Here is a 72,089-nt window from a genome sequence, read left to right on the forward strand (position 1 = left end):
GAATTCCACAGATTAACTAGCCTCTGACTAAAGAAGTTCCTCCTCACCTTTCTTAAAGAACCCCCTTAAATTCTGAGGCTATGACTTGTCCTAGATTTTCCGACCAGTGGAAACATCCTTTCCACATCCACTCCATCTACACCTTTCACCATTCTGTAAGTTTCAATCGGGTCCCCCCGCCCTCAACCTTCAAAACTCCAGCGAGTACAGGCCCAGTGCTGTCAAATGCTCATCATATGCTAACCCTCTCATTCTTGGGATCAATCTCGTAAACCTCCTCTGGACCCTCTCCAGAGCCAGCACATCCTTCCTCAGATATGGGACCAAATTTGCTCAAAGTATTCCAAATGCAGCCTGACCAGCGCCTTATAGAGCCTAAGCATTACACCTCTATTTTTGCATTCCAGTCTTCTTGATATAAATGCTAGCATTGAATTTGCCTTCCTTACTACAGATTTGACTTGCAAATTAACTTTTTGAGAATTCTGCACCAGCATTCCCAAGTCCCTTTACACCTCTGATTTCTGGATTCTCTCTGCATTTAGAAAATAATCTTTATTTGTATTATTACCAAAATGCATGACTCCGCACTTTGCTACACTATATTCCATCTGCCACATCTGTGCCCACTCTCCCAACCTGTCCAAGTCCTTCTGCAGAGCCGTTGCTTCCTCTACACAGCCGGGCTCCACCTATCTTAGCATCATCTGCAAATTTGGCCACAAAGCCTTCAATCCCCTTATCCAAATCATTAATAAACAATTGTTTTCTCTGCAATGTTGGAGGTTGAGGGGAAGTATATAAAATTATAGATAGGGTAGACAGTAACAACTATATTCCCAGAGTGGAAATGTCCAACTCCAGAGGACGTAGCTACAAGGCAAGGGGGGAAATATAATAAGAGATGTGGGGCAAGTTTTTTTTTTACACAGAGGTTGGTGGGTAAATGGAACGTATTGCCAAGGGTGCTGGTGGAGGCAGATACGATAGTGATGTTTAAGAAGCTTTTAAATAGGTACGTGGGTTTGCAGGAAATGGAGGGTTATGGAGGCAGATTAAATCAGTGTAGCTAGGTTCCATGTTTGGCACAAAGATTGTAGCTGAAGTGCCCGTTCCTGTGTTGTCCTGTTCTATCTTCTTATAAAACACAAACAGCATGGATCTCTGGGGCACACCACTAGTCACAGGCCTCCGGTTCATAATACAACCTTATACCACCACCTCTGCTTCCTTCCATGAAGCTAATTCTCTGTCCAGTCAGCTGGCTTTCCCTGGATCCATGCGATCTAACCTTCTGGAGCAGCCACTATGCGGAATCTCATCAAAGGTTGGCTGAAGTCCATTCAGACCAAGTCTACAGCTTTGCCCTCAACCTTTTTGGTTATTTCTGCAAAAGCAATTTTAATAAGAATTGGTTGAAACTCTGCTCTGCTTTTATGATTTGTGATTTATAATCAGATTTGAATTTTAATGTTGAGTGATTTTCTCTGCCATTTCCTTTACAGGAAAGTAGACCATTTCTACCTCTAACTGAGTGATGTCATGTAAAGGCACCTCACCAAGACTGAATGTTTGTGTTATACGTCTTATTCAGGTCTCCCCTCACTACATCCCAGTCAATGTTCCAGGTTTCATCGATCTTTGCAGGATTTGCTTTGTATTTTTCAGCAAACTGCTTATTGTAAGTGTAGAAAACCTTCTTCCAATAGGATGCTGCCTGTGCGGAAATTTCCCGCTGGATGATCCAGGATTTGTAATAATCATTGACAGTTTGATAATCCTTGAAGGGTTTCAATTCCCAATTTGTGTCGTCATTTTTAAATGTTCCATGACCTGCAACTGAAGCTGTGCAGACGGCAATTGAAAGAAGTTTACTTCCTACGAAGTGATAGCCATTGAGACCTTCAGGTCTGTGCTGCTTACAAGAGTGCTGTGAATGTACCGGGGTCTCTGAATCACAGAAAACCCCACAGAAAGGACATTTCTTGGTACAATTGAATAACCCTTTGAACATCTCATCCCTGGGTTTAATGGATAATTCTTCAATCTTTGCTTGGACATCCCAGCCTGTTACCTCACTGAGGAGTCTCTGCTCCACTTCTTCAATAGATGGTAGAACTGCTTCTGCCAATTTCTTGCCATCACCGTCACTGTGAAACAGAACGAGTTTCATTTCATCTTTGGGCATTGAGATCCTGGTCTTTAACTTTTCAACAAACATGTCCAGGAAGCTCTGAACATTTCCAGCAAAGTTCTGCATCACTGCATCCTCAACAATCTTTTTAGCTTTCCCAGTGATCTGTGTGAGGATTCCTTTAGCCAGACGGGTAAACGTGCTCTCTCCATCACGTTGTGTCTTGCAGTGTTCAATAACCTGGTGATGGAGCCAGTCTTTGGCCAAATTCTCAAGGTCAGTGATATACCGGTGATAGTCATCAAATGTACCCCTTTGTTTCAGGTGCACCAGGAGGGCCACAGTGAAGTTGTTGCGGAGACTGTACTTGCTCTCAGGGTCATTTTGTTTCATATCATCTACGATGTTCATACTGAGAGCCTTGAGGGTGGCGTCTCTGAGAGCTGGCAAGAAACAAGATTCTGCAAACCGTTCTGCTTGTCTCTGGTTCGCATCCTGCTCTGTGTAAATATCAATGAAGAGATCAAAGTATTGACCCTTCATGTTTTCCAGTCTTTGCCGCGGGTCGTGTTTCTGGATGAACCTCGTCTGCATGTCTTGGAATCTTGGTACAGCGAAACCACACAGGCGAAGTTTAAACTCAGCCCTGAATTCCTCACTCATTGTGAAGTTTGGGTGGGAAATATTGTTAATTTTCTTCTCCATAATATTCAAAAGATCAATGCAATATTTATTGTCATAATCCTTGTCCATTTTAGTGATGTCACTGATCCATTTATGGAATTCACCCTCAAGGGATTTAACCAAGTCATGATCTGGTTTGTGGAAGAAACGACTGACTGTGCTTAATAATATTCCTACCCATGTCGTGTTGCTGTGTTTCCATTCAATCTGTAAGAACTGAGTTCCCTGTTTATGGAGAGGTTTTCTTTCCAGCATTTTATTAATCACCCTCCCTTGATTTGCTGTGTTCTCTCTGAGAAGATTTTCAATCTCCAGTTCAATGTTTCTTTCTCTACAGGGCTGATAGTCCAGCTGTGACAGTGTGTCTTGCCACATCTTTCCAAAGGCAGTTTGCAGTTCCTCGTCACCCAACACCTGATTTGCCCCTTTACACTTTAATAAAAGCTCCTTGACCTGTTGTTCGATCTTCTGGTGACATTTATTCCAACTATCATCCACTTCCTGCAGTCCCACACGTCTGTTCACGGCATCCTTACATCTCTGCATTGAATCGTCCTGAAGCCGTCTGCATAAACTGGAGATACTGAGCTTGAACTCCACCCTGTATTTCTCCATCAGCTGAACGTTATCAGCCCCACTTAAAAACAGACCTTTTAGTTTATCCAGAGTCTCACCCTCCCTTTTGTTAATCTCCGCCCTGATCTCACGTTCCAGTGTTTGGAGCAGTAGGTTGAGGTCACCACTGGCATTGTTGACTCTGTTTTCAGCCTTGTTTCCCCAGGAGTGCGTGAATTTGCGGAGCTCCCACTCCCAGTCCTTGTACTTCACAGAGAGGTGGTTGTAAGCTGCTGCGAACAGACTGTTCTGGAAGCTGAAAATGAAATTCTCATGTTTCACCTGCTCCCAAAGGCCAGTCATCCATTTGGTAAAGTCTGGGATTGTGAAAGCTCCTTGTTCTAGTTTCCCTTTGAGTAAACATTGAATGAGACTCTTCTTCAGTTGGAAGACATGTTCACTATAGCCAGTGTTGACGGCAGCCATTGGGGGTGTACCTTGCCACAGACCAGGGATGTACCAGTTGTCCTTGTCAGCATCATAGTCCATCACATCATGGAACGTAACTCCCTCCACCTTCTCCAGTTTTGCTGCAGCCTCTGTCATCTTATCCAGCTGTTCCAGTAGTTTCTGACGGCCTCTCAGATTGTGATCATGTGCACTCACATCTCCAACATTCTGGTGGACAAATATACACTTTGGTCTTTTCCCCGTCAGTTTCATGCGGAGTAAGGAATGAACAACAATCTGTAAAATATCTTTCATCTCTGCGATGTTTTCCATGCCTATGTTTACCAACGTTATGTTGCTTAATCCCACCACGAATGTTGCCAGCTCATTGTCGTGTTCGTAGCTGTCTGTTAGTGTTGCAAGTTCTGGAGCTCTCAGCCCCTCTGTGTCAATGACCAGGATGAAGTCACAGCCCAGCTCCTCCGCCAGGCTCCCTGTGACCTTCATCAGCTGCATGTAGGCCCCTCGAGTACATCGGCCGCTGCTCACAGCAAACCGAAAAAAAGAACATTGTATTGAGGAGCGTGGACTTGCCTGTGCTCTGAACTCCAATCACTGTCAGCACAAACACTCGGGAAGCACGTCCCACCTTCTCGGCCACTGCTTCCAGTACAGCAGTGATCCATGAAACAGGAACGTTGGAGACGTCTCCATCAATGAGCTCCAGTGGGAACCCATCCAGCAACAGTTCAGCAGCAACACCCGGTAACTGAAGCACATGTGGGTGGATCTGTGTTTGTTGCTTGATGTTGTGTTGTGTCACTGAAAGTTCATAAACCTGACCCAGTTCCCTCATGAAGTGCTCAAGTCCCAGGGAACTATCAGTCATCTTCTGATCCATGTCCTTCAGCTCCTTGACCTTCTGCATTGAGTCTTTGCTCAGTTCTTTATAATCCCTGCGCAATCCTGCCATGATTTCCCTTGATTTACTGTCCAGCATCAGCTTCAGCCACTGCAAGGAAATGGCCCTGTCATCCCCACCAGGACACGTGAGGTGGTCAATGAATATCTGCATCTCCTCCGACAGGCTCTGTCTGAGCTGAGCATCCCGGATTCTTTTCTTGTCTTGGTCCAGCTTGTGGTTATACTTCTCTGTGGTTCTGTCCCCGCGGAGTTTCATCCGAGACTTCTCTTTCTCAACTTTAGACAGTCCTTGCCAGGGCTCTCCATGAAAGGGCAGCACTCTCTTTTTATACCAAATGATGTCTGCAGGGTCAAGACTGCTCAGTATTTTGGTCAGGTCCTTGGCCCGTTGTATTTCAGGCTGATGTTCATCGACCTGAATCCCACTTTCTCTCGCAATGTCACCCATTTGTTCCAGATTCAGGAAGCTCTGGTCCCCGTCACTCATGGGAATCACTTGTTGTATCTGAGAACGAATTTCTTCCACAAGTTTGGCCTCGTTTATATTTGTCCGAACAATGCATTGTTGAGGTTGTAACTTCAGATCTTTGAACAGTTTCTTTACCTGCTCAGGGGTGATGTGTTGCTGATTGATGTAAGTGTTCACTATCAGAAAGAGTTTTGTCGGTGACTGTGCGAGAGAGGTGAGGAATTCTCTTTCCTTCTCACCGATAACGTCAATGAAAATAAAGAGAGCAGCAGAGACTTTTGCCAGAAACCGAGTGTGTCCCTGGTACGTTTCAGCGTCACCTCGGAGGTTGATAAATGCAGCAGCCTCCGGGAAAATGTCCGTGTTGCTCTTCCCAGAAGGTAGATACCAGCTGATCTCAGCCATCCCATCCGATATCCCACGGGGCACATTCCCACATTCCATCCCGGAGTGCAGGAAGATGTTCTGCTGCAGCTGGGTCTGGCTCAAGGTGAGATTGAGGAGTTTGGATTTGGACACCGTGCACCTTCCGAGTCTGAGGAAGGAGACAGTTGGCACGGTTGCTGTCACGATGGGCATCTCCACAACGGGGCTGTTCCCTGTGGGAGATTGTGGGCACCACATTTTAACAATGGGCCTCATGGCCCAGAGGAGAAGGGTGGCACCAGGTCCTTCCATGGGTTCCCTCACCTTGTCCCTGGGATAACTGTGCCCTTCCGGCAGCAGAAAGGGTAATGCAAGTTGGCACAGAGACATCTTCAGCATCAGTTCCTGCTGGAGAGAGTGGTCGGCACAGAGGAAAATGGCAGCAATGATATCCAGAGGATTCATCCCAGAATCTCCTGGCCTTTGTGCTTGAAAGAAATGGCTGAAATCTTCTACGTCTTCTTTGTTGTCTTTTGAAGATTGAGCAGCCGAACATTCAGGATTCCTCGCCAGTGAATTAGCTGAGAGGATCCTTTGGAGAAATCGCCAAGGAAGATCTTCTGGTCTAGTTGGTTTGTTGTCATCCAGTTTACCCCAGGATACCTCCCGCATGGACGTCAGTGACAGTTTGTGAGGATAATGATCCTGTAAACCTAAATCCCTCACAAGTTGCAGGGGGCTCAGATTTTCATCCTGGTTATTTCCAACTGGTGGACCACTAGCTGTTCCTTCTGGCAGACCCGGTGAATGCCGGTGTGATGGATGCTCTGATTCCCTGCCATGTCCGGGGTCGGCCTCTCTCTGTGGTTTGGATGTCAGGTCCTTGGCTTGTTGTATTTCAGGATGATGTTCATCGACGTGAATCTCACTTTCCCTCACAATGTCACCCGTTTGCTCCAGACTAATGAAGCTTTGGTCCCTGTCCCTCTTCCATGTTACTTGGTGTATCGGATAATTCAATGTTTTTGCCTCACTTACATTTGACTGAGAAACACATTGTTGTGGTTGTAACTTTGTAAAGTTATTTCCATCTGGTGGATCACCAGCCATTCCCTGTGGGAGACCCGGTGAATGCCGGTGAGATGGATCCTCTGATCCCCAACTGTCTCCATGAGCGACCTCTCTCTGTGGTTTGGACGTCAGGTCCTTGGCCCGTTGCATTTCAGGCTGATGTTCATCGACCTGAATCCCACTTTCTCTCGCAATGTCACCCATTTGTTCCAGACTCAGGAAGCTCTGGTCCCTCATTAGAATCACTTGTTTTATCTGAGAACGAAGTTCTTCCACAAGTTTGGCCTTGTTTACATTTGTCCGAACAATGCATTGTTGAGGTTGTAACTTCAGATCTTTGAACAGTTTCTTTACCTGCTCAGGGGTGATGTGTTGCTGACTGATGTTAGTGTTCACTATCAGAAAGAGGTTTGCCGGTGACTGTGCGAGAGAGGTGAGGAATTCTCTTTCCTTCTCACCGATAACATCAATGAAAATAAAGAGAGCAGCAGAGACTTTTGCCAGAAACCGAGTGTGTCCCTGGTAAGTTTCAGCGTCACCTCGGAGGTTGATGAATGCAGCAGCCTCCGGGAAAATGTCCGTGTTGCTCTTCCCAGAAGGTAGATACCAGCTGATCTCAGCCATCCCATCCGATATCCCACGGGGCACATTCCCACATTCCATCCCGGAGTGCAGGAAGATGTTCTGCTGCAGCTGGGTCTGGCTCAAGGTGAGATTGAGGAGTTTGGATTTGGACACCGTGCACCTTCCGAGTCTGAGGAAGGAGACAGTTGGCACGGTTGCTGTCACGATGGGCATCTCCACAACGGGGCTGCTCCCTGTGGGAGATTGTGGGCACCACATTTTAACAATGGGCCTCATGGCCCAGAGGAGAAGGGTGGCACCAGACCCTTCCATGGGTCCTCTCACCATGTCCCTGGGGTAACTGTGGCCTTCCGGCAGCAGAAAGGGTAATGCAAGTTGGCACAGAGACATCTTCAGCATCAGTTCCTGCTGGAGAGAGTGGTCGGCACAGAGGAAAATGGCAGCAATGATATCCAGAGGGTTAAACCCCGAATCCCCTGGCTCTTTCACTTCAAATAAATAGTTGAAATCTTCAACATCATCTCTCTTGTCTTCCAAGGACTGAGCAGGGGGCCATTCAGGATTCCTCGCCAGTGAATTAGCTAAGAGGATCCTTTGGAGAAATCGCCAAGGAAGATCTTCTGGTCGAGTTGGTTTGTTGTCGTCCAGTTTACCCCAGGATACCTCCCGCATTGACACCAGTGACAGTTTGTGAGGATAATGATCCTGTAAACCCAAATCCCTCACAAGTTGTGGAGGGTTCAGGTTTTCAGACCAGCTATTTACTGTTGATGAAACACTCGCCATTCCCACTGACTGGGTGAATGTACTTCCTGGGATCTGTATGCTCTTTCCCAGAGAGGTGGTTCTTATCCTGGAATTCCCAGGATACCAGGATTCCTGTCTTGTATATTGCAGTTTGGTGAAACTTCACCAGTTGTACGTTTCTGTCCCAGTATCTACCTTGAGGCCTGGGCTCCTATTCCGCAATATAGCACGGTGCCTGGATACTGGTCCAGGATTTATCCAGTTGTTCGGTCTCCTGTCCCGGGATATTTCACAGAGCTCAGATGTGTTGAGGTGCTGGAGTGCTGGAGTTCCTATCCTGGGATTAAAGGGCTGGTCACTTCATTGGCTCTGACTGACGATCCTCTTGTTGTCTTGGCACCGTGTGTTTCAAGTACAGTCAGTGTGTGATCATCGTGGGTACCTGGAATTGGTCACCAGAATTATACATGGCCTTGGAATTGGATTATTATTGTCACATGAAACGAGATACAGTGAAAAACTCTGCATACTATACAATCAAATCATACCATACATGATACAATGAAGCCTTACAAAAGTACAACAAGTAGCACAAAAATAAATATACCAGTGTAGAATGTAGTCTACCGTGTTAGTTACAGTGACAGTGCAGATTAAAAAGTACAAGAACCTCAATGAGCTATTGTTGTTGGTTTATTATTGGTACTGCTGTTGTTAGATTGTGAGACTAGGATTATCCCTTTATTTTATGGGAGGATCAATCAACAAACTGACAGAAGCAGGGCAGTAGTTGTTCCTGAATTTGAGTATAAGATTTGAGTATAAGAGCAGGGTGGTTCTACTGCAGTTGTACAGGGTCTTGGTGAGACCACACCTGGAGTATTGCGTACAGTTTTGGTCTCCTAATCTGAGGAAAGACATTCTTGCCATAGAGGGAGTACAGAGAAGGTTCACCAGACTGATTCCTGGGATGTCAGGACTTTCATATGAAGAAAGACTGGATAGACTCGGCTGGTACTCGCTAGAATTTAGAAGATTGAGGATCTTATAGAAACTTAAAAAAATTCTTAAGGGGTTGGACAGGCTAGATGCAGGAAGATTGTTCCCGATGTTGGGGAAGTCCAGAACGAGGGGTCACAGTTCAAGGATAAGGGGGAAAGTCTTTTAGGACCGAGATGAGAAAAAAAAATTCACACAGAGTGGTGAATCTGGGGAATTCTCTGCCACAGAAAGTAGTTGAGGCCAGTTCATTGACTATATTTAACAGGGAGTTAGATGTGGCCCTTGTGGCTAAAGGGATCAGGGGGTATGGAGATAAGGCAGATACACGATACTGAGTTGGATGATCAGCCATGATCATATTGAATGGCGGTGCAGGCTCGAAGGGCCGAATGGCCTGCTCCTGCACCTATTTTCTATGTTTCTATGAATGTGCTAGTATGCGCCTTCACACTTTTGTAGCCTCTGCCTGACGGAAGAGTGGGAAAAGAGGGAATGACCCTGGTATGAGCGGTCTTTGATTATGTTGGCTATTTTCCTGGGGCAGCGTGAAATGTTAATGTAGTCCATGGTTGGGTGTGGGGGGGGGGGGGGGGGGGGGGGGGGGGGGGGGGGGGGGGGGGCAGTCTGGTCTGTGTGATGGATTGGAATATGTCCACAACTCTCTGCAATATCTTATGGTCTTGGGCAGAGAAGTTTCCAAACCAAGTCGTAATGCATTTGGATAGAATGCTTCCTGCTGTGTACCTTTTTTGAGACCATATCTGAAGGACTGTGTACAAACCTGGTGCCTTTACCTAATGAAAGGTGCACTTTCTGTAGAGGGAGTGCATTGAAGATTCTCCAGACAGTTTCCTGGGGTAAAATCAGAGAATCCGGGAAGTGCTCGCAGATTTAGGCAGCGTCTATAGAGAGAAAAACAGTCCAAGTTTCAGGTTTACAAGGGTTTGTCACATGAGGAGAAATAGAGTAAGGCTGCGCTCTATTCTTGGTGTTCAGAAGACTGAGTGACCTTGCAGAAACCTGTGAAATTCTACCAGGCTTGATAGACTGGAAACAGGGTGGAGGTTTCTCCTGGCTTTGGTATCCAGGGCCAGGGGCACAATCTCAGGGTAAGGGTGGGCTATAAATGAACAAGATGAGGAGAAACCTCTTCACCTGGAGGCTGGTGGATCTTCAGTCCATCGTGTGATGTCACAATGCCCAATGCTCACAGATGTCCAATCGCAATGGATCTCATTTACATAGGCCTTTGCAATATGCTCTACAACACTCCCAAAGGCCTACCTGTGCAGGTCCTACCCTTGTTAGACATCCCAAAATACAACACCTTTCCTAACCTGTCTAAGACGTTCTGCAGAGTCATTGCTTCCTCTACACTGCCTGCCCCTTCACCTATCTTAGCATCATCTGCAAACTTGGCCACAAAGCCTTCAATCCCCTTATCTTCATCATTAATATACAACGTGAAGAGAAGCGGCCCCAGCACTGACCCTTGCAGAACTCCACTAGTCACTGGCAGCCAACCTAAAAAGCACCTTTTATTGCAACTCTTTGCGTTCTGCCATCCAGCCAACCTGTTAGCCATGTTAGTATCTTCCCTTTAATATCGTGGGCTCTTGCCTTCCCCAGCAGCCTGACGTGTGGCACCTTATTGGTCTTTGGAAAATCTAGGTAAACAACATCTACAGCCTCCCCTGTCTGTCCTGCTATTAGCTTCCTCAAAGAACTCCAGCAGATTTGTCAGGCAAGATATTCCCTTCACAAAACCATGCTGACCGGCCTAATTTATCGTGAACTTCTAAGTACTGCGTAACCCCATCCTTTATCTTATCTATCTATCTTATCTTATCTATATATATTTAAAACTCTTGTGTTGGTTTGTCCGGGTTCTATTTCGCGAATATTCCTTTTTGGCGTTTGTGACTCTCCTCCTCCAAAATTTGCAAAAACTAAACAATTTTTACAAATACCTGTAGGGTATTTCCTCCTCCTCTTAATGTTTGTTAAATTAGAACATTTGGTTCAACTTTTCCCTGCTTTTTTGGTAAAAAAATGTTAAAAATATCAAACTGCTTCTCGCCCATAAAACGTTGGCGAACGTTCCATCGTGTGATGTCACAATGCCCAATGCTCACAGATGTCCAATCGCAATGGATCTCATTTACATAGGTCTTTGCTCCAGCCCCAACCCCAACCCCGCCCCCCCCCCCCGCCTGATGTTGCAGCACGTTCCATTGTGAGATGTCACAATGCCATCCCTCACAGATGGCCAATTGCAATGGATCTCATTTACATATGCCTTTGCTCCAGCCCCAGCCCCCCGCAGCTTGTGTCGAAGCGTGTGATCACGAGTGTGGGAATAGAGGGAGAGGAGTGGGGGTGATAGGGAGTGGAGAATAGGTGGACTGCCCCTACCCCTCTCCACTCTCCCCCCACCCCTCCCCCCACTCTTCCCGCTCTCTCCCCTACCCCATCTCCCTCCTCCCCATCCCTCCCTTTTCTCTCTCTCTCCCCTCCTCTCTATCTCTCCTCCTCCCTCTCTCCCCTCCCTCTCCCCCTCCCTCTCCTCCTCTCTCTTGCCCCCTCTCTCTCTCCCCATCTCCTCTCTCTCCCTCCCTCCCCCTCTCTCTCCCCTCCACTCTCTCCCCTTCCCTCTCCCTCTCTCTCCCCTCTCCCTCCCCCCTCTCTCTCCCCCCTCTCTCTCCCCTCCTCTCTCTCTTCCCCTCCCCCTCCTCTCTCTATCTCTCTCCCCCTCTCTCTACATCTCCCTCTCTTTCTCCCCCTCCCTCTTCCCCCCCTCTCCCCCTCCTTCTCTCTCTCTCCCCTGCTCTCTCTCTATCTCTCTCCCCCCTCCCTCACCTCTCTCCCCTTCTCTCTATCCTTCCCTCTCTCTCTCCTTCCCTCTCCTCACTCCGTGTTCCCCAAACCGCCTCATCCCCCCCCCCTCCCTGTGTATGTGTGGGGGTGGTTAGTGTGCGTGTGAAGCCGCAGCACTCCCGCCCCCCCCCCCCCCCCCCCCCGCCCAACCGCACATTGGGGGAACAGACCCAGCGGGTCTGCACTTGGTCTAGCAACTATTAAAACTCTCGTTTATTGGTGTTGGGTTCTAATCAGCGAATATTCCTTTTAGGCGTATGTGAATCTACTCCTCCAAAATTTACAAAAACTAAACAATTTTTACAAATACCCATAGGGTTTTTCCTCCTCCTCTTAATGTTTGTAAAATTAGAACACTTTCGGTAAAAAACATTAAAAATGTCAAAATATTAAAAATATCAAACTGCTTCTCACCCATAGAATGTTGACGAACGTTCCATCGTGTGATGTCACAATACCCAATGCTCACAGATGTTCAATCGTAATGGATTTCATTTACATATGCCTTTGCTCCAGCCCCAGACCCTCCCTCCCCCCCCACCTGATGTCGCAGCACCTTTCATTCTGTGATTCCATCACCTGGCGCGGCTTCATGGCCGTGGGACTCACCATCGCCCGTGGGGGTTCCAACCTTGTACTTTCAGACCGGGAGCGGGGCCGTAAATTGCCCCGCGCGGCCTAAAATGGCCGTGGGACTTATCATCACCCGCCTGGGGCTTGGACATCGGGAGAGAAATTGAGAGCAGGGGAGAGAAAAGACTTTGCCTTCCATCACAGTAGGTTCACTGTGATGGATGTTTGTGTGAATTTAATTGTGTGTATGTCTGTAGGACATTGTCTTTGTTTGTATGGCTGTGTAAACAACATTTCGTTTGAGTCTCACTGAGGCTCAAATGACAATAAATTTGTATTGTATTGTATTGTATATTGTATGTCACAATGCCATCCCTCACAGGTGGCTAATCGCAATGGCTCTCATTTACATTTGCCTTTGCACTAGCCCCAGCCCCGCCCCCCGCGTCGAAGCGTGTGATCATGAGTGTGGGAAAGGAGGGAGAGGAGTGGGAGTGATAGGGAGTGGGGAATAGATGGACTGCCCCTACCCCTCCATCACCAGTCTTCCCCCTCTCTCCCCCTCACTCCACACTCTTCCCCCTCTCTCCCCTACCCCATCTCCCTCCTCCCCTCTTCCCCAAACCTCTCTCCCCTCCCCCATCCCCTCTCCTCACTCCTCCCCCTCTCTTCCCCCATTCCCTATTCCCCTCACCCCTCTCCTCACCCGTCTCACTCCTCTCTCCCCACCCCTCTCCTCCTCCTCCCCATCACCCCCTCTCCCCATCTACCCGTCTGCCCTTCACCCTCCCCTCCCCCCATCCTCATCCTCCTCTCTCCCTACCCCCCTCCCATCCCCTTCGCCACTCTCTCCCCATCTTACCCCTCCCCCCTCTCCCCATACTGCTCTCTCCCTCTCCCCCTCTCCTCATTCCTCTCCTCCCCCCTCTCTCCTCACCCCTCTCTGATCACTCTTCTCTCCTCACTCCCTCTCCTCAACCCTCCCCCCCTCACCCACTCTCCCTCACCCCTCTCCTCAACTCGGTCCCTCCCCTCTCTCCTCCTCCTCTCCCCCTTTCTCCCCTTCCCGCTCTTCCCCCCTCCCCATCCTCCTCTCCATCCCTCCCTCTCCTCCCCACTCTGCTCCCCATCTTAACCCCTCTCTCCCTCCTTCTCCCTCCCCCTCCCCCTCTCTTCCCCCATTCCCTATTCCCCTCCCCCCTCTCGCCTCTCTCTCCCATTCCCCACCCCTCTCCTCCTCATCCTTCTCCTCGTCACCTCATCCCTCTCTCATCACCCCTCTCCATTGCTCCCTCTCCTCACCTCTCCCCATCTCTTCCCCTCTCCCCCATTCCTCTCTCCCCTTCCACCCCTTCCCCTATGCTTCTCCCCCTCCCTCCCCACTTCCCCTCTCCCCCTACTTTGCCCCCCACCCCTATCCCCCCTCCCTTCCCCTACCCCTCTCTCCCCCTTCCCCATCCCCTCTCCACCACTCTCACATACATTCCCCCACCTCCCCATCCCCGCTCTCTCCTCCCCCTCCACAATCTCTCCCCCTCTCTCCTCACCCCTCTCTCCACACCTCAATCCTCTCTCCTCACCACTCTCGCTCCCTCCTCCTCCCTCCCTCCCTCCGTCCTCACCCTCCCCATTCTCCTCCCCATCACCCTCTCTCCCTCCCCTCCCCCCTTTCCATCCCCATTCCCCCCCCTCCCTCCCCACTCTCGCCCCATCTCCCTCTCCCCCCCTTCCCCCCCCCTCTCTCTCCCTTCCCCCTCCCCACTCTCTCCCCATCTTACCCCTCTCCCCTCCCTCTTGTCACCCCACTCTGCTCACCTCCTCACTCCCCCTCTCCCCATCCCTCTCCCCTTCCACCCCTCCCCCTACGCGTCTCCCCCTCCCCACACTTCCCCTTCTCTCCCCCTTCACCCCCCACCCCTCTCCCCCCTCCCTTCCCCTACCCCTCTCTCCCACTTCCCCATCCCCTCTCTCCACCCCTCCACCACTCTCACAACCCCTCCCCCACCTCCCATCCCCCGCTCTCTCCCTTCACCCCTCCTCCCCATCCCAATCCCCCCATCTCCACCCTTCCTCCTCCCCCCTCTCCACACCCTCTCCCCCTACACCTCTCCCTCCCCATCCCCCTCCCCATTCCCCCCTCTCCCTCCCCACACTCGCCCCATCTCCCCCTACCCCTATCCATCTCCCTCCTCACCCCATCTCCCTCCTCCTCCCTCCCCCTCCTCTACCACCCCTCCCCCTACCCTTCTCCCCCTCCCTCCAAACTCTTCCCCTTCTCTGCAAACTCCTCTCTCCCCCTCCCTTCCCCAACCCCTGTCCCTTCCACTTCCCCTCTCCACCCCTCCCCCACCACTCTCACATCCCCTCCCCCACCTCCCCATCCCCCACTCTCCCCCATCTCCACCCTTCCTCTTCCCCCTCTCCTCACCCCTCTCCCCATCTCCTCCCCTCCCTCCCCCCGACCCTCCACCTCCCCGCTCTCCACCCCATCCCCTTCCCCTCCCCACTCTCCCTCCCCTTCCCCTCCCAACTCTCTCCCCATCCCCCTCTCCATCTCATCCTCTCCTCCCTCCCTCTCTCCCTTTATTCCTTCCCCTCCCCACCCTCTCCCCCATCCCCCCTCCAACTCCCCCTCTCCATCACCCCCTCTTCCTCCCTCCGCCCCTCCCCGCACTCAGCCCCATCCCCTTCTCCCTTCCCCCCTCTCTCTCTCCTTTCCCCCCTCTCCCTCCCCATTCCCCCACTCCCCCTCCCCCTCCCCACACTCGCCCCACCTCACCCTCCCTTCCCCCCTCTTCCACCTCCCCACTCTCTCTCCCTATCCCCCTTTCCTCCTTCCTCCCTCCCCCCCTCTCTCTGTCCCCTCCCTATCCCCCCTCCCCATCCCCCCTCTCTCCCTTTCCCCTTCCCCCCCTCTCCCTCCTTCCCCTCCCCTCCATCTCCTCCACCCCCCTCTCCATCTGCCCCTCTGCCCAATCTGCTTTGTCTCTCCATCCCCTCTCCATCCCACCTCCCCTCTCCCCAACACCCCTCTCTCCCCTCATTTCCCTTCCCCCCCTTTCTCCCCTCATTTCCCTACCCCTCTCCCTCTCACTCTTTCTCTGCCCCACTCTCTTTGCCCCTCGAGATAGGATGGGGATGGGGTAAAAGGAGCCAATGAATAATATTAACATAATATCAACAGGGGTGGTTAGTGTGTGTGTGTGTTGGGGGGGGGGGGGGGGTTAGTGTGTGTGTCGGGGGAGTGGATAGTGTGGTTGTGGGGTGGTTAATGTGTGTGTGGAGGGGGTGGTTAGTGTGTGTGTGGGGGAGGTGGTGGTTAGTGTGTGTGTGACGCCGCAACCTCCCTCCCCCCCCCCCCGCAACCGCGCGTTGAATGGACGGGACCCTCTCCCCTCCCTTTCCCCTCCCCACTCTCTCCCCCCCTTCCCACTCTCTCTTCCCATCCCCTCTCCCCCCCACCCCTCCTCCACCCACCTACTCCCCTCCTCCACCCCACTCACCCCTCCTCCAACCCCCTCTCTCCTCCCCTCTACCCCCCTCCCTCCCCACTCTCACTCCTCTCTCTCCCCTCATCTCTCCCCTCTACTCTTCCCCCCTCCCCCTCCTCTCTCCCGCCCTTTCCCCCTCTTCTCCCTCTGCCCTTACCTCACCCCGTCTCCCCCTACCCCCCTCATCCCCGTGTGTGTGGGAGGTGGTTAGTGTGCGTGTGAAGCCACAGCCCCCCCCCCCCCTGCAACCGTATGTTGAGGGGATAGGACCCAGTGGTCTCCCCTCCCTCCCCTCACCCAGTCTCCCCCTACCCTCTCTCACCCCCCCTGTGTGTGTGAGGTGTGGTTAGTGTGCATGTGAAGCCGCAACACCCCCTCCCCCCCACCGCGCGTTGGGGGAACAGACCCAGCGGGTCTACACTTGGTCTAGTAACTATTAAAACTCTTGTTTGTTGGTGTTGGGTTCTAATTCGCGAATATTTGTTTTAGGCGTATGTGAATCTACTCTTCCAAAATTTGCTAAAACGAAACAATTTTTACATATCCCCGGAGGCTTTTTCCTCCTCCTCTTAATGTTTGTAAAATTAGAACACTCGGTTCATCCTTTTCCTTCTTTTTCGGTAAAAAACATTACAAATTTCAAAATGCAAAAATATCAAACTGCTTCTCACCCATAGAATGTTGACGATCGTTGCATCGTGTGATGTCACAATGCCCGATGCTCCCAGATGTTCAATCGCAATGGATCTCATTTACATCTGCCTTTGCTCCAGCCCCAGCCCCCCCCCCCCCCCCGCCTGATGTCGCAGCACGTTTCATTGTGTGATGTCACAATGCCATCCCTCACAGGTGGCTAATCACAATGGAACCCATTTCCATATGCCTTTGCTCCAGCCCCAGCCCCACTCCTAGGCTGTGGGCCGAGGAGGTTAATTCTGCAGTTTCGTGACCCGTCACCAAACTACATGAAATTTTCACATATTGTGTAAAAAAAATGTATATAAATCACCCCGAAACTCGATATGAAGAAGACTTGCACATTTTTATTAAATTAGAGAAAAACCGGAAAAATGTCGGGAATTTTTTAGTCCAATCAAAGCACATTTAACATTGAGTTGTCTGCCAGTTGGCCAATCACGCACTTTGTTTCAGGCTAGCACACAAAATGGCTGAGGGGGCTTCACAGATGCCTGTTTTACTGGAGATTCCGATGTGTTGTTCTGTGGAATAAATGTCGTGGAAACTTGCAGCAGGTTAATTGTATTTAGTGGGAAAAGCATTAAAAAGGCTGAAGAAAGTGCTGCGGTGGATTAAAGTGCAAGAAAGCCTTCAAAGTCCCTGCTGATGTGCTGGAACACAAAGAAGGCCCCCTGAATCAACTCTAACTAAAAGGTAAGACTAAAGTCTGAATTTATGAAAATCTATCTGTATGGACTTTAATTAATTTAATATAATGTGAATAAATTCATTCATTCATTCATTCCTCATTCATTCATTCATTCCTCATTCATTCATTCATTCATTCACTCACTCGGGGGGAGGGGGCAGAGGAACAATTCCAGGTCTGTAGACTGGGCAATGTTCAAGGACTCGGCAATGGACCTGAACGAATACGCCACAGTCGTTACAGACTTCATAATGAGATGTGTGGAGGACTGCATCCCTACAAAAACCTTCCGAGTGTTTCCCAATCAGAAACCTTGGATGAACTTTGAGATCCTCACTCTTCTGAAGACCAGACACCAGGCATTCATGTCTAAAGATACAGTGGTCTGCAAGAAGTCAAGATACGACCTTGGTAAGGCCACCAAATAGGCCAAAAGGGACTTCTGCTCCAAGCTGGAGGATGAGACAGATGTTCGGCAGCTGTGGCGGGGCCTGAATGCAATCACCTCCTACAAAACGAAATCAGGAGGCAGCTCGAATGTCGACGAAACATCAGTCCCAGACGAGCTCAATGCGTTTTACGCACGCTTTGATAGGGATGTGCCTTCCCGAGCCCCCATTCGCTGTGATGGTATTTCAGTCTCAGTCACAGTCAGGAAATCCTTCAGAGGGGTGTGCTCTCGAAAAGTGCCTGGACCTGATGGTACACCTGGTCGGGTTCTAAAAACCTGTGCGGGCCAACTGGCTGGAGTTTTTACGGACATTTTCAACCTCTCACTTCTGAGGTCTGAGGTTTCCACCTGCTTTAAAAGGGCATCAATTATACCAGTGCCCAAGAAGAGTAAGGTGACGTGCCTCAATGACTATCGACCAGTGGCACTAACGCCGGTGGTGATGAAGTGCTTTGAGAGGTTGATCATGGCTCAAATCAACTCCTACCTCGACAAAAACCTGGACCCACTGCAGTTCGCTTACCGCCACAACAGATCAACGGTGGATGCGATCTCGCTGGCCCTCCACTCCGCTCTGGACCACGTGGACAACAAAAACTCATGTCAGGCTATTATTCATTGATTACAGCTCGGCATTTAACACAAATATCCCCTCCAAGCTGGTCACCAAACTCGCAGAACTGGGTCTCTGCGCATCCCTCTGCAATTGGATCCTCGACTTCCTCATTCACAGACCAGTCTGTTCGTATTAGTGGAAATGTGTCAGACTCGAAAACAATCAGCACGAGAGCACCTCAAGACTGCGTGCTCAGCCCCCTGCTGCACTTACTCTATACTCATGACTGCGTAGCCGGTCATAGTGCGAACTCCATCATCAAGTTCGCTGACGACACCACTGTTGTGGGACGTATCACTGATGGGGATGAGTCAGAGTATAGAAGAGAGATCGAGCGACTGTCCATATGGTGCCAGCACAATAACCTGGCCCTCAACACCAGCAAAACCAAGGAACTGAGTGTGGACTTTGGAAGGAGTAGGATGGGGACCCACAGTCCCGTTTATATCAACGGGTCAATGGTTGAAAGGGTCAAGAGCTTCAAATTCCTGGGCGTGCACATCTCTGAAGATCTTTCCTGGTTCGAGAACACTGATGCAATTATCAAGAAAGCACATCAGCGCCTCTACTTCCTGAGAAGATTACGGAGAGTCGGTTTGTCAAGGAGGACTCTCTCTAACTTCTACAGGTGCACAGTAGAGAACATGCTGACTGGTTGCAGCGTGGCTTGGTTCGGCAACTTGAGCGCCCTGGAGAGGAAAAGACTACAAAAAGTAGTAAACACTGCCCAGTCCATCATCGGCTCTGACCTCCCTTCCATCAAGGGGACCTATCGCAGTCGCTGCCTCAAAAAGGCTGGAAGTATCATCAAGGACCCACACCATCCTGGCCACACACTCATCTCCCCGCTACCTTCAGGTAGAAGGTACAGGAGCCTGAAGACTGCAACAACCAGGTTCAGGAATAGCTACTTCCCCACAGCCATCAGGCTATTAAACTTGGCTCGGACAAAACTCTGAACATTAATAGCCCATTATCTGTTATTTGCACTTTATCAGTTTATTTTTTCATGTGTGTATGTGTGTATATATTTATATAATGGTATATGGACACACTGATCTGTTTTGTAATCAATGCCTACTATGTTCCGTTGTAGAAACATAGAAAATAGGTGCAGGAGTAGGCCATTCGGGCCTTCAAGCCTGCACCGCCATTCAATATGATCATGGCTGATCATCCAACTCAGTATCCTGTACCTGCCTTCTCTCCATACCCCCTGATCCCTTTAGCCACAAGGGCCACATCTAACTCCCTCTTAAATATAGCCAATGAACTGGCCTTAACTACCTTCTGTGGCAGAGAATTCCAGAGATTCACCACTATCTATGTTCTGTTGTGCTGAAGCAAAGCAAGAATTTCATTGTCCTATCAGGGACACATGACAATAAACTCTCTTGAATAAAGACTATTTTGAATTTGAAAAAAAATACTTGTGGTTGTTCTCCAACTCCCACATGCATAATAAAGAGGAATTGTTACCTTCTTAAAGTGACTAATGTGGTTTGTTGTCTTATATCGCGGTTAGAACTTTAACAAGGTGTGACAATAGACAATAGGTGCAGAAGTAGGCCATTTGGCCCTTCGAGCCAGTACTGACATTCAGTGTGATCATGGCTGATCTCATAGAGGTATATATAATCATGAGGGGGATAGTCTTTACCCAGGGTTAAGGAATCAAGAACCAGAGTTCTTGATTCCTGGTCAGCGGGGAGATTTGCAAAGGCTACTGGGGAGACTTTTAAACTAGAAGCTAGTAGACAGTGTGTGAGGCAGGAGGCAGAGAAGGGAAGCACTCAGACCCAACATGTAGGAGGGAAGGAAGAAAAATATAATAAACAGAGAATAAGAGGTGGTGGGTTTCTTAAATGTGTGAGCAGAGAGACGGAGGGGGTAAAATGAGGGTAGAAGCAATAGGTAGCAAGGTGAAAAGTAAAAGTGGCAGGCCGGCAAATCCAGGGCAAAAATCAAAAGGGCCATTTTTCAACATAATTGTATAAGGGGTAAGAGTGTTGTAAAAACAAGCCTGAAGGCTTTGTGTCTCAATGCAAGGAGCATCATTCGTAATAAGGTGGATGAGTTGAATGTGCAGATAGCTATTAATGACTATGATATAGTTAGGATCACGGAGACATGGCTCCAGGGTGACCAAGGCTGGGAGCTGAACATCCAGGGATATTCAATATTCAGGAGGGATAGTCAGAAAGGAAAAGGAGGTGGGGTAGCGTTGCTGGTTAGAGAGGAGATTAACGCAATAGAAAGGAAGGACATTAGCTTGGAGGATGTGGAATCGATATGGGTAGAGCTGTGAAACACTAAGGGGCAGAAAACACTAGTGGGAGTTGTGTACAGGCCACCTAACTGTAGTAGTGGAGTTGGAGATGGCATCAAACAGGAAATTAGAAATGCGTGCAACAAAGGTAAAACAGTTATAATGGGTGACTTCAATCTATATATAGATTGGGTGAATCAAATTGGCAGGGGTGCTGAGGAAGAGGATTTCTTGGAATGTATGCGGGATAGTTTTCTAAACCAACATGTAGAGGAACCAACGAGAGAGCAGGCTATTCTAGACTGGGTATTGTGTAATGAGGAAGGGTTAGTTAGCAGTCTTGTTGTGCGTGGCCCCTTGGGCAAGAGTGACCATAATATGGTTGAGTTCTTCATTAGGATGGAGAGTGACATAATTAATTCAGAAACAAGGGTTCTGAACTTAAAGAAAGGTAACTTTGAGGGTATGAGACGTGAATTGGCCAAGATAGACAGGCAATTGATTCTTAAAGGGTTGACGGTGGATATGCAATGGAAGGTATTTAAAGGCTGTATGGATGAACTACAACAATTGTTCATCCCAGTTTGGCAAAAGAATAAATCAGGGAAGGTAGTGCATCTGTGGAAAACAAGGCAAATCAGGGATAGTATCAAAACAAAAGATGAAGCATACAAATTAGCCAGAAAAAGCAGCCTGCCAGAGGACTGGGAGAAATTCCAGCAGAGGAGAACAAAGGGCTTAATTAGGAAATGGAAAATAGATTATGAAAGAAAACTGGCAGGGAACATAAAAACGGACTGTAAACGTTTTTATAGATATGTGAAGAGGAAAAGATTAGTTAAAACAAATGTAGGCCCCTTGCAGTCAGAAACTGGTGAATTGACATCTCCGTCACTTGTCCTGCCCTATTTCACAAGAGTAGATCAAGCTTGGTTCTCTCCATAGTAGATCATCTATGCAGTACATGAATGCAGTTCCTGAATACACTCATCATTTCCACCCATCGATGCCCTTAACACTTTGGTAATCCTAGTCTGTATTAAGAAAGCTAAAATATCCTATTATGACCAGTCTGCTGTTTATGCAACTCTCCACAATCTCCTGCCATAGTTGTTCCTCTAATTCCTGTGCCTATTTGGAGGCCTATAGAACGGCTTCAACGAGATGATCATCTCCTTATTTCTCAGCTCCCCCCATAAACCAGATTGTGCAGGAATCCCTCCCTCGTGGCCATCCTTGTCTCAAACAGATATACCATGCTGATTATTGCATGGGTGTGGTCTCTCAAAGGGGAAAACACACATGTGGTACATCTGTAGCATTACAGCTGACTCTGCTGCACATAGAACATACAACATTGCAGTACAGGAACAGGACCTTCGGCCCACACTGTTTATGCCGTACATGATGGCAAGATCAACAAATCTCAGCTGCCTGCACATAATCCATATCCCTCCATTCCCTGCATTCCCTGCCTATCCCTCCATTCCCTCCATTCCCTGCCTATCTAAAAGCTTCTAAATGCTACTATCATTGCTGCCTCCACTAGCAGCCCTTGTAGCACTTTCCAGGCACACACACCATCTGAGTAATAAACGTCCCACACATCTCCTTTATGCTTTGCCCCTCTAACCTTAAACCTCTGTCCTCTAGTATTTGAACCAGGATAAAGATTCTGACTGCCTAACTTCTCTATGTCTCTCATAATTTTATTGACTTTTATCAGGTCCCAGCTTCTGATGCACCAGAGAAAACAATCCTGGTCTGTCCAAACTCTCCTTTAAGCTAATAACCTCTAAGTGGAAGACATCAGTGGAAGACACCAGGAGTGTGCCTGCAATCCTAGAGAGTCAGGGGGTGGAAGTTAGTGCAGTGGCAGTACTAAGGAGAAGGTGCAAGGAAATTGAAAGGTCTGAGGGTGGATAAGTCACATGGACTGGATGGACTGCACCCCAGGGTTCTGAAGGAGGTGGCCTCAGAGATTGTGGAGGTAGTAGTTGTGATATTTCAAGAATCACTAGAGTTAGGAGTGGTTGCTGAAGATTGGAAAATTGTGAATATCATCCCGCTGTACAAGAAGGGAGCAGAACAGAAGAGCGGAAACTATAGGCCGGTTAGCCTGACTTCGGTGGTTGGTAAGATTTTAGAGTCAACTAGACCAAGTGGGACCGGTTGGTCCCGTCCCCTCAACGCGTGGTTGCTGGGGGGGGGGGGGGGGGGGGGGGGGGTGGCCTGCAGCGTCACACACACACTAATCACCCACACACAGGGGGGGGGGGTAAAAGGGGGAGGGGGGGTGTGGGAGCTGAAGGGAGGGGGAGAGGTGGAGGGGGTGGGAGGGTGGAGGGGGAGGGGGGGCAGGGGGAGAGAGGGGGGAAGGGGGGAGAGAGAGGAGGGGGGAGAGAGGGTAGAGTGGGGGAAGAGGAGGCAAGGGACAGAGGGAGGGGAGGGGTGGGGTGGAGGGAGGGGAGAGGGGGGACAGAGCTGGGACAGAGGGGGGGAGATGAAGAGAGAGGAGGGGAGGAGGGGGAGAGAGGAGGGGGAGAGAGAGGAAGGGGAGAGAGGGGGAGGGAGAGAGGGGGAGGGAGAGAGGAGAGGGGGGAAGAGGGGAGGAGAGGGGGGGAGAGAAGAGGGGGAGAAGGCGGGAGAAGAGGGTGGGGGAGAAGGGGGGGAGAGAAGAGGGGGGAGAGAAGAGGGGGAGAGAAGAGGGGGGAGAGAAGAGGGGGACGAGAGAGGAGAGCGGGGAGAGAGGAGGGGGGAAGAGAGGAATGGGGAAAGAGGAATGGGGAGAGAGGAGGGGGGAGAGAGGATGGGGGAGAAAGGAGGAGGATGAGGTAAAGGAGGGGGGTAGAGGAGGGGTGGAGTGGGGGGAGAAAGGAAGGGGATGGAGGGCAGAGGGGTAATGGGGGTGGAGGAGGGGTGGAGGGGGTGTAGTGGGGGAGGGGGGAATAGTGGGGAGGGAGAGAGAGGAGGGGAGAGAGGGAGGATAGAGAGGGAGGATAGAGAGGGAGGATAGAGAGGGGGGAGAGAGAGGGGGGAGAGAGAGGGGAGAGAGAGGGGGGAGGGAGAGGGGAGAGAGAGGGGGGAGAGATGGGGGGAAGAGGGGAGGTGTGGAGGCGAGGAGGGAGAGGGGGAGAGAGAGTAGAGGGGAGAGAGGAGAGGAGGGGGTAGAGAGGGGAGGGAGGAAATGGGAGGGGAGAGGGGGAGGAGAGGGGAGGAGAGGGGAGGTGGAGATGATGAGGGGGGGAGAGGAGGAAGGGGGGAGGGGGGAGAGGAGGAGGGGAGCCGGGCGAGCAAGCGGGCTGCGAAAAGCGGAGAGAGCCCAGGGAGAGAGAGAGAGAGAGAGAGAGAGAGAGCTCTAATACAGGGCCCGACTCTAGAACAAAGCTCTCGGCAGTTCTCGGGAGTTGTCGGGAAAGCTGAGCCGAGCCGCTAGCATGCGTCGACCTTTGGAAGCCCTTGGGATTTGCAGAACAGAGCACACTTGTTAATTCTTTCTGCATCTTTTGTACAACCAGGGGTGGGGGGGGGGGGGGGGGGGTGTTAACGTAACTCGCAGCGCGTGCAAAAACAGTGTCCAGCAGGCTGCATTTTGAAAACTCTGCAAGGAGCAGAGGCATTGTGACATCATCCAGCTCATTAGATTTAAAAAAGATCTCAGATTTGTGAACAATTTGAAGAAATAAGTCGGGAAATAATGAATCAAATTTTCAGATGAGGCGATTTTTGAGATCATGAGGTAGATCTCTACCGGAATATGTATTTTCACCGTTAGTGCGTTGGGTTTTCGAGGAGATGTGAATCACTGAAATAGACACAATCAAACACACAAGCAAACAAACAAATACGTAAACGTCCAAGATCAGAGTTTTATAATAATCTAGATTATAAAGGATGGGGCTACGCAGTACTTAGAAGTTCACGATAAAATAGGCGGAAGTCAGCATGGTTTTGTGAAGGGAAGATCTTGCCTGACAAATCTGCTGGAGTTCTTTGAGGAAGCTAATAGCAGGACAGACAGAGGGGAGGCTGTAGATGTTGTTTATCTAGATTATCAGAAGGCCAATAAGGTGACACACGTCAGGCTGCTTGGGAAGGCAAGAGCCCAGGATATTAAAGGGAAGATACTAGCATGGCTAACAGGTTGGCTGGATGGCAGAGCGCAAAGAGTTGCAATAAAAGGTGCTTTTTAGATTGGCTGCCAGTGACTAGTGGAGTTCCGCAAGGGTCAGTGCTGGGGCCGCTTCTCTTCACGTTGTATATTAATGATTAGGATAAGGGGAATGAAGGCTTTGTGGCCAAGTTTGCAGATGATGCTAAGATAGGTGAAGGGGCAGGCAGTGTAGAGGAAGCAATGACTCTGCAGAACGTCTTAGACAGGTTAGGAAAGGTGTTGTATTTTAGGACGTCTAACAAGGGTAGGACCTGCACAGGTAGGCCTTTGGGAGTGTTGTAGAGCAGAGGGATCTAGGAGGTGTGAGCTATAGGGAGAGGTTGAGTAGGCTGGATCTTTATTCCTTGGAGTGCAGGAGGATGAGGGGTGATCTTACAAAGGTGCATAAAATCATGAGAGGAATAGATCGGAAAGATGCACACAGTCTCTTGCCCAGAGTAGGGGAATCAAGAACCAGAGGGCATAGATTCAAGGCAAAGGGGATAAGATTTAATAGGAATCTGAAGTGTAACTTTTTCATACAAAGGGTGGTGGGCGTATGGAACAAGCTGCCAGAGGAGGTAGTTGAGGCTGGGACTATCCCATCATTTAGGAAACAATTAGACGGGTACATGGATCGGACAAGTTTTGAGGGATATGGACCAAGTGCAGGCAGGTGGGACTAGTGTAGCTGGGACATTGTTGGCCAGTGTGAGCAAGTTGGGCCAACTTTCCACAGGGCTCGGTGTTGGGGACGTTACTCTTCGCGTTTTATATTAATGATTTGGACGAGGAGATTTGTGGCCAAGTTTGCAGATGATATGAAGATAGGTGGAGGGGCAGGTAGTGTAGAGAAAGCAGGGACCCTGCAGATGGACTTGGACAGGTTGGGAGAGTGGGTAAAGAAGTGGCAGATGGAATATAGTGTAGCAAAGTGTGGAGTCGTGCATTTTAGTAGTAGGAATAAAGGCGTAGTCTATTTTCTAAAAGGGGTGAGAATCCAGAAATCGGAGGTATAAAGGGACTTGGGAGCGCTGGTGCAGGATTCCCAAAACGTTAATTTGCAAGTGGAATTAGTAGTAAAGAAGACAAACGCATTAGAATACAAAAACAGGGATGTACTGCCGAGGTTCTATAAAGCACTGGTCAGGCCACATTTGGAGCATTTTCAGCAAATTTGGGCACCATATCTGAGGAAGGATGTGCTGGCTCTGGAGAGGGTCCAGAGCAGGTTTACAAGAATGATCCCAGGAATGGATAGGTTAACCTATGTAGAGCGTTTGACGGCACTGGACCTGTACTCGCTGGAGGTTAGAAGAATGAGGACATACAGAATAGTGAAAGGCTTGGACAGAGTGGATATGGAGAGGATGTTTCCACAAGTGGGAGAATCTAGGACCAGAGGCCATAGCCCCAGAATAAAAGGATGTACGTTTAGATTCTAGGACTAGAGGTCATAGCCTCAGAATAAAAGGATGTTCCTTTAGGAAGGAGATGAGGAGGAATTTCTTTAGTCAGAGGACGGTGAATCTGTGGAATTCTTTGCCACAGAAGGCTGTAGAGGCCAAGTCAATGGATATTTTTCTGACAGTTAGATAGTTTGTTGATTAGTATGGGTGTCAAAGGCAGCAGAATTGGGTTGGGAAGGAGAGTTAGATTAGCCATGATTGAATGCCTGAGTAGACTTGATGGGCCGAATGGTCTGATTCTGGTCCTATCATTTATGACCTTATGACCTGTTCACACGAGGGTCATCGAGTGATACTGCGTGTAAACAGGCCCTTCGGCCCAACTTGCCCACACCGGCCAACATGTCCCAGCTACACTAGTCCCAACTGCCAGCATTTGGCTCATATCCCTCCAAACCTGTCCTATCCATGTACCTGTCTAACTCTTTCTTAAATGTTGGGATAGTCCCTGCCTCTGAAATGTTGGGATAGTTATCTCCTCTGGAAGCTTCTTCCCTGCATTTAACACCATTTGTGTAAAAACGCTACCCCTCAAATTCCTATTCAATCTTTTCCATCTCAGCAACGTCTTATACAACTGCAACATGACCTCCTAACTTCTATACTCAATACTCTGATGAAGGCCAATGTGCCAAAAGCCTATCTGGTCACCTTATCTGCCTGTGACTCAACCTTCAAGGAACCTGCACCTGCACTCCTAGATCCCTCTGCTCTACAACACTACCCAGAGATCTACCATTTACTGTGTAGGTCCTGCCCTTGTTCGACATCCCAAAATGCAACATCTCTCATTTCTCTATATTAAATTCCATCAACCATTCCTCTGCCCACCTGGCCAATTGATCAAGATCTTGTCGAATGCCTTACTGAAATCCATGTACACAACATATACAGCTCTGCCCTTATCGATCTTTTTGGTCACATCTTCAAAAAAATCAATAAGATATGTGATTTGTGTCTCCTGCTTCAGCTCCTGACTAGTGTACTGTACATCTGACAATAGACAATAGACAATAGGTGCAGGAGTAGGGCATTCGGCACTTCGAACCAGCACTGCCATTCAATGTGATCATGGCTGATCATCCTCAATCTGGAGCTGAAGATGGTCTCACTGAGGATCATCCATGGTGCTGAGGACATTGTGGATGGCATGTAGAGTGAGCTAGTCACCCTGTAAACAATGGGTAGAAATGCAGTGGGTGCCCACCAGGGATCAGTGGGCACAGGCGGGTGGTGCAGGAGACCCCTGTTAAACTGGTAGACCATGTTGGATACGTTTGGGGGTAGCCTCTTTGGGATGGGAAGAAACGGGCATGTTTGTGGCACTGAGACTAGCTCAGCTGCACAATGAGCGAGGACAAAGATCAGCAGAGCTGCAGTAAATAAGGGCTCAATTGTAAAGGGAGCAGTTGGGTGAACAAGACCCTTGAATTCTGTGTTGTCCTCCTGGTGACAGGTACATGAATATCTCAAAGCGGTTGCAGTACATTCTCATCAGCGAGGATAACCAATCAGTGGTTGTAATATGCGTCACTACCAATGACATGTAAATAAGGGATCAATGGCAACAGGATGAAATTGTCAGTTACACAGAGTGGTGGTGCACATAAAAGTTGCTATTCCTTGCAGTGCAGGAGGCTGAGGTGTGATCTTATAGAGGTAAATATAATCACGAGGGGATAGTGTGAATGCACTGTCTTTACCCAGGGTAAAGGAATCAAGAACCAGAGTTATTTGGTTTAAGGTGAGAGGGGAAAGATTTAATAGGAGCCTGATGGACAACTTTTAATTCAGGGGGTAGTGAGAACATGGAATGCATTGCCAGAGGGGGTAGTTATGTCTAGTACTATAACAATATTTAAAAGACATTTGGACAGGTACATGGATAGAAAAGGTTAAAAGGGATATGGGCCAAATGTGAGAAAATGGGACTCGCTACTATAATCAGTATCTTGGTCGATATAGACATATTACATAGAAAATAGTTGCAGGAAGCCATTCGGCCCTTCGAGCCAGCACCGACATTCATTGTGATCATGGCTGATCGTCCCCAATCAGTAACCCGTACGTGCCTTCTCCCCATATCCCTTGATTCCACTAGCCCCTAGAGCTCTATCGAACTCTCTCTTAAATCCATCCAATGACTTGGCCTCCACTGCCCTCTGTGGCAGGGAATTCCACAAATTCACAACTCTCTGGGTGGAAAAGTTTTTCCTCACCTCAGTCATAAATGGCTTCCCCTTTATTCTAAGACTGTGGCCCCCTGGTTCTGGACTCGCCCAACATTGGGAACAGTTTTCCTGCATCTAGCTTGACCAGTCCTTTTATAATTTTAAATGTTTCTATAAGATCCCCCTCATCCTTCTAAACTCTAGAGAATACTAGCCTAGTCTTTTCAATCTTTCCTCATATGATAGTCCCGCCATCCCAGGGATCAATCTCGGGAACCTACGCTGCACTGCCTCAATCACAAGGATGTCCTTCCTCAAATTCGGAGACCAAAACTGTACACAATACTCCAGATGTGGTCTCACCAGAGCCCTATACAACTGCAGAAGAACCTCTTTACTCCTATACTGAAATCCTCTTGTTATGAAGGCCAACATTCCATTAGCTTTCTTCACTGCCTGCTGTACCTGCACGCCAACTTTCAATGACCGGTGTACAAGGACACTCAGGTCTCGCTGCACCTCCCCCTTACCAAACCTAACCCCATTGAGATAATAATCTGCCCCCTTATTTTTGCCGCCAAAGTGGATAACCTCACATTTATCTATATTATACTGCATCTGCCATGCATCTGCCCACTCACTCAACCTATCCAGGTCACCTTGCAACCTCCTAACATTCTCTTCACAGTTTACACTGCCACCCAGCTTTATGTCATCCGCAAACTTGCTAGTGTTGCTCATAATTCCCTCTTCCAAATCATTAATATATATGGTAAACAGTTACGGCCCCAACACCGAGCCTTGCGGCACTCCACTCGCCACTGCCTGCCATTCTGAAAAGGGCCCGTTCACTCCTAATCTTTCCTTCCTGTCTGCCAACCAATTTCTATCCATGTCAACACCCTACCCCCAATACCATGTGCTCTAATTTTAGTCACCAGTCTCCCGTGCGGGACCTTATCAAAGGCTTTCTGAAAGTCTAGATACACTACATCCACTGGCATCCCTTCATTCATATTACTTGTTACTTTATTGGGCTGAAGGTAGACACAAAAACCTGAGTAACTCAGCCGGACTGGTGGAATCTCTGGAGAGAAGTTAATGGGTGATGTTTTGGGTCGAGACCCTTCTTCAGACTAGCCTAAACGGTCTGTTACCGTGCTGTATGACACTAATCAGGCCCTTTAGCCCACCATGTCCATACATCTTTGCCCATATACATTAATCCATTTGCCTGCATTAGATTTGTATCCTTCCATGCATTACAGAGCAGAATCATGAGCAAAACGTTCAAGATTGTAATCTCTGCATTGTTTCTGGTGTCACATGCTCCTGAATATAGGAATACAAAGATAGGCCAGATGAATATGTGGCCAAAGGGATGGTGTAGGAGGGATGGGTGGATGTTGGGACATAGTCATTTCTGGAGTGGGTGCAGCCTATACAAGCAGGTCAGTTTGCACCTAAATGGGGCAAGGACAAATATCCTTTGCTGGCAGTTTTACTCCTACTTTGGGAAGGTTTGAAAGTAATTTGGTCGGGGGAACTGGGACTTAGACTAGATGTGTGATTGAGGGTAAGTTTCAGTCAATTGTAGAAACACCAGGTCAGTCATTAGCTAGAACAGAGATACAATACAATACAATACAATTCAATTTATTGTCATTGATGTTCATGATGTTGTACATGGTAGGATGAGAAGGTCAAATTACATCTATTTTGTTGTAAAGATACTGACCAGTAAAGCAGATGAACATAGTGCTGATCAGCATGTGGGTATATGCTATTTTTACAATCACTGAGACATAGTTGAAAGACCAGCAACTCAATGTTAAAAGGTATAGAAGTTCCAGGCATGACAAGGGAAGTGTAAGAGGAGAGAGCATTGCATTATTTGTGAAGGACATCATCATTGCACTAATGAGGGAGGATGATTGAGCAGGCACTTCAAATGCAACAATATGGGTAGAGGTTAAAAAAGGAGGGGAGTAGATTCCCAACAGTTAGCAGAAGAGAGAGGAGCAAACGTCAAGGAAAATTGTAGAGAGAAATTGTATTGGAATAATCGGGGATTTGAATTTCCCCAGTATTATAATAATAATAATAACTTTATTTACAGAGCACTTTAAAAACAACCACTGTTGCCTCAAAGTGCTGTACATGACTAGTCATGGACAAGAAATTATTACACGACAATAAAAACATTAAAAGAAAGAATAAAAACAATAAAATTAAAAGCACTAAAACAGGAGCAAAGTCTCAAGCAGGGTCAAAAGCCAAGGAATATAAATGTGTTTTAATACTGGTTTTGAAGATGGACAGTGAGGGGGCCTGTCTGATGTGCAACGGCAGAGTGTTCCAGAGTGCCGGAGCAGCAACAGAGAAGGCTCTATCCCCTCTGAGCTTCCGCTTAGACCTCGGCACCTCCAGGAGCGAGTATTAAGGAGATCATCTTCATGAGATAGAATTACAGAGGGTAGAGTTTTTAAGTGTATCTAATAAATCTTTTTGTGCCAGAAGATAGATAGTCCACCTATGGATGGGGCCATGCTGGGCGTAGTCCTATGGAATGGTCAGATAAATGGGTGAAGTCTCAGTTGGTGAGCACTTTGCCATTAGTGGCTGTATCTCAGTAAGTGTCTGTTTGGGTTTAAACATCAGCAGCAGCACTTTTACTTCACAATCCCTCCCAACACGGTTGCTCCCACTTCTATACCTCCGTTGTGGCAATCCCACAGCTGCTGCCGGTCTCCGTTCCCTCTCTTGGCCTTATCTCTCACGAGAGTTGTGTCTGTGACTCCGCTCACACGATCTCACCGCTCACGCTCTGCCAGAAATAACATTGGAAGGTGAGTGAACTGAACACCAGAGACAGCACTGAATAAGTGTAACACAGATCAATAGACAGCAAAACGCACAGTGACTGATTACCAGCTCCTTCCTTCAGTGTCCCGCACAGGTGAGTGGCTGCTTCAGGTTGTCAGTGTGACTTCTGCTCAGATTGTGCCTGGTATTACTGACAGCTTCAGTGCTTTCAGTTTCACCACAATCACACCCTTGGCTTTTCACAGAAATCATGTGACTGTCTCTATGGGGTTTGATTTGCAATAACAATGAGCAGATGGAGATTATTGATGGGATGTATGAGGTCGAGGTTTCCTTGCTCATCAGCAAAGATCATAGAGCGGAGCAAGATAGACAACTCCTGCAAAATCAAATGGACTGACGCGTAGTACGCAACCGAGCGTAACTTCCGCCATTTCAGTAAACCCGACTCTAGTTATGCCTCTCGCAGTGTAATCACTGTTGCGGGGGAACAGTTTGTGTTTACTATGTTTATACTATGTTTATAGTATGTTTATAGTATCTTTGCTTGGAGCCCTGCACACAGACTGCAAATCGAGCCCCCCCCCCCCCCCACCCCCACCGTGCAACACTCACAGACTCTGCTGCCAGAAAGCAGACTATTAAATCAATCCCGAGTCTAACACTGTCACGACACAGACTCTGCTAATCAGATATAATGATCTTTGCTCATCAGTCACTGAAAGTAAGCAACAAGTACAGCAGGCAGTGAAGAAAGCCAATGGCATGTTGGCCTTCACAACAAAGTCAGGAGCAAAGAGGTCCTTCTGCAGTTGTACAGGACCCTGGTGAGACCACACCTGGAGTATTGTGGAAACATAGAAAATAGGTGCAGGCGGCCATTCGAGCCAGCACCACCATTCATTGTGATCATGGCTGATCGTCCCCAATCAATAACCCGTACCTGCCTTCTCCCCATATCCCTTGATTCCACTAGCCCCTAGAGCTCTATCTAACTCTCTCTTAAATCCATCCAATGACTTGGCCTCCACTGCCCTCTATGGCAAGGGAATTCCACAAATTCACAACTCTCTGGGGAAAACATTTTTTCACACCTCTTAAATAGCTTCCCCTTTATACTAAGACTATGTCCCCTGGTTCTGGACCCGCCCAACATTGGGAACATTTTTCCTGCATCTAGCTTGACCAGTCCTTTTATAATTTTATATGTTTCTATAAGATACCCCATCATCCTTCTAAACTCCAGTGAATACAAGCCTAGTCTTTTCAATCTTTCCTCATATGACAGTCCCGCCATCCCAGGGATCAATCTCATGAACCTACGCTGCACTGCCTCAATCACAAGGATGTCCTTCCTCAAATTAGGAGACCAAAACAGAACACAATACTCGAGATGAGGTCTCACCAGAGCCCTATACAACTGCTGAAGAACCTCTTTACTCCTATACTGAAATCCTCTTGTTATGAAGCCCAACATTCCATTAGCTTTCTTCACTGCCTGCTGTACCTGCACGCCATCTTTCAGTGACTGAAGTACAAGGACGCCCAGGTCTCGCTGCACCTCCCCCTTGCCAAACCAAACCCAATTGAGATAATAATCTGCCCCCTTATTTTTGCCGCCAAAGTGGATAACCTCACATTTATCTATATTATACTGTATCTGCCATGCATCTGCCCACTCACTCAACCTGTCCAGGTCACACTGCAACCTCCTAACATCCTCTTCACAGTTTACACTGCCACCCAGTTTTGTGTCATCCGCAAACTTGCTAGTGTTGCTCATAATTCCCTCTTCCAAATCATTAATATATATGGTAAACAGTTGCGGCCCCAACACCGAGCCTTGCGGCACTCCACTCGCCACTGCCTGCCATTCTGATCCTAATCTTTCCTTCCTGTCTGCCAACCAATTTTCTATCCATGTCACCATCCTACCCCCAATACCATGTGCTCTAATTTTAGTCACCAGTCTCCCGTGCGGGACCTTATCAAAGGCTTTCTGAAAGTCTAGATACACTGCATCCACTGGCACCCCTTCATGCATTTTACTTGTTACTTTATTGGGCTGAAGGTAGACACAAAAAGCTGGAGTAACTCAGCGGGACAGGCAGAATCTCTGGAGAGAAGTTAACGGGTGATGTTTCGGGTTGTGACCCTTCTTCAGACTTGCCTAAAGGGTCTGTTACCGTGCTGTATGACACTAAGCAGGCCCTTTGGCCAACCATGTCCATATATCTTTGCCCATATACATTAATCCATTTGCCTGCATTAGATTTGTATCCTTCCATGCATTACATAGCAGAATCATGAGCAGGATCTTCAAGATTGTAATCTCTGCATTGTTTCTGGTATCACATGCTCCTGATTATAGGAATACATAGATAGGCCAGTTGAATGTGTGGCCAAAGGGATGGTGTAGGAGAGATGGCTGGATGTTGGGACATAGACATTTCTGGAGTGGGTGCAGCCTATACAAGCAGGTCAGTTGCACCTGAATGGGGCAAGGTCCAATATCCTTGCTGGCAGTTTTACTCCTATTGTTGGGAAGGTTTGAAACTAATTTGGTCAGGGGAAATGGGACTTAGACTAGATGTGTGATTGGGGGTAAGTTTAAGTCAAATGTAGAAACACTATTAGGTAGGACAGACATGGGAATGATGTTGTACATGGTAGGACGAGAAGGTCAAATTGCATCTATTTTGTTGTAAAGATTCTGACCAGTAAAGCAAATGAACTAAGTGCTGATCAGCATGTTGGTGTATGGTATTTTTGCACTCACTGAGACTAGTTGGAAGGCTAGTAACTCAATGTTAAAAGGTATAGAAGTTCCAGGCATGACAAGGGCAGTGTAAAAGAGGAGAGAACATTGCATTATCTGTGAAGGACATCATCATTGCACTAATGGGGAGGATGATTTAGCAGGCACTTCAAGTGCAACAATATGGGTAGAGGTTAAAAAAGGAGGGGATTAGATTCCCAACAGTTAGTAGAAGATAGAGGAGTAAATGTCAAGGAAAACTTTTATTTATTTATTTATTTATTCCGAACAAGTAAAGACATTAAAGACATTAATAGTAACAAAATCGAAATTATCAAACAATTGGACATTACAATCAATATTTACAAAGCAATGAAAAGAACAAAAGCAAAGTTCCAATGTCCAACTCTGTGTCTGTACAAGCTCGAAAAGGAGTGAGAAGAATAACTTATTAAATCTCACCCCTTTTCCCCAACACTTCTACCATATTTAAAAATCAATTAATTACTAATAATAATACTACCCTAGGCAATTTCCCATAATACCTACAGACATATATATACATACAACTATTATACACATACAAACTTCATATCTAAAGTACCCAAACATAAGTAAACAATAGTAAAGAGAGAAATTGTATTGGAATAATAAAGGATTTGAATTTCCCCAGTATTAAGTGGGATCATCTTCATGAGATAGAATTACAGAGGGTAATGTTTTTAAAGCGTATCCAAGAATGTTTTTTGTGCCAGAAGATAGATAGTCCACCTATGGATGGGGCCATGCTGGGCATAGTCCTATGGAATGGTCAGATAAATGGGTTAAGTGTCAGTTGTTGAGCACTTTGCTATTAGTGGCCGTATCTCAGTAAGTTTCAATTTGGGTTTAAACCTCAACAGCATATGTTTGACTTCACAATCCCTCCCAACACGGTCGCTCCCACTCTACCTGGCCCTCCTTCTATACCTCCGTCGTGGCAATCCCACATCTGCAGCCGTTCCCCGTCCCTTCGCTTGGCCTTACCTCTCACGAGAGTTGTGTCTGTGGCTCCGATCACACAATCTCACCGCTCACACTCTGCCAGAAATAACATTGGAAGGCGAGTGAACTGAACACCAGAGACAGCACTGAATAAGTGTAACACAGACCAATAGACAGCAAAACGCACAGTGACTGATTACCAGCTCCTTCCTTCAGTGTCCCGGACAGGTGAGTGGCTGCTTCAGGTTGTCGGTTTGACTCCTGCCAAGGTTGTGCCTTGTTTTACTGACAGCTTGAGTGCTTTCAGTTTCACCAGAACCACACCCTTGGCTTTTCACAGAAATCATGTGACTGTCTCTGAGGGGTTTGATTTGCGTAACAAGTAGCGGATGGGGATTATTGATGGGGATGTACAACGAGATCTAGGTGTCCTTGCTCATCAGTCACTGAAAGTAAGCATGCAGGTACAGCAGGCAGTGAAGAAAACCAATGGCATGTTGGCCTTCATAACAAGTACAGGAGCAAAGAGGTCCTTCTGTAGTTGTACAGGGTCCTGGTGAGACCACACCTGGAGTATTGTGTGCAGTTTTGGTGTCCAAATTTGAGGAAGGACATTCTTGCTGTTAAGGGAGTGCAGCGTAGGTTCACAAGGTTAATTTCCGGGATGGCGGGACTGTCATATGTTAGACAATGGACAATAGGTGCAAGAGTAGGTAATTCGCCCCTTTGAGCCAGCACTGCTATTCACTGTGATCATGGCTGCTCATCTACATTCAGTACCCGTTCCTCCCTTCTCACCATATCCCTGGACTCCGCTACCTCGAAGAGCTCTATCTCTATCTAACTCTCACTTGAAAGCATCCAGAGAAATGGCCTCCACTGCTCTCTGAGGCAAAGAATTCCACAGATACACAACTGTGTGTCCAATCCCTTAATAATCTTATGTTTCAATAATATATCCTCTCTTCCTTCTAAATTCCAGAGTATACAAGCCCATCCGCTCCATTCTATCAACATATGACAGTCCCACCATCCCGGTTATTAACCTCGTGAACCTATGCTGCACTCCCTAAATAGCAAGAATATCCTTCCTCAAATTTGGAGATCAAAACTGCACACAATACTCCAGGTGTGGTCTCACTAGGGCCCTATACAAATGCAGAAGGAACTCTTTGCTCCTATACTCAACTCCTCTTGTTATGAAGGCCAACATGCCATTTGCTTTCTTCACTGCCTGCTGCAACTGCATGCTTACTTTCAGTGAGTGATGAACAAGGACCCTCAGATTTCTTTGTACTTCCCTTTTGCCACCAAAGTGGATAACCTCACATTTATCCACATTAAACTGCATCTGCATGCATCCGCCCACTCACCCAACCTGTCCAAGTCACCCTGCATCCTCAAAGCATCCTTCTAACAGTTCACACTGCCACCCAGCTTTGTGTCATCTGCAAATTTGCTAATGGTACTTTAAATCCCTTCATCTAAATCATTGATGTATATTGTAAATAGCTGCGGTCCCTTGCGGTACCCCACTAGTCACTGCCTGCCATTCTGAAAGGGACACGTTAATCCCTACTCTTTGTTTCCTGTCTGCCAACCACTTCTCTATCCATGTAAGCACCCTACCCCCAATACAATGTGCCCTAATTTTGCCCACTAATCTCCTATGTACGACCTTATCAAATGCTTTCTGAAAGTCCAGGTACACTACATCCACTGGCTCTTCCTTGTCCATTTTCCTAGTTACATCCTCAAAGAATTCCAGAAGATTAGCCAAGCATGATTTCCCCTTCGTAAATCCATGCTGACTCGGACCGATCTTGTTACTGCTATCCAAATGTGCGGCTATCTCATCTTTTATAATTGGCTCCAGCATCTTCCCCACCACCGATGTCAGGCTAACTGGTCCATAATTCCCTGTTTTCACTCTCCCGCCTTTCTTAAAAAATGGGATAACACTGGCTACCCTCGAATCCACAGGAATCCTGATCCTGATTCAATAGAACATTGGAAAATAATCACCAAAGCGTCCACGATTTCTAGATCCACATCCTTAAGTACCATGGGATGCAGACCATCAGGCCTTGGGGATATATCAGCCTTCAGTCCCATCAGTCTACCTAACACCATTTCCTTCAGTTCCTTCATCACCCTAGATCCTCTGGCCACTAGTACATCAGCAGTGGAGGCCAATTCTCTGGATGTTTTCAAGAGAGAGTTAGGTAGAGCTCTTAAAGATAGCAGAGTCAGGGGATATGAGGAGACGGCAGGAACGGGATACTGATTGTGGATGATCAGCCATGATCATAGTCAATGGCGGTGCTGGCTCGAATGGCCTACTCCTGCACCAATTGTCTATTGTCGATTTTCTATTTTCATGATAATTGGAGGTTGAAGGGTGACTTTACAGATCTTAATAAAAGTTCAAGTTCAAGTTTTTGTTTATTGTCACATGCACCAATTAAGTACAGTGATATTTGAGTTACCATAAGAGGCAAAGATAAGGTGGATGGTCACCGCCTTTTCCCCGGTATTGGGGAGTTTAAAAATAGAGGGCATAGGGTTTAAGTTAAGAGGGGGAAGATTTGAAGGGGTAACATTTTCATGCAGCTTTTCAATGTTTAAATATCTATACAGCATTGCAACAGGCCCTTCAGCCCAAATCATCCGTGCGGACCAAGTTGCAAACTGAGTTCATCCCAGAAGCCCGTGCCTGGTCCATGTCTCTCCAAACTTTCCTATAAATGTACCTGTCTAAATATCTTTAAACATTGTTATGTTACCTGCCTCTACTAGCTTCTCTGACAGGTAAAATGACAATGTTTAAAAATATTTGGACAGGTAAACAGATAGGAAAGGTTTGGAGGGACAGGAACCAAGTTACTAACTCAGTAACTTGGTCAGCATGGAATAGTTGGCCAAAGGGCTTGTTTTGATGCTGTTTAGCTCTATGATTCTAACAGTCACGTGATTTCTGTGTAAAGCAAAGGGTGTGGTTAGGGCCAGGTGAAACTGAAAGCATTGAAGCTCTCAGTAAAATTGAGCACACCCAGGTACATGAATAGGAAAGGTTTAGAGGAATATGGGTCAAACGTGAGAAAATGGGACTAGCTTAGATGGTCGGTATGTTGGTCGGTATGGACATATTGGGCTGAAGGGTCTGTTACCGTGCTGTATGACTCTAAGCAGGCCCTTTGGCCCACCATGTCCATACATCTTTACCCATATGCACTAATCCATTTGCCTACATTAGATCTGTATCCTTCCATGCCTTACATGGTGAATCATGAGCAGGACCTTTAATGACGGGTAAGATGAGACAGTGTGATGCTTGCAGGATGTGGAAGGATAGGGACACAGATGGAGCCTCTGGCTGTTACAACTGTGGCAAGTGCGTCCAGGTTCAGCTCCTGAAGGACCGTGTTGGGGCACTGGAAAAGCAGCTGGATGACCTCAGAGCCACCCGGGAAAACGGGTTTCCTGGACAAGACCTATAGTGAAGTCGTCACGCCAAGGATACAGGAAGTATGAAGCTGGGTGACAGAGAAAGGGGAGTAAACGTGGAGTGCAGGAGACCCAGGTGGCTGTGCCTAATGAAAACAGGTACGCCCTCTTGGGAGCTGTCGGGGGAGACGACGCTTCCAGTCCGAGCGGCGGACACGTCAGTGGCTACAATCCTAGAGATGGGACTCGACCGGTGAGACCGACGTTGGGCAGAGCCATAGTAAACATAGAAAATAGGTGCAAGAGTAGGCCATTCTGCCCTTCGAGCCTGCACCGCCATTCAATATGATCATGGCTGATCATCCAACTCAGTATCCTGTACCTGCCTTTTCTCCATACCCCCTGATCCCTTTAGCCACATCTAACTCCCTCTTAAATATAGCCAATGAACTGGCCTCAACTACCTTCTGTGGCATAGAATTCCACAGATTCACCACTCTCCGTGTGAAAAATGTTTTTCTCATCTCGGTCCTAAAAGACTTCCCCCTTATCCTTAAATAGTGGTGGGTGACTCCATTGTACGCGTCAGGAGATTCTGTGGTGGCAGGCGAGATGCGAGGATGGTCTGTTTTAACTGGTGCCAGGGTGCAAGATGTCATGCACCGAATTCAGAACATCCTCGAGAGGGAAGGTGAACAGCTGGCGGTAGCTGGACGTAGGCACAAACGACATCGGGAAGAAGAGGAAGGAGGTTCTGCAACGTGAGATCAGAGAGTTAGGAAGAAGACTGAAAATCAGGACTTCTAGGGTGGTTATCTCTGGATTACTTCCAGTGCCTCGTGCTAGTGAGGACAGGAACAGGGAGATAGGGGATCTGAATGTGTGGCTGAGGGGCTGGTGCAGGGAGCAATTATTTAGATTTATAGACCACTGGGATCTCTTCTGGGGTAGGGTTGACCTGTACAAAAGGGACGGCTTAACTGGAGGGGAACCGACGTTCCGGCAGGCAGGTTTGCTAGGGCTAAACGTGCGGGTTTAAACTAAATAGTGCGGGGGAGGGATTGACAAATTGGGAGTATAAAGATGGAGTTGAAGGGGAAGTGAGTACAGGAAAAGTTACAAAAGACTCTCGAATTAATGGGAAGGAAAGTTCGAGAAGGGACAACAGAGTAAGGTCAGGGCCAATTGCGAGCGTTGCGAGAGGGGAGGTGAATACCGAGGTCAAAGTGTTGTATATGAATGCGCGAAGTATAAGAAATAAAGTGGACGAGCTTGAGGCTCAGTTAGAAATTGGCAAGTATGATGTTGTGGGAATTACAGAGACATGGCTGCAAGAGGGCCAGGGCTGGGAACTGAATATTCAAGGGTATATGTCCTATCGAAAAGACAGGTGGGCAGAGGGGGTGGGGTAGCTCTGTAGGTGAGGAATGAAATTCAGCCCCTTGCAAGGGGTGATATTGAAACAGATGTGGAGTCAGTATGAATAGAACTAAGGAATTGTTAGGGTAAAAATACCCTAATGGGACTTATCTACAGGCCCCCATACAGTAGTCTAGATATAGGGTGCAAGTTGAATCAGGTGTTAAAATTGGCATGTAGAAAAGGTAATACTATAGTTGTTATTGGAGATTTCAACATGCAGGTAGACTGGGAAAATAGGTTGCTCCTGGACCCCAACAAAGGGACTTTGTAGAGTGCCTTTGTGATGGATTCTTAGACCAACTTGTATTGGAGCCTACCAGGGAGAAGGCAATTCTGGATTTAGTGTTATCTCATGAACCAGATTTGATAAAGGAACTTGCGGTTAAGGAGCCATAAAAATACGGTCTAGCCTAATCTACAATTGGAGAGGGAGAAGGGTAAATCGGAGGTGTCGGTGTTACAGTTGAACAAAGGGGACTATGGAGCCATGAGGGAGGAGCTGGCCAAGTTGACAAGATACCCTAGCAGGGATGACAGTGGAACAACAATGGCAGGTATTTCTGGGAATAATGCGAAAGGTACAGGATCAGTTCATTCCAAAGAGGAGGAAAGATTTCAAGGGGAGTAAGAGGCGACCGTGGCTGACAAGGGACGTCAGGGTCAGTATAAAAATAAAAGAGAAGAAGTACAACGTAGCAAAGATGAGCGGGAAGCAAGAGGATTGGGTAATGTATGAAGAGCAACAGAAGATAACTAAAAAGACTATACGGGGAGAAAAGATGAGGTACGAAGGTAAGCTAACCAAGAATATAAAGGAGGATAGTAAAAGCTTCTTTAGGTATGTGAAGAGGAAAAAATTATTTAAGATCAAAGTTGGACCGTTGAAGACTGGAAAAGGTGAATTTATTATGGGGATCAAGGAAATGGCAGACGAGTTGAACAGGTACTTTGGATCCGTCTTCACTAAGGAGGACACAAACAATCTTCCTGATATACTAGTGGCCAGAGGATCTGGGGTGACGGAGGAACTGAAGGAAATCCACGTTAGGCAGGAAATGGTGCTGGGTAGACTGATGGGACTGAAGGGTGATAAATCCCCAGGGCCTGATGGCCTGCATCCCATGGTACTTAAGGAAGTGGCTCTAGAAATCGTGGATGCATTGGTGATAATTTTCAAATGTTCTATAGATTCAGGATCAGTTCCTGTGGATTGGAGGGTAGCTAATGTGATCCCACTTTTTTAGAAAGGCGGGAGAGAGAAAATAGGGAATTATAGACCAGTTAGCCTGACATCGGTGTGGGGAAGATGCTGGAGTCAATAATAAAAGATGAAATAGCGGCACATTTGGATAGCAGTAACAGGATCGGTCCCAGTCAGCATGGATTTACGAAGGGGAAATCATGCTTGACTAATATTCTGGATTTATTTGAGGATGTAACTCGGAAAATGGACAAGGGAGAGCCAGTGGATGTAGTGTACCTGGACTTTCAGAAAGCATTTGATAAGGTCCCACATAGGAGATTAGTGGGCAAAATTAGGGCACATGGTATTGGGGGTATAGTGCTAACATGGATAGAAAATTGGTTGGCAGTCAGGAAACAAAGAGTATGGATTAACGGGTCCCATTCAGAATGGCAGGCAGTGACTAGTGGGGTACCGCAAGGCTCGGTGCTGGGACCACAGCTATTTACAATATACATCAATGATGTAGATGGATTCAAAGTAACATTAGCAAATTTGCAGATGACACAAAGCTGGGTGGTAGTGCAAATGGTGAGGCAGATGCTATGAAAACGCAGGGTGACTTGGACAGGTTGGGTGAGTGGGCAGATTCATGTCAGATGCAGTTTAATGCAGATAAATGTGAGGTTATCCACTTTGGTAGCAAAAACAGGAAGGCAGATTACTATCTAAATGGTGTAACATTGGGAAAAGGGGATGTACAATGGGATCTGGGGGGGTCCTTGTTCATCAGTCAATGAAAGTAAGCATGCAGGTACAGCAGGCAGTGAAGAAAGCAAATGGCATGTTGGCCTTTATAACAAGAGGAGTTGAGTACAGGAGCAAAGAGGTTCTTCTGCAGTTGTATAGGGCCCTAGTGAGACCACACCTGGAGGAGGAGCCATCTTGGGGAACGGTTGCTAACCAGCAGCCGTCCATTTAATTAACTTTTTTTTTGTAATTCTAGTGAGTCCTGTGTTTTGTTTGTGGGAGAAATAGACTTTTTAATGTGGGGGGAAGGGGGTAACTATATTTCTAGGTCCCTACCTGGTCGGTGAGGCAGCTTTTTCTCCTGGCTGCCCCGTCGACCCGTCCTCGTGGCCTACCAGCGGGCGTGGAGCGCCGTTTCCTGGCGGGGACCGCCCAGCACCTCGGCTTCGGTGGCGGCACAGCGCTGGAGCGCTATCGCGGAGCGGAGCGGGCGATGCCTTGCCTGGGTCGCCGCGCTGGATCGACGCGCTGGAGCTCCGGTGAGCTGTGACCGCCGAGTTCAACACCTCCGGGCTGCGGGTCTGCGGAGCGGAGCGGGCGGCGCCGACTTCAACATCGGGAGCCTGGGAGCTCCAAACCGGCGTGGCCTTGTCAGCTTCGGAAGCCGCGGTCTCCGGTAAGGAAGCGGCCGTTCCAGGAGGCCCAGCCGCTTAGAGGACTCTCCCGATGCCGGGGCAACAGCACCCGGCGAGAACGGCCAGGAACATCGGGCCTCCGTAGAGGCAATAGCGAAGGCCTCAATAGGCCTGTCTTTGGGAGAACTGGGGATGGGGACTGAACATTGTGCCTTCCCCCACAGTGGTAACCATTGTGGGGGGATGATTTTTGTGTGTAAGTGATTATTTTAGTTTGTGCCCAAGATGGCTGTCGGAAGGGAGAGTGTACGCTAGCGCGGTTTAGCTGCCGCTGCTCTCTCTTCACATTGTGTTTTTGATTTTTTTTGTCTTTGGATCGAATTCTGTCTTTAATTTGTGTATTGGTGATGTCTTTATTATTTATTTTACTCTGATTATATGTTTTTTACTCTTGTTAAATTCTGTAAGTTGTCCTTGAGACTTTTGAAAGGCGCCCACAAATAAAATGTATTATTATTATTATTACTGTGTGCAGTTTTGGTCCTCTAATTTGAGGAAGGACTTTCTTGCCTTTGAGGGAGAGCAGTGGATGAACGGTGAGTCTAGTTGATGGACTTTTGGTGGAAGGGGTGGGGAAGTGGAAGTAACCGGTGCAGGATCAGCAAGGGGAAGGGGAAGGGAGTGGGAGGGGAGATCTAAGGGGAGCGGGAGTTGGATGTGGGGGGGGGACAGGAGAAAGAGAAGGGAGAAGGGAGATGTTTGTAGAAGTTACCTATTCCTCTCATTATTTTATACACCTCTATATGATCACAGATGTAAGCTACCCAAGTGGAATACGAGATGCTGTTTGTCCAGTTTGAGTGTGGCCTCACTCTCGCAATGGAGGAGGCCCAGGACAGAAAAGACAGTATGGGAATGGGAGTTAAAGCGGTTGGCAACCTGGGAGATCCAGTAGACCTTGGTGGGCCGAGCACAAGTATTCGGTGAAATGGTTGTGAAGTCTACGATTGGTTTCACTGATATACAAGAGAGAACATTGGGAACATAGGAGTAGACGAGGTTAGAGGAGGTGGACGTGAACCTTTGTCTCACCTGGAAGGACTGTCGGGGTCCATGGATGGAGTCAAGGGAGGAGGGAGAAGGACAGGTGTTACATTTTGGATGTCCTCGTCCGGAATGCCCCATCTTTTGAGCATGTGTGGTGGAGACTGGGAAATGGAGAGTTGGGGATAACATCTTTGCAAGAGGCAGGGTGGGAGGAAGTACAGTCCAGTTAACCGGGAGTCAGTAGGTTTGCAGTAGATGATAGTCTGTCCCCTGTAATGGAGACAGAGAGATCAAGTAAGAGGAAAGGGGTCAACGATAGTCCAGATGAATTTGAAGTCAGGGAAGAAGTTAGTGGTGAAGTTAATTAAGTCCATGAGTTCTGCACGGTAGCAGGGGGCAGCCCCGATGCAGTCGTCGATATCATAGAGTCATAGAGAGGTACAGTGTGGAAACAGGCCCTTCAGCCCAACTTGCCCACACCGGCAAACATGTCCCAGCTACACTAGTCCCACCTGCCTGTGTTTGGTCCATACCCCTCCAAACCTGTCCTATCCATGTACCTGTCTTGGATGTAGCGGAAAAAGAGTTACAGGAAAGGAGACCAAAATTGCACACAATATTCTAGGTGTGGTCTCACCAGGGCCCTGTACAACTGCAGTAAAAACTCCTTGCTCCTAAACTCAAAACCTCTCATTATGAAGGCCAACATGCCATTAGCTTTCACAGCCTGATGTACCTGCATGCTTACTTTCAGTGACTGATGTACAAGCACACCCAGGTCTCGTTGCACCTTCCCTTTTCCTAATCTGACACCATTCAGATAATAATCTGCCTTCCTGTTCTTGCCACCAAAGTGGATAACCTCACATTTAAGTAAGTAAGTAAGTTAGTTTATTGGCCAAGTATTCACATACAAGGAATTTGCCTTGGTGCTCTGCCCACAAGTAACAACATGACATACAGTGACAGTTACGAATGACTCAGAAAACACTAAACATTTATAATAATAAAACATTAATGATAAAACACCATTGATCAAGCATGTGAACCAACAAAATACCAGATTATCCACATTATACTGCATCTGCCATGCATCTGACCACTCACCCAACCTATCCAAGTCACCCTGCAGCTTCATAGCATCCTTCTCACAGCTCACACTGCCACCCAGCTTGGTGTAATCCGCAAACTTGCAGATGTTACATTTAATTACCACATCTAAATCGTTAATATATATTGTAAATAACTGGAGTCCCAGCAGCGATCCAGGCTTCTGATGTTGTGACCCCGCCGGGTGATGGTAAGTAAGTGCCGCGGCTCAACCTTGCTCCGAGAATGGGCCGGTTCAAGCTCCGTGGCCCGGGGTGGTCGAAGTTGCCGCCCTCCAGTCCAGCAGACGCAGTTGTAGTTGCGGGAACTCCGGAAAAACAGGTCACCAACCTGTGACCTGCGATCTCCCGAAGATATCTTCCACTGGGCCCGCGACCGAACCTCTGAAGTCGGGCCGCAGCCGCCTCAGCTCCGAGTCGGGCCGCCGCCGCCTCTCCACTCTTCATCCTAATGCAGATTTCCACCATGTTATGGTCACTGTTGCCCAAGGAGCTTTGCACAAAGAGATCGCTAACTAATCGTTCCTCATGAGAGTGGTGAATCTCTGGAACTCTCTGCCACAGAAGGTAGTTGAGGCCAGTTCATTGGCTATATTTAAGAGGGAGTTAGATGTGGCCCTTGTGGCTAAAGGGATCAGGGGGTATGGAGAGAAGGCAGGTACGGGATACTGAGTTGGATGATCAGCCATGATCATATTGCATGGCGGTGCAGGCTCGAAGGGCCGAATGGCCTACACCTGCACCTAATTTCTATGTTTCTATGACACAATACCCAGTCTAGGATGGCCTGCCCTCTTGTCGGTTCCTCTACATATTGGCTTATAAAACAATCCCGTATACATTCCAGGAAATCCTCCTCCTCAGCGCAGTTACCAATTTGGTTGGCCCAATCTATATGTAGATTAAAGTCACCCATAGAAAGACACAAAATGCTGGAGTAACTCAGCATCTCAGGAGAGAAGGAATGGGTGACGTTTCGGGTCGAGACCCTTCTTCACTAATTTCCTGCTTGATCCTATCCCAAACTCCTGATCTCTTTGCTATCAGCAGTTCCCTTGCACCAGTGGCGTGAATCATTTCCAGATTCACACCCAGTTCAAGTTCAACAACATTGCTGATGGTCTTGGCAATTGTGCATTCACAGTTAGAAATATCTTACACTTAGATGTCTCTCATGGCAAGTACTCAATACTTGGACGAGGAAACACTTTTTCTCACAGAGTGGTGAGTGTGGAATTCTCTGCCTCAGGAGGCAGGTTCTCTGAATGCTTTCAAGAGAGAGCTAGATAGGGCTCTTAAAAATAGCGGAGTCAGGTGATATGGGGAGAAGGCAGGAACGGGGTACTGATTGGGGATAATCGGCCATGATCACATTGAATGGCGGTGCTGGCTCGAAGGGCCGAATGGCCTACTCCTGCACCTATTGTCTATTGTTGTGAAACTGGGTACAGAGGGAAAATAACCCATGACGTACATGCTCATAAAGATTCCGTTTTTCAGTTTCAGATCAGGGCGCTGCCAGCAAGCTGAGGATTTACTGCTGAACAGAAAATGCCCTTAAGAAAGTGATGATGAGCAGCCTTAGAGTCAGACAGCATGGAAAGAGGCCCTTCAGCTCAACCAGTCCATGCTGACCAAAATGCCCCATCTGGTCTGGTCCCACCTGGACTAGTGCCCATATTCCTCCGAACATTTCCCCTGAATAACCACAGACCTGTTTGACCAGTTTTACCTGGGTTCCTTCATGCCAGACAAATTAATTCTGCCTTCCTGTTAAGGGCAGTCAATCATACATTCCCTCTGGAATTCAGCTCTTTGGTCCAGGTTTGACTCAAGGCTGCGATGAGGTATGGAGTCTTGTGGAACTGGCAAATACCAAACTGCCCATTAATGAGCAGGTTATTGGGGAGTAATTGCTACTTGATAGCACTGTTGACAACAGCTTCCATTGCTTTGTTCATGACTGAGAGTCGACTGTTTGAGCAATAATTAACAGGATTGTACAGACTTGCCTTTTGTAAATAGGACACACCTCAGATTCAGATTCAGATTCAGATTCAATTTTAATTGTCATTGTCAGTGTACAGTACAGAGACAATGAAATGCATTTAGCATCTCCCTGGAAGAGCGACATAGCAAATGTATTTGAATAAATAATAATAAGTGATAATAAGTGTCCGGGGGGTGGGGGGGTGATTGGCAGTCACCGAGGTACGTTGTTGAGTAGAGTGACAGCCGCCGGGAAGAAGCTGTTCCTGGACCTGCTGGTTCGGCAACGGAGAGACCTGTAGCGCCTCCCGGATGGTAGGAGGGTAAACAGTCCATGGTTGGGGTGAGAGCAGTCCTTGGCGATGCTGAGCGCCCTCCGCAGACAACGCTTGCTTTGGACAGACTCAATGGAGGGGAGCGAGGAACCGGTGATGCGTTGGGCAATTTTCACCACCCTCTGCAATGCCTTCCGGTCGGAGACAGAGCAGTTGCCATACCATACTGTGTTGCAGTTGGTAAGGATGCTCTCGATGGTGCAGCGGTAGAAGTTCACCAGGATCTGAGGAGACAGATGGACCTTCTTCAGTCTCCTCAGGAAGAAGAGACGCTGGTGAGCCTTCTTGATCAGAGTTGAGGTATTGTGGGTCCAAGAGAGGTCATCGGAGATGTTGACTCCCAGGAACCTGAAGCTAGAAACACGTTCCACCTCCGTCCCGTTAATGTGGATGGGGGTGTGCGTGCCGCCCCTGGACTTCCTGAAGTCTACAATGAGCTCCTTGGTCTTCTTGGAGTTAAGGGCCAGGTTGTTGTCAGCGCACCATGCTGCTAAGTGCTGGACCTCCTCCCTGTAGGCCGACTCATCGTTGTTGCTGATGAGGCCAATCACCGTTGTATCATCTGCATACTTGATGATGGTGTTAGTACCATGTACAGGTGTGCAGTCATAGGTGAAGAGGGAGTAGAGGAGGGGGCTCAGCACACAGCCCTGTGGAACGCCGGTGTTCAGGGTGAGGGTTGAAGAGGTGTGCTTGTCTAACCTAACAGACTGGGGTCTGTTGGTTAGAAAGTCCAGTATCCAGTTGCAGAGGGAGGGGTCGATGCCCAGGTTACCGAGTTTGGTGATCAGTTTTGATGGTATAATGGTGTTGAATGCTGAGCTGTAATCGATGAACAGCATTCTTACGTAAGTGTCTCTGTTGTCGAGGTGGGAGAGGGCGGAGTGAAGTGCTGTTGAGATGGCATCCTCCGTACTCCTGTTCTTGCGGTAGGCAAACTGATAGGGATCCAGTGTGGGGGGTAGGCAGCTTTTGAGGTGTGCCATGACCAGCCTCTCGAAGCACTTGGTGATGATGGGGGTAAGTGCAACTGAGCGGAAGTCGTTGAGGCTTGCCGCAGTGGAGTGTTTTGGCACTGGCACGATGGAGGTGGTTTTAAGGCACGTGGGGACAACTGCTTGGGCAAGTGACAGGTTGAAGATGTCAGTCCAGACGTCTGTCAGCTGCGCAGCACAGGCCCTGAGCACGCGCCCGGGGATGCCGTCAGGGCCAGCAGCTTTACGTGCATTAGTCCTACTCAGTGCCACGAATACGTCGTAGGGGGTGAGTGTGAGGGGTTGGTGATCGGCAGGTAGCACAGCCTTGATGGCTGTCTCTAGATTGTCCCTGTCGAAGTGGCCATAGAAGTGGTTAAGCTCCTCAAGGAAGGAGGCGTCGCTGGATGTGGGGGTGGTGTTGGAGGGTCTGTAGTCCGTGATGGCCTGGATGCCTTGCCACATGCGTCGGGGGTCGGAGTTGTTGTTGAAGTGCTCCTCAATCCTGAGCTTATGGCAGTGCTTGGCCTTCTTGATGCCCCTCTTCAGGTTAGCCCTGGCTGAACTGTAGGCTCGAGCATCGCCTGACCTGAAAGCGGTGTCCCGTGCTTTCAGCAGTAGCCTGACCTCGCTGTTCATCCATGGCTTCTGATTCGGGAATATGGTCACCTGTTTGAGGGAGGTGACACTATTGATGGTGGAGTTTATAAAGTCCAGAACAGAGGATGTGTAGGAATCAATGTCCGTGTGGGAGTCAAGGGTGGCCTGGGCTGCAAAAGCCTTCCAGTCAGTGTTTCCAAAGCACTGCTGAAGTGTGAAGTCCTCTTCCTCTGACCAGACTTTAACTTACATTGGATATTTTCCACATTGTCACATAGATTTCTATGTTGTAAAGGCACCATAATTGGTTGGCAATATGCAAAACGTGTTCTGGAGTACTCGTCCTCGGAGCTAAACTGGGATGTTGCCTGCTCCCAAAGCCAGAGGTCTCAGCCATTCCTTGATATCCCGTGGAATGAATCTAACTGGGAACCTTCTGCGATGGTGGTATCAGAGTTCTACCATCTACTCGGCACTCACATGCTTTTAGCACCCACATGCTCAGCCCCACTATCATTGAGAATGCCTTGGAGCCTCTTCAGCTGCTAATTATCCACCACCTATCCAGCCTCCTCTTATAATTCATGTTTTAGGAGCAGATTAAGGCAATTTGGCCCATCAAATCTACTGCTATTCAATCATGGCTGATCTATCCTGATCAGCCATCCAAGGTGCTGAACATCCTCATAAATCTCCTCTACCTACCCACCAGTTTAATGACATCCTTCCTAATGCAGAGTAACCAGAAATGTACACGATGCTTTAAATGTGACATGACTAACGTCTTGTTCTTGATTAGTACGGGTGTCACGTGTTATGGGGAGAAGGCAGTGGAATGGGGTTATGTGGAGAAGGCAGGAGAATGGGCTTAGGAGGGAGAGATAGATCAGCCATGAATGAATGGCGGAGTAGACTTGACGGGCCGAATGGCCTAATTCTGCTCCTATCACTTATGACCTTATGAACAACTCCCATTCTCAGTACATTGACCGATGTGTGTCAACCGATTGACCCAACTGCCCAATAGACCAACATCCTTCCTACGGCAGAGCGACCAGAAATGTTCACAGTAGTTTAAATGTTGCCTTACCTTGCACAGCTGTAACATGACATCCCAACTCCCGTGCTCAGTACAGACAGAATCGTAATCATAATCATACTTTATCACTAATCATACATAATCATACTTTATTACGTAAATGTATACATTTATACATCAATGATCTGGATGAAGGGGTGGTAAATTGGATTAGTAAGTATGCAGATGATACCAAGATAGGGGGTGTTGTGGATAATGAAGAGGACTTCCAAAGTCTACAGAGTGATTTAGGCCATTTGGAAAAATGGGCTGAAAGATGGCAGATGGAGTTTAATGCTGATAAATGTGAGGTGTTACACCTTGGCAGGACAAATCAAAATAGGACGTACATGATAAATGGTAGGGAATTGAAGAATACAGTTGAACAGAGGGATCTGGGAATAACCGTGCATAGTTCCTTGAAGGTGGAATCTCATATAGATAGGGTGGTAAAGAAAGCTTTTGGTATGCTAGCCTTTATAAATCAGAGCATTGAGTATAGAAGCTGAGATGTAATGTTAAAATTGTACAAGGCATTGGTGAGACCAAATCTGGAGTATGGTGTACAATTTTGGTCGCCCAATTATAGGAAGGATGTCAACAAAATAGAGAGAGTACAGAGGAGATTTACTAGAATGTTGCCTGGGTTTCAACAACTAAATTACAGAGATAGGTTGAATAAGTTAGGTCTTTATTCTCTGGAGCGCAGAAGGTTAAGGGGGGACTTGATAGAGGTCTTTAAAATGATGAGAGGGATAGACAGAGTTGACGTGATCAAGCTTTTCCCTTTGAGAATAGGGAAGATTCAAACAAGAGGACATGACTTCAGAATTAAGGGACAGAAGTTTAGGGGTAACATGAGGGGGAACTTCTTTACTCAGAGAGTGGTAGCGGTGTGGAATGAGCTTCCAGTGGAAGTGGTGGCGGCAGGTTCGTTGGTATCATTTAAAAATAAATTGGATAGGCATATGGATGAGAAGGGAATGGAGGGTTATGGTATGAGTGCAGGCAGGTGGGACTAAGGGAAAAAAATTGTTCGGCACGGACTTGTAGGGCCGAGATGGCCTGTTTCCGTGCTGTAATTGTTATATGGTTATATGGTTATTAGCCAAGTATGTTCTGCAACATATGAGGAATTTGATTTGCCAGTCATACCAATAAAAAGTAACAACACACAAAATACATTTTAATAGGAACATCCACCACAGTGACTCCTTCACATTCCTCACTGTGATGGAAGGCGATAAAAAAGTTCAATCTCATCCCTTCTTTGTTCTCCCGCGGTAGTGGGGCTCCTGGGAACGTCAATCAAACAATCCAAATCTGTCCACGTGGACAGAACTCAAGGGTTTGAGCTACAGGGAGAGGTTGAGCAGGCTGGGACTCTATTCCTTGGAGAGCAGGAGATCGAGGGGTGATCTTGTAGAGGTGTATAAAATCATGCGATGAATAGTTCGGGTAGACGCACAGAGTCTCTTGCCCAGAAGCAGAGGGCATAGGTTCAAGGTGAAGGGGAAAAGATTTAACAGGAATCTGAGGGGTGACTTTTTCACACAAAGGGTGGCGGGTGTATGAAACAAACTGCCAGAGGAGGTAGTTGGGGCAGAGTCTATCGCATTGTTAAAGAAGCGATTAGACAGGTACATGAATAGGACGGTTTAGAGGGAAATGGACTAAACGCAGGCAAGTGGGACTAGTGTAGATGGGACAGTTGGGCCTGTTTCCATACTGTATGACTATAACATCTCCCTGTAGCTAATACCCCGTAATCCAGGAATCATTCTGGTAAACCTCAGCACTTTTTCCACATCCCTCTTGTAATGGAGTGACCAGAACTGCACACAATACTCCAAATGCGGTTAATCAAAGTCCTATAAAGCTGTATCATGACTTTCTGGACCCTTATGCTCAATGCCTTGACCTATGCTTGTAAGCTTGCCTTCTTTCCCACTCTATCTACTTAAGTTGCCATTTCCAGGTAGTTATGAACTTGGACCCCATGATCCCTCAATGCCATTCATTGTATATTTCCCCTTACATTTGATCTCCAAATTGCAGCACCTCACACTTGTTCGTATTAAACTCCATCTGCCATTTCTCCATCCATTTCTGTAGCTAATCTATATTCCACTCGACACCTTACGCCTTCCTCACACTCTAAACCCCAACAATCTTAGTGGCATCTGCAAACTTAATAACCAACCCGTCTACATTTACGTCCAGGTCATTTTTAAATATCATCAACAGAAAGTTATGTTAACATTGTATAACATCTTGGGTCAGCTCCCGACTAAACGTCAGAATATCAGAAAACTATACATAAATAAAGATCTGATCGTGTGCTCTTCCCTTTTGCGTGATTTTTCTATTTTGCGCAAAATCGGTACATGATAGAGCTACAATTTTTTGCCATATTACTCACCTTTCTCCTGTGCTCAAGTGCAACAAGTTTTGTTCCGATCGATGGTTTAACCAGGTTAATTGGCGGAACTGTCATATGTTAATAGAATGGAGTGGCTGGGCTTGTATACTCTAGAAACATAGTAAATAGGTGCAGGAGGAGGCCATTTGGCCCTTCGAGCCAGCACCGCCATTCATTGTGATCATGGCTGATCGTGCCCTATCAATAACCCGTGCCTGCCTTCTCCCCATATCCCTTGACTCCACTAGCCCCTAGAGCTCTATCTAACTCTCTCTTAAATCCATCCAGTGATTTGGCCTCCACTGCCCTCTGTAGCAGGGAATTCCATAAATTCACAAAGTTTTTTCTCACCTCAGTCTTAAATGACCTCCCCTTTATTCTAAGAATCTCTGGAATTTAGAAAGATGAGAGGGGATCTTATATACGATTATAAGATTATTAAGGGTTTGGACACGCTAGATGCTGGAAACATGTTCCCGATGTTGGGCAAGTCCAGAACCAGGGGCCACAGTTTAAGAATATTGGGTAAGCCTTTTAGAATGGAGATGAGGAAAAGCTTTTCAACACAGAGGTTTGTGAATCTGTGGAATCTCTGCCTTAGAAGGCGGTGGAGGTCAATTCTCCGTATGATTCAAGAGAGAGTTAGATAGAGTTGTTAAAGAGAGTCGAGTCAGGGGATATGGGGAGAAGGCATGAACGGGGTACTGATTGTGGATTATCAGCTATGATCACGGTGAATGGCGGTGTTGGCTCGAAGGGCCGAATGGCCTTCTCCTGCACCTATTGTCTATTGTTTATTTCAAAAGCTATTAAGGTTTAAAAATCTTAAAAACCGCACATGCGCAGATTGGTCTCCTCACCTGTCAGTCGCCGCCACGCGGATTGGTCTCCTCACCTGTCCGTCACCCGGGACAGCGACGCCCTTCCTGCGCTGTCGCGGCCTCTCCCGCCTCACTCACTAACTCCTCTCTCCCCTCCTCACAGTAACTTGTCTATCGTCTCCACCACCATCGGCGACGGCAGCGGGGAGGGGGCTTCAGTGGAGGCCCTGGTCCCGTCTCTCTCTCCCTCACTCACTCCTCTCCCCCGCCCGCTCTCTGCGGTAATGGCCGTCCCATCTACTCATCCCCCCGGGTAAATCGCTGCGCCTGTCCGTCTTCACCGCCGCTGCGGTAACTCACCCTCACAGCCCTCTCGGAGATCTCCTCCACCAGCTCGTCGAAACTCGTGGTGCGCACTGTGACGGACATCGACTCCATTCATCCCCCCTGGTGGTGGCAGCGAGCAGGCAGGCAGGCAAGCCGGGGACGGGCCGAGCGGCAGCAGTGGGCGGTCGGGCAGGATGGGGACGGGAGGTAGGGAGAGTCGGGTTGCAGGGTGGCCAAACAGATTGCGCGGAGTTTGAGTGACTCACACACACAATGCAAACAGGTCCAATCGTCAAGTCAACGGGATCTAAACCACAGCTAACAGTGAATGGCCTGTGGACATTACATAGGTATGTTGCAAAGCCTACCTGAAGCGTCGTTGAAGATCTGCTGCTGAGGCTGTGCGCGATTTTGGCGCCGTTTAGAGGGGGCGGGTTTAAAACGCGATTTTCTCTAAGCTGTTCCAATCGAAAATGTTCAGCCTAGTTAATTATTAACGAAAAATCGCTGGAAGACCCCGTCGCAAAAGCTATTATTAGGTTTAAAGGCCTTGAATAATGGTTATAGTAGTTTAAAAATCAATCTTTAAACCCGCGGCCGTCAGCAACCGCAGGGTCTCATAAAGCAAATAGCAGAAGTTAGGTTGTATATTTTTACATTAAAAAGGGCTTCTAAAGATCCTTTTATACAAAATTTACTATTGCGAGTAGCTCAATTTGGGCCCATTATATCGCGCAGTATTTTTCTCAGCATTTGAGGCACAAATCTACCGCAATGTGAACGTTCTAAACCAGCGCGTTCCACAGGGACCCAACTAACTTCTGTGGCAGAGAGTTCCAGAGATTCACCACTCTCTGTGTGAAAAATGTTTTTCTCATCTTGGTCCTAAAGGATTTCCCCTTTATCCTTAAATTGTGACTCCCTTGTCCTGGACTTCCCCAACATCAGGAACAATTTTCCTGCATCTAGCCTGTCAAACCACTTAAGAATGTTTTAAGTTTCTATAAGATCCTTCCTCAATCTCCTAAATTCTAGTGAGTACAAGCCGAGTCTATCCAGTCTTTCTTCATATGAAAGTCCTGACATCCCAGGAATCAATCTGGTGAACCTTCTCTGTACTCCCTCGGTGGCAAGAATGTCTTTCCTCTGATTTGGAGACCAAAACTGTATGCAATACTCCAGGTGTGGTCTCACCAAGACCCTGTACAACTGCAGTAGAACCTCCCTGCTCCTACACTCAAATCCTTTTGCTATGAATGCTAACATACCATTCGCTTTATTTACTGCCTGCTGCACCTGCATGCCTACTTTCAATGGCTTAGCACTTCAACTCCCCCTCCCATTCCCAATCCGACCTCTCTGTCCTGGGTCTCCTCCATTGCCAGAGTGAGCAACACCGGAAATTGGAGGAACAGCACCTTATATTCCGCTTGGGGAGTCTGCATCCTGCGGGCATGAACATTGAATTCTCCCAATTTTGTTAGCCCTTGCTGTCTCCTCCCCTTCCTCAGTCCTCGGGCTGTCTCCTCCCATCCCCCAGCCCTCGGACTCCTCCTCCTCCTTTTTCCTTCCTTCTCCCCGCCACCCCCTATCAGTCTGAAGAAGGGTTTCGGCCCGAAACGTTACCTATTTCCTTCGCTCCATAGATGCTGCTACACCCTCTGAGTTTCTCCAGCATTTTTGTGTACCTGCCTACTTTCAATGATTGGCGTACCATGACACGCAGGTCTCGTTGCATCTCCCCTTTTCATAATCGGTCACCATTTAGATAATAATCTACTTAACCTCACATTTATCCACATTATACTGCATCTGCCATGCATTTGCCCACTCACCCAGCCTATCCAAGTCACCTTGCAGCCTCCTAGCATCCTCCTCACAGCGAACACTGCCCCCCAGCTTCGTGTCATCTGCAAACTTGGAGATGTTGCATTCAATTCCCTCATCTAAATCATTAATATATATTGTAAATAGCTGGGGTCCCAGCACTGAGCCTTGCGGTACCCCACTAGTCACTGCCTGCCATTCTGAAAAGGACCCGTTTACTCCTACTCTTTGCTTCCTGTTTGCCAGCCAGTTCTCTCTATCCACATCAATACTGAACCCCCAATATCATGTGCTTCAAGTTTGTATACTAATCTCTTATGTGGGACCTTGACGAAAGCCTTCTGAAAGTCCAGATATTACACATCCACTGGTTCTCCCTTATCCACTCTACTAGTTACATCCTCGAAAAATTCTATAAGATTCGTCAGACATGATTTACCTTTCGTAAATCCATGCTGACTTTGTCCATTGATTTCACCACTTTCCAAATGTGCTGCTATCCCATCTTTAATAACTGACTCTAGCAGTTTCCCCACTACCGATGTTAGACTAACTGGTCTGTAATTCCGTTTTCTCTCTCCCTCCCTTTTTAAAAAGTGGGGTTACATTAGCTACCCTCCAATCCTCAGGAACTACTCCAGAATCTAAAGAATTTTGAAAAATGATCACTAATGCATCCACTATTTCTGGGGCTACTTCCTTAAGTACTCTGGAATGCAGCCTATCTGGCCCTGGGGATTTATCGGCCATTAATCCATTCAATTTACCTAACACCACTTCCCGGCTAACCAGGATTTCACTCAGTTCCTCCATCTCATTTGACCCGCGGTCCCTTGCTATTTCCGGCAGATTATTTATGTCTTCCTTAAAGAAGACGGAACCAAAGTAGTTATTCAATTGGTCAGCCATGTCCTTGTTCCCCATGATCAGTTCACCGGTTTCTGACTGCAAGGGACCTACATTTGTTTTAACTAATCTCTTTCTCTTCACTTCTCGACTTCCTCATCCAAAGACCACGGTCTGTCCGTATTGATGGAAATGTGTCATCCTCGATAACAATCAGCATGGGAGCTCCTCAAGGCTGCGTGCTCAGCCCCCTGCTTTACTCACTCTATACTCATGACTGCGTAGCCGGACACAGTGCGAACTCCATCATCAAGTTCGCCGATTACATCACTGTTGTGGGACGAAGCACTGATGGTGACGAGTCAGAGTATAGAAGCAAGATCGACTGGCTCTCAACACCAGCAAAACCAAGGAACTGATTGTGGACTTTGGAAGGGGTAGGGTAGGGACCCACAATCCCATTTATATCAACGGGACGATGGTGGAAAGGGTCAAAACTTCAAATTCCTGGGCGTGCATATTTCCAAAGATCTTTCCTGGTCCCAGCACACTGATGCAATTATAAAGAAAGCACATCAGTGCCTCTACTTCCTGAGAAGATTACAGAGATTCGGTATGTCAAAGAGGACTCTCTCGAACTTCTACAGGTGCAAAGTAGAAAGCATGCTGACTGGTGCCCAATCTCCCATTGTACGGGTGTAAGAAGGAACTGCAGATGTTGGTTCCAACTGAAGACTGTTCCACTGATTGTGCTCCACGGTTGCCTAACCTCTATATAACCATATAACAATTACAGCACAGAAACAGGCCATCTCGGCCCTTCTAGTCCATGCCGAACACATATTCTCCCATAGTCCCATCTACCTGCACTCAGACCATAAACCTCCATTCCTTTCCCGTCCATATAACTATCCAATTTATTTCTAAATTATAAAATCGAACCTGCCTCCACCACCTTCACTGGAAGCTCATTCCACACAGCTACCACTCTCTGAGTAAAGAAGTTCCCCCTCATGTTACCCCTAAACTTATGTCCCTTAATTCTCAAGTCGTCCTCTTGTTTGAATCTTCCCTACTCAGTGGGAAAAGCTTATCCACGTCAACTCTGTCTATCCCTCTCATCATTTTAAAGACCTCTATCAAGTCCCCCCTTAACCTTCTGCGCTCCAAAGAATAAAGACCTAACTTGTTCAACCTTTCTCTGTAGCTTAGTTGCTGAAACCCAGGCAACATTCTAGTAAATCTCCTCTGTACTCTCTCTATTTATTGACATCCTTCCTATAATTTGGCGACCAAAATTGTACACCATACTCCAGAATTGGCCTCACCAATGCCTTGTACAATTTTAACATTACATCCCAACTTCTATACTCAATGCTCTGATTTATAAAGGCCAGCACACCAAAAGCTTTCTTTACCACCCTATCTACATGAGATTCCACCTTCAGGGAACTGTGCACAGTTATTCCTAGATCCCTCTGTTCAACTGCATTCCTCAATTCACTACCATTTACCATGTACGTCCTATTTTGATTAGTCCTGCCAAGATGTAGCACCTCACACTTATCAGCATTAAACTCCATCTGCCATCTTTCAGCCCACTCTTCCAACTGGCCTAAATCTCTCTGTAGACTTTGAAAATCTACTTCATTATCCACAACACCACCTATCTTAGTATCATCTGCATACTTACTAATCCAATTTACCACACCATCATCCAGATCATTGATGTACATGACAAACAACAGTGGACCCAACACAGATCCCTGTGGCACCCCACTAGTCACTGGCGTCCAACCTGACAAACAGCCATCCACCATTACTCTCTGGCATCTCCCATTCAGCCACTGTTGAATCCATCTTGCTACTCCACCATTAATACCCAACAATTGAACCTTCTTAACCAATCTTCCATGAGGAACCTTGTCAAAGGCCTTACTGAAGTCCATATATACAACATCCACTGCTTTACCCTCATCAATTTCCCGAGTAACCTCTTCAAAAAATTCAAGAAGATTAGTCAAACATGACCTTCCAGGCACAAATCCATGTTGACTGTTCTTAATCAGACCCTGTTTATCCAGATGCTTATATATATTATCTCTAAGTATCCTTTCCATTAATTTGCCCACCACTAACAGGTCTATAATTGCTAGGTTTACTCTTAGAACCCTTTTTAAACAATGGAACAACATGCGCAGTACGCCAATCCTCCGGCACTATTCCCGTTTCTAATGACATTTGAAATATTTCTGTCATAGCCCCTGCTAATCCTACACTAACTTCCCTCAATGTCCTAGGGAATATCCTGTCCGGACCTGGAGACTTATCCACTGTTATATTTTTCAAAAGTGTCAGTACTTCCTCTTCTTTGAATCTCATAGTTTCCATAGCTACTCTACTTGTTTCCCTTACCTCACATAATTCAATATCCTTCTCCTTGATGAATACCGAAGAAAATAAATTGTTCAATATCTCCCCCATCTCTTTTGGCTCTGCAGATAGCTAATGGACTCTCTAATGGACCAATTTTATCCCTCATTATCCTTTTGCTATTAATATAGCTGTAGAAACCCTTTGGATTTACTTTCACCTTACTTGCCAAAGCAACCTCATATCTTCTTTTAGCTTTTCTAATTTCTTTCTTAAGATTCTTTTTACATTCTTTATACTCCTCAAGCACCTCATTTACTCCATGCTGCCTATAATTATTGTAGATCTCTCTCTTTTTCCGAACCAAGTGTCCAATTTCCCTTGAAAACCATGGCTCTTTCCAATTTTTACTATTTCCTTTCAACCGAACAGGGACATAAAGATTCTGTATTCTTAAAATGTCACCTTTAAATGTCCTCCATTTCTCTTCCACATCTTTCCCATAAATTCCCAATATTCAGGAGGGATAGAGAGAAAGGAAAAGGAGGTGGGGTAGCGTTGCTCGTTAGAGAGGAGATTAACGCAATGGAAAGGAAGGACATTAGTTTGGAGGATGTGGAATCGGTATGGGTAGAGCTGCGAAACACTAAGGGGCAGAAAACGCTGGTGGGTGTTGTGTACAGGCCACCTAACAGTAGTAGTGAAGTTGGAGATGGTATCAAACGGGAAATTAGAAATGTGTGCGACAAAGGCAAAACCGTTATAATGGGTGACTTCAATCTACATATAGATTGGGTGAATCAAATTGGCAGGGGTGCTGAGGAAGAGGATTTCTTGGAATGTATGCGGGATAGTTATCTAAATCAACATGTAGAGGAGCCAACGAGAGAGCAGGCTATTTTAGACTGGGTATTGAGTAATGAGGAAGGGTTAGTTAGCAGTCTTGTTGTACGTGCCCCCTTGGGCAAGAGTGACCATAATATGGTTGAGTTCTTCATTAGGATGGAGAGTGACATTGTTAATTCAGAAACAATGGTTCTGAACTTAAAGAAAGGTAACTTTGAGGGTATGTGACGTGAATTGGCCAAGATTGACTGGCAATTAATTCTAAAAGGGTTGACGGTGGATATGCAATGGAAGACATTTAAAGACTGCATGGATGAACTACAAAAATTGTTCATCCCAGTTTGGCAAAAGAATAAATCAGGGAAGGTAGTACATCCGTGGATAACAAGGGAAATCAGGGATAGTATCAAAGCGAAGGATGATGCGTACAAATTAGCCAGAAAAAGCAGCATACCGGAGGACTGGGAGAAATTCAGAGACCAGCAGAGGAGGACAAAGGGCTTAATTAGGAAAGGAAAAATAGATTATGAAAGAAAACTGGCAGGGAACATAAAAACTGACTGCAAAAGTTTTTATAGATATGTGAAAAGAAAGAGATTAATTAAAACAAATGTAGGTCCCTTGCAGTCAGAAACAGGTGAGTTGATCATGGGGAACAAGGATATGGCGGACCAATTGAATAACTAATTTGGTTCCGTCTTCACTAAGGAAGACATAAATAATCTGCTGGAAATAGCAGGGGACCGCGTGTCAAAGGAGTTGGAGGAATTGAGTGAAATCCAGGTTAGCCGGGAAGTGGTGTTGGGTAAATTGAATGGATTAAAGGCCGATAAATCCCCAGGGCCAGATAGGCTGCATCCCAGTGTACTTAAGGAAGTAGCTCCAGAAATAGTGGATGCATTAGTAATAATCTTTCAAAACTCTTTAGATTCTGGAGTAGTTCCTGAGGATTGGCGGGTAGCAAACGTAACCCCACTTTTTAAGAAGGGAGGGAGAGAGAAAACGGGGAATTATAGACCAGTTAGTCTAACATGGGGAAACTACTAGAGTCAGTTATTAAAGATGGGATAGCAGCACATTTGGAAAGTGGTGAAATCATTGGACAAAGTCAGCATGGATTTACAAAAGGTAAATCATGTCTGACGAATCTTATAGAATTTTTCGAGGATGTAACTAGTAGCGTGGATAGGGGAGAACCAGTGGATGTGGTGTATCTGGACTTCCAGAAGGCTTTCGACATGGTCCCACATAAGAGATTAGTATACAAACTTAAAGCACACGGCATTGGGAGTTCAGTATTGATGTGGATAGAGAACTGGCTGGCAAACAGGAAGCAAAGGGTAGGAGTAAACGGGTCCTTTTCACAATGGCAGGCAGTGGCTAGTGGGGTACCGCAAGGTGCTGGGACCCCAGCTATTTACAATATATATTAATGATCTGGATGAGGGAATTGAAGGCAATATCTCCAAGTTTGCGGATGACACTAAGCTGGGGGGCAGTGTTAGCTGTGAGGAGGATGCTAGGAGACTGCAAGGTGACTTGGATAGACTGGGTGAGTGGGCAAATGTTTGGCAGATGCAGTATAATGTGGATAAATGTGAGGTTATCCATTTTGGTGGCAAAAACAGGAAAGCAGACTATTATCTAAATGGTGGCCGACTAGGAAAAGGGGAGATGCAGCGAGACCTGGGTGTCATGGTACACCAGTCATTGAAAGTAGGCATGCAGGTGCAGCAGGCAGTGAAGAAAGCGAATGGTATGTTAGCTTTCATAGCAAAAGGATTTGAGTATAGGAGCAGGGACGTTCTACTGCAGTTGTACAGGGTCTTGGTGAGACCACACCTGGAGTATTGCGTACAGTTTTGGTCTCCAAATCTGAGGAAGGACATTATTGCCATAGAGGGAGTGCAGAGAAGGTCTAGAATTTAGGAGATTGAGAGGGGATCTTATAGAAACTTATAAAATTCTTAAGGGGTTGGACAGGCTAGATGCAGGAAGATTGTTCCCGATGTTGGGGAAGTCCAGGACAAGGGGTCACAGCTTAAGGATAAGGGGGAAATCCTTTAAAACCGAGATGAGAAGAACTTTTTTCACACAGAGAGTGGTGAATCTCTGGAACTCTCTGCCACAGAGGGTAGTCGAGGCCAGTTCATTGGCTATATTTAAGAGGGAGTTAGATGTGGCCCTTGTGGCTAAGGGGATCAGAGGGTATGGAGAGAAGGCAGGTACGGGATACTGAGTTGGATGATCAGCCATGATCATATTGAATGGCGGTGCAGGCTCGAAGGGCCGAATGGCCTACTCCTGCACCTAATTTCTATGTTTCTATGTTTCTAAAACAAAATGTCCCAATTCACTCCTTTTAAATCCTTTTGCATCTCCTCAAAGTTAGCCTTTCTCCAATCAAAAATCTCATCCCTAGGTCCAGTTCTGACCCTCTCCATAATTATATTGAAACTAATGTGATCACTGGACCCGAACTGTTCCCCAACACATACCTCTGCCACCTGACCTGTCTCATTTCCTAAAAGGAGGTCCAGCACCGCCCCTTCTCTAGTAGGTACCTCTATGTTAGCAGCTCTATTATCAGCAGGTCTTTCCCGACTAGGACCATGCATCAGTTCCAGTGTCACACCCAGTTCCAGCTCAACAACATTGCTGACATTATAAACATTTATGCATTTACATGTTAAAAATATCTTGATCAGGTGTTTGGCATGGCAAGAAGCTGGTTGCACAGCAAAGTTGTCCTATTACATACAGACCTGCTTGTTTTTCTTTATTTTCCAGGTCAGTGTTTCATCGGGATTTTCCTTCCTATTCCAAATTGCCCTGGAGAAGGTGGTGGTGAGTTGATTTCTTAAACCATTTGAATGGATTTTGTCTATACAGCTATCATGCTACAATGCTGAGAACTATATTCTGAACTCTGGATCTTCCTTTTTGCTCTATCTATTGTATTTGAGTTCGACTCGATTGTATGCGTGTAAGGTATACCTGATCTGTTCGGATGGCATGAAAAACAAAGCTTCATGAACCTCGTTACACATGACAATAATAAACCGAAACTTCCAGCTGGTCAAGGACCTTTCAGTGATGTTGGATATAGATCTGGTGGCGATGAGGAGTGGCAGTGTACTCCCAAGTCGGGGTGGTATGTGGTATGAGGGTAGATGCAAATGTTGGCATTTTCATGCTGTTGCTCTATTTAAAAAAAATCAAAACTGACATATTTTTGTTTACAAAGTTGGGGCATTACCAAAAGTTTGCTTCACCCACATTAGGTTCAGTGTGGTCGGCTGCCCAGGAAGGTTAGAGCGTATGGGATCCACAGAGAGATAGTTAATAAAAAATGTATGGGCAAAAAAGTGGCTTCATGAAAGAAAACGGAGGGAGATGGTGCAAGACTGAGGACACCTGGTATCGAACACCTCATCTTGGGCCCAGATACGGCGTAGATGGAGGAATTGGGAGTAGGGGATAGAGTATTTGCAGGAAGCCGGGTGGGAAAAAGTGTAGTTGAGATAGTTGTGGGAGTCAGTGTGTTTTTAATAGACATCAGTGGTAGTGATGGACACTGGGAGATCAAGAAAGGGGAGGGAGGTGCCTTCAACCTCTTCACCCCTCTGCAAACCCTTCCCATAACTGCAAACAATACTCTAAACCTTTCATAGAGCTGACATGTTTACAGTGGTACAGTGAAAAGCATTTGTTGCGTGCTAACCAGTCAGTGGAAAGACAATTCATGATTTTCTGATTCTTATACTCAATGTGCCTCAACGATGAAGCCAAGCAAACCATATACCTTCTTTACCACTCTATGAACTTGTGTTGACACTTTCAGACACATATTACTTATGGTAATTTAAATTGCACAATACTCCAGCTGACAATGTTTTTTAATGATTTCATAGTGAAGTCATAGACTTGTACAGCACGGGAACAGCCCTTCAGCCCACATTGTCCATGCCCTCTAACTACCCTCTGAGTGAAAAGGTTGCTCCTGAGGTCAATCTAAAATATCTCTCCTTTCATCATAACCTATGCCCTCCACCCTCGATCCTCTATCCTGGTAAAAAGACAATTTAAGCCCTTGCCTCCTACACTGCAAGAAAAAAGATCCGATCGATCCAAAATCTGCCAATATCTCAAGCCCGCTAACCAAGTAACATCATGGTGAATCTCTTTTACACCCTTTCAACTTAATGTTATCCTTACTATGGTTGGTGATTGTAAATTCACACCGTACTCCAAGTATGGTCTCACCAGCGATATGTACAATTGGAGTATGATGTGCCAACCTTTCTACTCAAAACCATTTCCAATGAAGGCAAGCATGCCAAACGCTTTCTTGATCACAATGTCCATCCCACTCGATACTTTTAGGGAATCATGCGCCTGTACTCCCAGATCTTCTTGTCTGCAACGCGTCCCAGGGTTCTGCCATTTATTGTGCAAGTCCTGACTTGGTTTGACATACCAAAATACAACATCTCATAAGTGTAGGAAAGAACTGCAGATGCTGGTTTAAATTGAAGTCTGAAGAAGGGTCTCGACCCAAAACGTCACCCATTCCTTCTCTCCAGAGACGCTGCCTGAGTTACTCCAGCATTTTGTGTCTACCTACTTGTCAGAGTCAAGTTCCATTTGTAATTCCTTGACCTACCTTCCCTTAATTATAGCAGCGTGTCTTAATGACTAACGTCCAGTGGCTCTGATATCCAACATTATGATAGACACAAAATGCTGGACAGCTCAGCGGGACAAGCAGCATCTTTGGAGAAAGAATGGATGACTTTTTGGGTTGAGACCCCAACATTATAAAGTGCATTGAGAGACCGGTGATGGCGCACATTAACTGCCATCTTCCAGGCCCTAAACTCATTTCTGGAACACCTAGACAACAAGGTCAGACCATTGACTCTAACTCTGCTTTCAACACCAAATTCCAGGACCTAGGAATCAGCTCTGCCACTGGGTCTGCAACTTTCTGGCCCTCAGATTTTAATCTCTGAGGATAGGTGACAACTCCTCCTCCACAATAACATGAACACCTGTTGCCTCAAGGATCAGCCCCATACTATACACCCTTTACACTCACAAATGTATGGTCAAATTCAGCTCTAAATCCATCTACAATTTTGCAGACAACACCACTGTGGTGGGTCGAATCACGAACAATAAGATAGAGTACAGGAATGAGATGGAGAATTTAGTGATATGGTGCCAGAACAATATCCTTGGCGTTAATACTACCAATGATCTGTCGTGGACCAACCACAAGGAGGGGATGTTGCTTCATTGATTAAGGTGAATGTTAAAGCTGTAATCCAAAATTGATTGTTCGTCCAGTGAGGCATTGCGGAGAAATGAAAAGGGGATGATCACCTTGTTAGGAGTGTACTACAGGTTCCAAAATAGTAAAAGGGAATTAGAATAGCAAATATGCCAGGAGATTGCAGGCACCTGCAAGACTAATAAGGATGTCATGAAAAGGACATGAAAATGGCATCAAAACATGGCAACTCCTTGTATGCTGTCTCAGTATACTATTCCTATGCATGTATTGTATCTAAGATGTGCCATGTATAATACTACTTTTATTAAACTGTACGTAAAAATGAATTTCACTGTATCTCGGTACATGTGACAATAAAGGTACCAGTGAGCATTGACCAAATAGGGGCAGGAGGTAGTTCTGGTGATTAACATTAAGGTAGAGAGAAAGAGGGTGACTAGAGAGAAAATAGGGCCCTTAGAAACCAAAGCAGTCATCTTCGTGTGGAGCTACAGGAGATGGGTAAAATCCTCAAGGAGTATTTCTCCTGTTTTTACTGTGGAGAAAGACATGAAGACTGGGGAACTTGGGACAGTTAATGGAAGTGTCTTGAGAACAGTCAGTATTACAGTCGAGGAGATGCTGAACGTCCTAAGGTATGGAGGAAGACAAATCTCCCGGGCTTTTGTCGGATATTGCACGGACCCTGGCTGAGATATATGAATCATCATTAATTTTAGTTTAGTCTAGAGATACAGCACAGAAACAGGCCCTTCGGCCCACCGTGCCTGCACCGACCTGCGATCCCCACACATTAACACTACCCTACACACACTAGGGACAATTTAAACATATACCAAGCCAATTTACCTGCATACCTGTACCTCTTTGGAGTGTGGAAGGAAACCGAAGATCTTGGAGAAAACCCACGTGGTCGCAGGGAGAATGTACAAACTCCGTACAAACACCACCTTGGTCGGGATCGAATCCAGGTCTCTGGTGCTGCAAGCGATGTAAAGCAGCAACTCTACCACTGCGCCACCATGCTGCTCACAGTTAGACAAATGTACAGGGGACAGGGGGGCTGCTAATGTTTCGCCTCAATTTAAGAAGGGCTGCAAAGAAAAATCTAGGAGCTATAGACCAGTAAGCCTAACATCCGTAGTAGGCAAGTAACTGGAGATTATTAAGAGGGATTAGAAAAAAAATATTTGGATAGACTGGTGCTGATTAGGGATGGTCAGCATGGTTGTAGTGGGTGATATTATAGACAGTGAAGATGATTATGAAAAATTACATCAGGTTCTTGATCAGTTAGACAAGTGGGCTGAGGAATGGCTAATAGAGTTTGATGCAGATAAGTCTGCATCTGCAGTCCAGATCATTTGTCTGAAGACAAATGATCTGGACTGGGCAATCTAATCATATTGGCACAGTATTTATTTGTGTCAGCGTAATGAATCATGCAGCAGGGCAGACCAATGTGGTTATGTTCCTGGACTAATAATCAAACTATTCATCTACATACATCAATCGAATCCCACTGGTGCAGCTGAAAATTTGAATTAAAAAAATTAAATAAAGTTGGCAGCTGGAATTGAATATCCCATCCGGTTCACCAAGTCTGAAAATTCTGCAACATCCTCTCACTTCTCTCCCGCTGTGATTCTTCCTGCTCTCCGTGTTTTAACCTGACTCGCTGGCACAGCCACATGTGTTCCTTGGCACTTGCCTGCGGCTCCAGCAGTCTGAAGAAGGGTACCGACCCAAAATGTCACCCATCCTTTTTCTCCAGAAATGCTGCCTGACCTGCTGAGTAAAGCCCCTGTCCCACTTTCCAGAGTTAATCACGAACTCTCCCGAGTTTTCCCCTTGATTCGAACTCGGGGAATGTCGGTAGCGAGCCCGTAGGAGTCCGTAGATGTTTCGTAGCGGCTCGTATTGGTAGCCGTAGGAAGTCGAGGCATCAGGTAAGTCGGGACATGGTGAAAAATGTCAACGAGTAAAAAAAATTGCTCCGAGTACCTACGACTGGTTATTACCGTAATTCTTCGAGTTCAAATCAAGGCGGGAAACTCGGGAGTTCGTGAGTAACTCGGGAAAGTGGGACAGAGGCTCTAATCCAGCACTTTGTGTCTATCTTTGGTTCACCAAAGTCGTTTACGGAAAGAAAACTACTGTTCTACAGGTCTGTTCTACTTATGACTCCAGACCCATGTAGTTACTGATCAATAATTATGTTATTGAATGGTGGAGCAGATGCAAGGGGCTGAATAGTCGACTCTTGCTTCTATTTCTGTTTTCATACACAGATGAGTCCTACCTGCCTCTTCATTCCAGCAACAGTTCAGGATCGACAATAAACACGTGTTGTCACCGAAGCCCACATCCTGTGAATGAACCAGTGATCGATGTTCAGAACTAACATCTTGCAGTAAGGAGGAGCGGTAAGGATGGCAAAGGAAAAGGAAGTACATGCAAGATTGAAGAGGATGGAATCTTCTGTGGAATTCTTTGCCACAGAAGGTTGTGAAGGCCAAGTCAGTGGATATATTTAAGGCAGAGATAGACAGATTTGGAATGGTGCCAGAGGTTATGGGAGAAGGAAGGAGAATGTGGATATATGAGGGATAGATAGATCACTTTCACAAGTTATGGGAATAGAATTGGGCCATTCGGGAAAAAGCAGGAACGGGGTACTGATTTTGGACGATTAGCCATGATTATATTGAATGGCGGTGCTGGCTCGATGGGCCAAATGGCCTGCTTCTGCACCTATTTTCTATATTTCTATGTTTCTATTAGTAAGAAAATCAATTGAAACAAGAGTAGATCACAGTTTAAACATTTCCGAGTCCTTGTGGAACTTCCAATCTTGAGACACCCTGATTCAATTTTCACATCAAAGACCAACATTTGAACTAGTTCCCCAAATACAATGCTCCTTTGGAAGGATTTGCTGGGAACTTGAACCACGCTGTGCTAGGGATACCTTTAATGCAGGTGCAACAGGGTATTAATCTTGCAGTGCTCACAGGACATTAATCCTGTAGCAAAGAGCGTCTGCAGAAGATTGCAAGGGTCCTTGTCATGGACCATCCCGACTGATTTAGGATTTTTGGACTTCGGACACTTTCTTTATTTTCTTCCTTGTAAACGTTGCAAAAATATGGTGGCTGAATTTGTGGGTTGTGTAAAAGAATTTCACTGCGCTGTGCTGTGCACATGTGACAATACAGAACCACTGAACTACTGATGTGGGAAGGAGCTGCAGATGCTGGTTTATACCGTAGACACAAAATAACCCAGTGGGACAGGCAGCGTCTCTGGAGAAAAGGAATGGGTGATGTTTCAAGTCTAGACAGAATGGTTTTTGTTTTTTATATATTTTTATTTTGAATATAGTTTATTTTTGAAACTGAATAAAAAACCTGTAGTGCCTACTGGTGCTCATCTGGAAGACCTTCCAGTGATCAAGAAACAAATCTAAAGCATTTCAAGTTCCTCCACATACTGTGCTCAGCAGTAACCTTCTCACCCCCACCATGACCAAATCCTCCAATCCGTGATATCCCACCACCCATCCTCTCCTGGCTGACACTTCTAATTGCCTCATCATTTCCAGCCTACCTGATCCTTCTCTTCCATGAGAAAGGCTGGTCTCTCTGAACGGCTCTGCTCCACAATGACGCCACAGTAATTTGGTTTGTCTGCCTTTGGAGCATCGTGTGCAGTTCTGGTCGTCCCATTACAGGAAGGATGTGGAGACTATGGAGAGTGCAGAGGAGGTTTACCAGATGCTGCCTTGACTACAAGAAGAGGTTGGACAAATTTTGTTTTTTGTTTTGTTTTCTCTGGAGCTTCAGAGGTTAAGGGATGACATGAGAAAAATTAGTACAATTATGAGAGGCAGTCAGAATCCTTTCCCCAGGTTGGAAATCTCAAAGACGAGAGGGTATAACTTTAAGATGAAAATGTTTAAAGGAGATGTGTGTGGCAAGAGGCGTTTAGATAGGCACATGGATATTCAGGGAATGGAGAGAAATGGATCAGATATAGACAGTGATTAGTTTAATTTGGCATCATATTCAGCACAGACATAGAATAGAATAGAATAGAATAGAATAGAATAGTTTCTTTATTGTCATTGTAACATGAACCATGTACAACGAAATTGTAAAATGTCAGCCAGTCAGTGCACCATTCAAACATTTCTAAAGCTAACGATACATACAAAGTAAAATATTTAAAAAGATAAACAACTAAAATAAATATCATAAAAATAGCACGCATAAACACCCAGCCCTACATCCTTCTGTCGATTTCATGTATGTATGTATCGCCCCTGCGTTCCTTGGCGGCTACATTTAGTGCCTTTATAGCAGTGGGGTAAAAACTGTTTTTAAGTCTGTTTGTCCTTGTCCTTGTAGATCTGTACCGTCTGCCTGACGGTAACAGTTCAAACAGGGAGTGTCCGGGGTGGGAAATGTCCTTTATAATACTCTGGGATTTTTTGATGCAGCGGGAACTGTGTAAGTCCTCCAAGGTAAGGAGAGGGCATCCGACAATCCTCTGGGCGTTGTCAATGGCCCTCTGGAGCGCTTTCCTCTGAGCCGCTGTGCAGCTGGTGTACCATACGCATACACAGTATGTTAGGAGGCTCTCAATGGAGCACCGATAAAAGGACAGCAGCAGTCTCTGAGTGATGTTATTCTTCCTGAGCACCCTCAGGAAGTGCAGTCTCTGCTGGAACTTTTTCAGCAGCGCAGAGGTGTTCACGCTCCACGTCAGGTCCTCCTCAATATGGATTCCCAGGAAGCGGAAATCCGCCACCCTCTCCACACAGTCCCCTCCGATAATTAATGGCACCATGTCCGTTTTATTCTTCCTGAAGTCTATTATTATCTCCTTGGTCTTTAAGGTGTTAAGGAGCAGGTTATTTTCTCCACACCACACTGTCAGCTGCTCCACCTCATCCCGGTAGGCGTACTCGTCCCCCCCGGAGATGAGTCCCACCACCGTAGTGTCATCCGCAAATTTAACAATGGTGTTGCTGTGGTGGGCGGGGATGCAGTCATGTGTGTAGATGGTGTAGAGCAGGGGGCTCAGCACGCAGCCCTGTGGAGAGCCGGTACTGAGGCTGAGGGCCGTGGATGTGTGATGGCCCACTCTGACTCTCTGGCTGCGACCCGACAGGAAGCTATTTATCCACATGCAGGTGGAGTGTGGAAGTCCCAAGTCCCCCAGTTTGTCCACCAGTTTGTGGGGAAGGATGGTATTAAAGGCAGAGCTGTAGTCCACAAAGAGCATCCGCACGTAGCTCCCCCGCTGCTCCAGGTGGGACAGTGCAGCATGGAGAGCTGTGGCTACAGCGTCCTCTGTAGATCTATTCGCTCTGTACGCAAACTGGTGGGGGTCAAAGCTTCGGGGCAGGAGTGATGTGATGTGACCCCGGACCAGTTTTTCAAAACACTTCATCACCACTGGTGTGAGTGCGACTGGCCGGTAGTCGTTGAGGCTGGAGATGTGGGGTTTTTTGGGCAAGGGGACTATGGTTGCGGACTTCAGACAGGGTGGAACAGTGGACTGGGCCAGAGACTGGTTGAAAATCCTCGTACAGACTCCAGCCAGCTGGTCAGCGCAGTCCTTCAGCACGCGTCCAGAGACGCCGTCGGGTCCAGTAGCCGTCGGGTCATGGGCTGAAGGATCTGTTCTGGTGCTGTACTGTTCTATGCTCAATTACTGAGATCATCACTACTTCTCTCTCCATTCCCACCGTTCAACCTGTGACCAATCAAAGAAAACCGATAACACGTTTTCAAATAACCTGTGGCCTCACCTATAGTAAAGTCTTATCAAAGTACGACGCAAGTGAGATGGTCGTAAACTCCGTTGCACCGTAACCGCCAAGGTATCCTGGAATTCCCAGTCATTGGATTCCATGATTCCAGTTAATGCTTCCCTTCAGTCAGATTCTGGTTTACTCATCATGATGTTCAGTCTGGCCTGCTTCCTGGTTATTTCTTAACATATTTTCCCAGAAGATTTGATAGAAACTGAAACTCTGGACCTGCTCGATGTGTCAGACAGCCTCTATGGAAGAGAAACAAAGTTAACAGTTCAGCTCAATGCTGCTTCATCAGAATATGAACTTAACTTTGACTAAATGGGATATATTATTAGGTTTGTGGTAAACAGCAACACAGCTGCTGCCTGGCCCTCTGAGTATTTCCAACACTTCTCTTTATATTTCAGATTTCCAACAGTTACTTTGCTTTTGAAACAGTACATGAACGTTTCATTATAAGATACATCCCTGTAATATCAACACATATTAATATTTGTTAACATTTCTGTATTTCAGATCCATTATCACAGTTCAATGCGATGGAGGTGGGTTTGCGCAATTGAAATGTTTCAGGATCCAGGTAACAAAGAATGCAACGTGAGGAAATTGTGAAAATGTCAACAGCTCAAGTTCCAGATCACTTTTGCTGGTAAATTACCAGTCATTTTCTACACTTGATAATCATCATGAGGATCGTTAATAAATAGATAGTCATGGTCATCAGTAAAGCAACTGACGTAGTCATTAGTGCAGACTATGTAATCAAAAAAGAGGGCCAAATAAATCAATCTATCTATCTATATATTAAAACTGTGTGTGTGAGATTCCATTTTCAGATTTTTTTTTCAGATTAGAATTTTGGCCTTTATTCCTTGGTCCGCCAAAACCACACGCAGAAACTCCGAGATTTTTTCCATTTCACTTTTGCATTCGCAAATCCACTCCTCATTAAATGACGTCATTTTTATGTACACATTTTGATTAAAATCCTTCCCCTCCCAAAAAATTTCAAATGTTAAAAAAAACAGCTCTCACTCGTAGAATGTTGGTGAGCGTTCCATCGTGTGATGTCACAATGCCCAATGCTCACAGATGTCCAATCGGAATGGATTCATTTACAAATGCCTTTGCTCCAGCCCCGCCATCTGGAGGCTCTTCCTTGACGATAATTTTAAAAGACTCTTCATGGTATTTAGATGATGCAACACTAAATGGATTTGTGAAATTAATATTGAGGTGGCATTTCAAGATGCTGCAGGCCCATTCTTTGGAAAGTGAACCAACGTGTCACATATGTGACCAGATATCATCACAAAGTGATACATTAAAAATTAGAAATAAGAGATTAATCTTATTCATTGCTATTCCCCTTCCTTCAGAACTATAATGCATGTCTGCCTAAGATATGAACATTCTAGCTTTATAAAATTCAGTTTGTAAAATGCTTCCGTGTGGTCAAGCACTGGACCAGTCATAATTGGCCTCTGACCCTAAACAAAGATTGTCAGCATAACATATAAAAATTTCACTTGATAAAAATGAATCATATATACAGCACAAATAATATACCTGTAAAGGCTTCAGAGTTAGATGAGAGAGGGAGAGGGAGATTGGACCGCTATGTGTGTCGGTGCAGACAGGAGACTCAAATACAGAGGGAGGCAAGAGTTCATGGAGTCATACAGTGTGGAAACAGACCCTTCGACCCAACTCACCCACACCGGCCAACAATGTCCCAGCTACACTAGTCCCACCTGCCTGCGCTTGGTCAATATCCCTCAAAACCGGTCCTTTCCATGTACCTGTCGTAAACAATGGAATAGTCCCAGCCTCAACTACCTCCTCTGGCAGCTTGTTCCATACACCCACCACCCTTTGTGTGAAAAAGTTACCCCTCTGATTCCTATTAAATATTTCCCC

General features: G+C 46.7%; 2 protein-coding genes and 1 long non-coding RNA gene across 4 annotated transcripts in view; 1 reads left to right on the plus strand and 2 right to left on the minus strand.

Moving 5' to 3' along the window:
* Positions 1-548: 548 nt before the first annotated feature.
* LOC116988465 (interferon-induced very large GTPase 1-like) lies at positions 549-8,299 on the minus strand. The gene is given in 2 exon segments (XM_033045229.1): positions 549-4,387; positions 4,389-8,299. Coding segments are annotated over 2 exon segments (6,468 nt in total). The 5' UTR covers positions 8,025-8,299; the 3' UTR covers positions 549-1,555.
* A 2-nt stretch (positions 8,300-8,301) lies between these two features.
* On the minus strand, positions 8,302-35,277 carry LOC116982747. The gene is made up of 3 exons (XR_004414528.1): positions 35,055-35,277; positions 9,782-9,889; positions 8,302-8,427 (listed from the first exon to the last, which is right to left on the minus strand). It is a non-coding gene; the product is annotated as an uncharacterized LOC116982747 (long non-coding RNA).
* A 26,562-nt stretch (positions 35,278-61,839) lies between these two features.
* Positions 61,840-72,089, plus strand: part of LOC116982718 — a 14,472-nt gene continuing 4,222 nt past the window's right edge. The window contains exons 1-3 of one of the 2 annotated variants that reach the window (XM_033036119.1): positions 61,856-61,890; positions 66,662-66,768; positions 70,686-70,818. In XM_033036119.1, the coding sequence (XP_032892010.1) occupies positions 70,760-70,818 (59 nt within the window). In that variant the 5' untranslated portion in view covers positions 61,856-61,890; positions 66,662-66,768; positions 70,686-70,759. Of the gene's footprint in view, positions 61,891-66,661; positions 66,769-70,685; positions 70,819-72,089 lie in introns of both variants that reach the window. The other variant, XM_033036110.1, reaches the window with a different exon arrangement.

The sequence above is a fragment of the Amblyraja radiata genome, chromosome 1 (genome assembly GCF_010909765.2).
Source record: "Amblyraja radiata isolate CabotCenter1 chromosome 1, sAmbRad1.1.pri, whole genome shotgun sequence".
In the NCBI taxonomy this organism is placed as follows: domain Eukaryota; kingdom Metazoa; phylum Chordata; class Chondrichthyes; order Rajiformes; family Rajidae; genus Amblyraja; species Amblyraja radiata.